The sequence below is a fragment of the Gobio gobio genome, assembly GCF_949357685.1.
Source record: "Gobio gobio genome assembly, chromosome: 11".
In the NCBI taxonomy this organism is placed as follows: Eukaryota; Metazoa; Chordata; class Actinopteri; order Cypriniformes; family Gobionidae; genus Gobio; species Gobio gobio.
The window spans coordinates 33,313,958-33,386,046 of NC_137104.1; the positions used below are offsets into that span (position 1 = coordinate 33,313,958).

At 39.7% G+C, this 72,089-nt stretch overlaps 1 protein-coding gene across 3 annotated transcripts; it reads left to right on the forward strand.

Annotated features, from left to right (window-relative positions):
* The first annotated feature begins 2,842 nt into the window (after positions 1 to 2,842).
* cratb (carnitine O-acetyltransferase b) lies at positions 2,843 to 55,888 on the forward strand. Of its 3 annotated transcripts, none has more exons than XM_079830124.1 (15): positions 2,843 to 3,346; positions 3,550 to 3,765; positions 7,041 to 7,159; positions 10,539 to 10,592; positions 10,878 to 11,043; positions 12,622 to 12,796; positions 32,464 to 32,554; positions 32,694 to 32,781; positions 36,212 to 36,312; positions 40,962 to 41,081; positions 53,000 to 53,122; positions 53,216 to 53,351; positions 53,448 to 53,510; positions 53,586 to 53,723; positions 54,731 to 55,888. In XM_079830124.1, the coding sequence occupies exons 1-15, from the start codon at positions 3,296 to 3,298 to the stop codon at positions 54,932 to 54,934; spliced, it is 1,845 nt and encodes a 614-aa protein (XP_079686250.1). In that variant the 5' UTR covers positions 2,843 to 3,295; the 3' UTR covers positions 54,935 to 55,888. The 3 variants fall into 3 exon arrangements, with proteins under 3 accessions (XP_079686250.1, XP_079686252.1, XP_079686251.1); XM_079830125.1 differs by having other exon boundaries at positions 2,874 to 3,346; positions 3,530 to 3,765; XM_079830126.1 differs by lacking the exon at positions 10,539 to 10,592.
* Positions 55,889 to 72,089: the final 16,201 nt, after the last annotated feature.

Below are 72,089 nucleotides of genomic sequence, written 5' to 3' on the forward strand. Positions count from 1 at the left end.
TAAGACTACATTTGTTTGAATGCATTAGAGAGAACGCTTGTGTGTGTGAATAAGTGCTACCTGTTTAAAATGTGCTTTCACCCGATCATATTCAGTATGTAGAAGGTACAAAAAATTACTTGAACTATAACATCCCACTCATGTCCGTCGCCGTCATCATAATCTTTACATTCTTTCTGATTTGAATGATCCATCTGCATCAAGCTAGTCAGTCCCGCTGCTGGCCGCCGTGATGCCCTAAGCGCAATTACTTGATGACTGCGGTGCCGAGAGCATTTTCTTGTGGTGCCCCCCATTTTTTACGTGTTTTTTATTATAAATGTCTATAACTCCTAAACGAAATGAGATATTTTCACCAAAATTGACACACATGTATGGGCTCACTCCGAGGACACACGCACAAAAAAATGGTAGGATTGTGCCTCTTGGTAGCGCTATAATAGAACAAAACATGACATTCCCATAGACTACAATGCATTTTTCAGCATTTTTACCTAAAATCATCTCATTGCTGCTGTTTATCTGACACTCCCAGCCATTTTGGCATGTCTTGTCTTCTTATTTGCGCTTGGCCCCGGTATTGCTGCTTGCAGCTATTTAGGGGCCAAGCACCGAAGGACCAGGTGCAAAGGCACCTATTGCCTTTGCACTGAAACCGTTCCCGTTCTTATTATTATTATTCTGCTTTTTTCCACCATTGAAGTCTATGGAAGTCTATTCCGCCATTGAAGTCTATGGAAACCCATAGAACCGTATGGTAAAAAGTTGTGAAATTTGGCACACTCATAGAGGACAGTCTGATCCGTCTCCTTAGCAAATTTGGAGTCTTTAACTCAATCGCTCTACTGCCACCACCTGGCCAAAGCTTGACTCATGTTTATGCTAATAACTTTTGAACCATAAGGGCTAGAAATAAAATTCCTCTGATTCCTTGGCTCAAGACGGTTCGATGGCACCCTATGACGTCATTTTCTGTCATGAAAATTTTCCCGCCATTTTGAATTTTCCGAAAAACCTACTTTTGCGAACTCGTCCCAGACGGTTTGTCCGATTTGCACAGAAATTGAACCAGATCATCTTCAGACCATGCTGAAAAAAACTTAGAAATCATTTTGATTCGTCAAATCGTTTTCAATAAACGCATGGACAAATTTTACGTGGCAGTTGCAAACATACACTTAAGGATATATCTCTGCAACGCTTTATCATATTCAATCCAATCTTGGTACATGTCATCACAAGCATGACCTGAGGCAACATGCAGCGTTTCGATGCAGTGCCCCCTACTGGTCCGGGTATACGAAAATTGGCTAATTTTGCTTATAACTTCTGAACGCTTTGGCCAAAAACCACAAAACTTGTCTCTTTAGATTCAAGGCATCACGCTGAGTCAGACAATACCCAATTTTCCCATATCAGCCATTTAGAATTTTGTCAAAAAAATGCTATATTTTACGAATGCATTAGTGTATCGTTACGAAACTCAGTATGTGTCTTCGTCACCATGCCTGAAGGTATTCAAAAAGTTTAGGGGCAGCGCCACCTTGTGGTCAAAAGTTATAACAAAATGTACAAAAAAGCTAATAACTTTTGATTAAATTAGCCTAGTTCCGAGAACATAGATACCAATTTTGCCATATTTGGTAAAACTTCCTGTCCTCCATCTGGTTATTTGATAAAAACCTACTTTTTCAAACTCATCCTAGACCGTTTGTCCGATTTCCACCAAAATGAAATCGTATCATCTTCAGACTGTGCCGACAAAAAGTTATGGATTTTGCATCAATAGATGAAACAGTTTTTGTATACCACAGTGACGAAGTTGAGGCATGATGCCAAAATGACTCTTGAGGCTGTTTCTCTGTAATGCTTTGACATATTGGCATCAATCTTTGCACGTGTCATTGTTCCCTTATTCTGACCACACCACATCCATTTCGTAACTGTGCCACCTATTGGTCAAAAGTGATAAACCATTACATTATATTATTAGTGACTCTATATATGATTTCAGCCATTTTGCCTAATCTTCTTAAACTGTATAATTTTTCATTGTTGCAGTTGGTCTGAGACTCTCAAATTACTATTCATTTTTCAGCCTTTTGCCTAAAAGCATCTTAAAACGTGATTAATTGCTCATTGCTGCAGTTGACACTGCCAGCCATTTTGCCATGTCTTGTCTTCTTATTTGCACTTGGCCCTGGTATTGCTGCTTGCAGCTATATTTAGGTTTGGTATTTGTCTAGAAAACAAAGAGATTGATTTTGTTTGTAGTTTTTTTGTTATGTCTCGGAAAGTTTTCATTCATAAGTGCAGACGGTTTAAATCTGAACCTAACTTTAGCCAGTGAATGAATGAGTTTAAACTCTTGTGCAAATCTTTAAAACTGTTTAAAAACAAAAATGCCCTCAAGTTGATTTCTTTAGACATGTATAAATTTAAAAGCCCCTTTTGTTTGTTTTATCAAATTTTTTATTTATTTATTATTATTATTATTTCATTATTATTTTTGTGTCAGTTTGTTTTATCATGATTTTTGGTTGTTACTGGCAATGCCCAACCTATGGCTGATCTGTTCTATTCAGTTATGCACCTTGTTTGTTGATCTGTTTGTAAGTGGTTACAATAAAAAATTTAAATAAAATTTACGTGGCAGTTTTTTTTTATACATCAAATTTGACTGGGTGGTTATTAACACATTTTCTGTGGTGTGACAAACTCTTTAATTTTGACTTTAAACGGATTTGAATGCTAAAACGGCTTACAAGGGCTTGCCAAATCTCAATTCTTCTTGATGGATGATGCAAGGGGAAACTCTGACCAATAAGAGGACATTTTACTCACACGTGACAAAAACACAAACACATTTTGGTACGCTTTAAAATGTTGCCTTGTTGAAGCGAACCGGACCAAGAAGAAAATGCAACATTGTAACAAAAACAAGTCCCTGTAAGCAGGCGATCTGTAGAGGATCTCAATAGACCTTAGATAATTTTGTTGCGCACATATACGAAAGGATACGGCAGTAAACACTAAACACTGCACACGTGTTAGCGTCCACACCCGAAGTGCGTGGCTGCGTGCTGGAGCTCACGAACTTCAGCGAACTTTGACGACTCTTAACAGACTCATTTCAACTGTCAGAATAGTTTACTTCCGTTTTCTTTTGGACCGAGGATGAAGTTAGTTATCTTGTGATATAATTGGTGAAGATTCAGAGTTTTCGTGACTTTCGTTCTTGCATAAGCCTAAATCTAGTTTGCTATTTCATTTTGAGCAACAACAGCGTAAAACAATGATTTTAGAGAGAATACCTCCAAGAATATGCTCGTTATTAATGCACAGGGTAAGTGTCGTAATCCTAAATATGCTTTTGTTGCTGTTTAGAACAGTATGTTTGACAGACGCACCTATAAACATAAATGTATGTATTAATAGATGCAAACTTCTCTTTCTCCGGAGTAGAGGGGGTTTATAAAATGTGAATCGTACGTATATTTAAGTGAAAACTTCAGCTCCTCACTTTTAGTCATATGTCACGTTCGTCAGGCCGTGCTGAGACAGGCCCACTCGTCGGTTCCGCCGCAGCCGGTGCCTCCGCTCGGCCAGACGCTGCAGCGCTACCTTAGGGTTCTGGAGCCGCTCTTACCGGAAGATGAGCTCGAACACACCCGCAAGATTGTGCAGAAGTTTGGCTGCTCTGGAGGTCTAGGCGAAAAACTGCAGAGAGAGCTGATCAAACGAGCAAAGCATTCACACAACTGGGTGAGAATAGGACTATATATCATTTTTCACTGTTTTCATACGTTACTGCACAAAAATACCCCAATAATTGTATAATCTTGTAGTAGCATGTTTGGTACTTTGAAGTATGGTATTTTTTTAAGTACTATTGAAGTATGGTACATTATGCTAATTATTCATGGGTAGCCTATAGCAAAATAAAGTAATATCATGATTTTTGGACAGTATAGTACAGGGGTAACTGCCCTAATTTTTCATTTGTAAGGGTCATGTTGGCAGTGTTTAAAGCTTAACTTTGAAATGTAATAAACCATAATGTGTACCTTTCATTTCTTAAATTGTGAATACTCATTTTATTTCTTTTTGTCTTAATTACTCCATCTTAGGAGGTGAGGAAAGGATGCAAGGGTGGGGGAATTGTATGAGTAGTTATAAATGGATCAAGAATCACTTAAAAGTGATGCCAATTACTGATTACTTTGTACAGCTACTGAGTATTACCTCCCTGCATTGAAGAAATCCTTATGTTGTTGGAGAATCAGTTAGATTACTGGGTTTAGGCTAGCCTGGTCCTACCATACTCTCGTACATTTAATTTGTACAGAGAGTCTGGCCACTCTCCATTGACAAGCGTTTACTTCCTTGAAGGCGGGTACTCTGTTGAAGTTTAAAACTATTGGATCTGCCCAGAGTCACTCTGGATCTGCCATAACCAATCGCTAACGTTTGGTTGTGACGTATGTCATGTGCCGTTCGCCTCTGTTTCTCACATGGAAGTCCATAAAAATAACTGTGCAGATTGTGCACGCCACCTCAGTGATTAAACCTAAAACTTGTGCATTCGGATTTATTCACAGTGGAGGGGAGAGTTTTGTGATCGGGAACGCGCTGCTCACGTGGTCCATAACATGATTGTATGCTGTAAATAAAATGTCATATGCTTGGTATAATAAGAATAAATGCTGCTGTAAATAACTAGCCTGGCGTGGCCATACTCAATTCTAGTCAGAATATGAGTCTGGTACCGCTCCATTGAGCTTTGATTATGGGGCGTGTTTCAACCGAGCCAGGAAAGACCTCAATTGGATAGACCCACAACCAATCAGAGCAACGGAGCGACGCGTAACGTTAGTTGTCAAATGTCAACAGAACTCAACTGCACTGTTACCAAGTCCGTGTTTTTCTCCATGTCCGCGGGTTGAAGCGACCCTAATTATGTGATTATATAAACCCAGGAATGCGAATTTTAGCAGGCAACCTTGCCAAAATAACATATTTTGCCAACCAAACGCCATTTTTTTCTGGAGAACCCCCCGGAAAGTTATAGTTTTGGGCTATAGTTTTGAGTAGCAATTGTGCGCGACATTGCAAAAACACTTGGAAACCCTGTCTGCACGCACGCTGGATTAAGTAACGTTACAAGAAAAAGATGAGTGTAAACGATCTTTGGCAGTAATAAAATCATTTAAGGATACACAGAGTACTTATCAACACGATCATCGTTTCTGAGAGAAATAGTAAAGGTGAACGCATATACGAACAAGTTCTCCGTTTAGGATAAGAGCAAATTCAACCCAAGAGCCTTCGATGACGTGGATGATTACGTTACTGTTGATCATCTGTCCATCATCGTCTAAAGCCCGCCCTGATGATTTCATTGGTCCGAACAGTTTCTGTTCGGGCATAATTCCTCCTCTATGGAGCGAGTCCAGACCGAATTGCCCGAGCAAAACATTTTGTGGGCGGGGCTAAATTCGGCTGGCATCCAGGCTAGTAAATAACTGCCCAATTCAAATGTTTACGTGCTCTTCTTCTTTTTATTTTTTTGAGCGGTGATGAAATATATTGCTATTGTAAATACTTGCCAGCATTTAAAGAAATACAAGTCTAGAAATGCATCCACATTACAGCAACAGTACGGTGCTCTGCAGTGGTCAAAAAGAATATAAACAGTGAATTTTGAAGTGATATATTCTTGAAAACTCAGAGATGTGGATTCGGACAGCAATTAAATTACCACACGACCTTGGTGTTTGTCTAAAAGTGTAGGTCTAAAAGTCTAAAAGTAATTCGGCCGGGGATTTTTACGCGGGTGGTGGGAGACGGATGGCAATAAAATCACTGACTAGCCCCTGTAAATGATGAAAATACCTTCCGACCCCACGAGAAACAATTACCGTCTGAATAGGGCTTCAGCCAACTCCTTTACCACTAACAGAGCGAGCTGGAAAATCAAACTTTTCCTGAACCCTGTGGGGAGGAGGGCCACAACATCATGGCCACCAACAAAACTCAGCAAAGATTGTTATTGCTCCGGCTTTAACTTCTGGATATTCGGCAGCGGTGCCACAATGGAATGAATGGTTTCGCTTGCATCTTTCTCCACCGCCATTACTAAACTACAACTCAAACTAGCGCACGACATCAACATCATCGTTCTCAGCCACTCCCTCTGTTCGCTGATTGGACCGGTAAAAATTTGTTTGGAGAAAACCTAAGAATATACAGCAGTCCCAGACAGAGTACTGAAGGAAAATGAAAATTGAGCGGAAGTGCGTAGGAGGGCGGAGCCAGGCTAGGTTTAAGCACCCAATGTCGGTGTCTCAAAACCTATGCTGCGTTCCACTCCAGTTTTAGACACGCACTTGCGAACTTCCCTAAGCACTTCCCCTCGGGGGAATCCCTGCCGCGATTTTGAAGTGCATTCCACTTCGTGAAGTGGACAAAGTAAGTTTATATGGACAGACCCTTGCTCCCTCGATTTTGACCGAGGGAGCGAGTCTACTTCATATGTACACTTCAGGCAGCTTCATATACCACAATGCAACACGTTTGTGACGTCAACGCATATCGCGTTTAATTTACCCCACCACAAACAACTCTATGATATTTTTATTATTTTTAAAAACATTTAAAACAACCCAAATACACCTATATACATACAGAATGTTGCATTTTAGTAAAGTAAAAAAATAAATAATAAATCAACTCCATAGTGGATTCGAAGTGATCAAGGGCTTAGGACGTTCCAGTTCAAATGTTCCTCCAGTAGTGGGCACTCATGCAACATAAGCAATGACGCACATCCGAGTGAACGAGACAGAGGGAAGTTAACGAGTGAAGGGCATAATAAAAATGAACTGGAACGCAGCACGAGTGAATTTCCAAATTTTTGGCTGTGATGCCTTGTGCTGCAGTTTTGGCTCTGATTGTGTATGTTTTTTTTAAGGTTAACTAGCAGGCTGGTGTGTTTGAATTGATCTGATATGTTTTGTGTGTGTCTTCACTTTTTGCAGATCTCTGATTGGTGGGTGCAGTGGGCATACCTGGAGTGCAGGCAGCCTTTGGCAGTGCATTCGAATCCAGCCATCTCTCTGCCTAAACGTGACTTCACAGACTGGAGAGGCCAACTAGTGTATGTGACAGCGAGAATCTAAAAACACTCAAACAGACCATATAACCTTACAAAACCATATAAATGTCAAATTTTGCTAAAATAATTTATTGGACACTAAGTTCAAAGCATTTAAAAAGTTGTTTTATTTGATATATCTAAGACATCACTAAACCACCCCCCACTCTTAAAGGATTAGTTCATCCAAAAATGAAAATTCTGTCATCATTTACTCACCCTCATGTTGTTCCAAACCCATAAGACTTAATAGCGGCACCTATTTCACCTATTTTAGCGGCACCAAGTGCAAATAGGGGGCACAGACGGACACCGACAACAACACTTAAACTCTTTAAAACACTTAAAAAGGTGTTATCACGATTCTTTTTCATGTTGGTTTTATTATTTTGCAAGTGACAGAGCATTACAGCCAAACTAATTTCCCTATTTTAAAAACAAAGCCTTGCAAGTTAACAAAATATAAAATAAAAAGAATGGCAGACATTTAGACCAAGGCGTCAAAGATAAAAATCTTTTTCGTTATTTTATCTTTGCGATAAAATAAAGAGATTTCTCTTTCGTCTGTTGAAAATGCAAGTTATTTTGAAGAATTTGGGAACCAAACAGTTACTGGTCCCCAGTGACTTCCATAGTAAATAGTCAATGGGGACCAGCAGTAAATAGAATCTAGTTGCTATTTACGCTTTGTGTAAATAGCATCTATTGCTATTTGCACTTAGTGAAAATAGCTTATTTTCTTAGCGATACACCAAGTGTAAATAGCAACTAGATTCTATTTACACTAAGTGAAAATAGAATAGCAATAGATGCTATTTACACCAAGCAGTGTTTCCTCTGCCATTATATTGGGGGGATATTAAAATCTGAGCCAGTTCTGTGCTCTCCATTGACAGCTACACAACTACCACTTTGACGGTTCAAAAAGTTCATAAAGAGACTGAAAAGCGCTGCGTAACACACAAGAATGTACCTCATTGGTTCTTGCATGTCAGGCAAGCAAGCTTGAGCTTCCATTTATCATAACTGATGTGCATTGATTAATGTTTATAGGTAAATAAAAGCCTAAATTAAATCTCATCAGTGTGTAAAGTGATCGTGTCTCTTCAGGAAAATTGGACTAAACCATTCAATTCATATGGAATATTTTTTAAAACTCTTTATGAACTTTTTGAAGCATCAAAGTGGTAGTTGTGTAGCTGTCAATGGAGGGACCGAAATCGCTCTGATTTTATTATAAATATCTTTATCTGTGTTCCGACGATGAACGAAAGTCTTACGGGTTTGCAATGACATCAGGGTGAGTGAACTAACTCTTTAAACTAATGCGCTTACATTATAAAACATTGTCTTCCCTGCATTTCTCCTCTTCTCCAGCTTACTTCCTAATCCAGTTGTCTATTAATCCTGGCATTGTGTATATCACAAATATTTTTGTCTCTTTGTCAAATTGCTTTTGTTCCTCTTTTTGTAAGTTGGTTTGGATAAAAGTGCCTGCTAAATGCCTAAATGTAAAGACTATTAGACCCTAGTATTGGGGTTGCATATAGGCGCAGTGTGCAACGTTGTTTTTTGAATGAGAAGAAATGGCAGAAGGCAGTGACAGCGCCGGGAGATTTTTCAGCCTTCTTAAAGGACCAAATCTGAGGTGTGGTCATATTTTGCCCTTTACAAAAGTCCTGAGGGAAACTTAATCAAGTATGATCCCTTGTCTGCAGAACATGCAAAAATAAAGTCGCTGCTATAGGGGCAAACACTTAAAATCTGCCGAGTCGTTTTCGTGACCACCCACTGTTATATAGCGAACGCAAGGCAAGTGGACTTTGACCTCAATACCAAAACTACGTCTGGGAAATAATTGGACACAAAGTTTTGAGTTGAAATATTTTATCTCAACTCCCTTGAAATTAATGTGAAGCTTCCACAAAGAAAAGTTTGCAGCAAGTGGCTTTGAGCCAAAGGTGAACAAACAAGTTCAAACAAGACTATTAAGGGCACATTTAAGAGATAATAATGTATATTCATTGTACACTTATTACACAGATTTTCTTTACCACATAAATAATTACGGAGACATATTGAATTGAGATTAATGTTTTAAATCTTACCTGTTTATAAATCCATTTTGTACAGTGCACAAAACAATCGTACAGAAAAGGTGATCACAAGAAGTTAAGAAATAATTATAGTAGTATTAATAGTAAAGTCCTCTGATTTAATTTTCAATATAATCAAAAACAGAGACACAAGTTGCATTTGAATGAGACGAGAGCAAGTCCGTTGTGATTCATGGATGTGCGCAGTTATAATGCGTTGCTATTGACGACGGCCATTATAAGGAAGGAAATCCCATAGAAAAGAATCTTGCTTAAAGTGCATAGAGCTGTTTGTTTTATTTGTTGTTTGTTGATTTTCAAATATAAAACCTGTTGGAATGTTTTTAGTGTGTGCATCTGTTCTTTTTGAACACTTTCATCTCATTTGAACAAAACCGTGATAATATTGATCATTGTGATAATTTGGGTCACTATAATCGTGATATGAAATTTTCATACCGTTCCATCCCTACTGCACGATTATGACAAATCATAATTTTCGATTATTCCCTTGAAATTGTAATTGCGATTATTAATTATGGTTATCACAATTTACATTGATATTTTGAATAGCTTTATACCATTGTTTGAAGCAACTGCGTGTTATATTTTTAAATGAAAATAAGCTGAAATCATTCTTTCTGAAAAACTTCTTTAAGCCTCAAATGTCAGCTATACATTGGTTTGATTGCTTTTTTAAATAAAAAAATGTAAAAATATGCACGGTATTATAATTAGGGCTGGGTGATATATCGCATGACATTAAGCGCATCTCGTCAGTAAAGCCGGTTCCTTGAGTAGTAGTAAATCGCCATCACCTGCTTTCAGATAGAGCGGCTTTACTACACAGAGCCGTAGTTCACTGACAAGCTGAGCCATATCGCATTAATTATCGCGGACGTATCGCCTGTGATAATTAATGCGATATGGCTCCGCTTGTCAGTAACCTACGGCTCTGTGTAGGAAATGCTGCTCCATCCGAAAGCAGGTGATGGCGATTTACTACTAATCAAGGAACCGAGGTTCTTTAAAATAGTTAATTTTTAAACTATCCCTTTAACCTGTAGAAAGAAGAAAAAAAAACACATCTTAAGCACACAGAATAATGTAAGTGGACTTCTTCTTTTTTTGTAAGTGCGCCTTTGATCGATTATATAATTGTGGCATCTATAATTGTAATCACAAATTTTATGCAGCCCTAGTTGCATATTTAATTAATATATGCTTTATGTCTATATATATATATATATATATATATATATATATATATATTGTTTCTTGTGCAGGTTTGCATCCAAGTTAATTGCAGGAGTGTTGGACTTCAAAGTTGAAGTGGACAGGTTTGTCTCAAGAATTTATGTCTGGTGTCTATTGACAAAATGACTGTACTGTGGCAGATTTACACATTTATGTCCAAGCACCTGTGCTATTTTAATTGCTAACCTTGAACTTGTACTTGTTTGCATGTTTCAGTCAAGCAGTGCCAAACATCTTAATATCATGCTATTATTTCTGAATATATCAAACCGTTACTGTGTGTACCTCAATATGATCTTCTTTCTCTTTTTTTTTTTCTTGATTTCTATCCACTTGTCCTCTCTTGCGGTCTGTCTTCTATCATCCAGTGGGAAGCTAGCGGTAGAGTTTATGCGTGGACAGCCGCTATGTATGGAATTGTTTCCTCAGTTGTTCTCCTCCTGTCGAATCCCAGGACCCAAACATGACCATGTGGTTCACTATGGACGTCCACGCCGTGGCCCAGCTCACATTACTGTGGTCAGGAACTACCAGGTAACCTAGATTTTGTAAGATGATATAATCAAAACAGATATAGTCACAATTCTACAACAATCTAATTTCCATTACAGTAAGTTTACAATTCATATACTGTGGAGACATTAAAAACTGTTGTATCACTTAGTTCCTTTTGAATTAATTTAATAAATTGCACGTTATAATTTCAAAGTATACGTTTCTTTAAAAAAAACAAGAACATAAACATACAAATCTTAGTGATTACTAGGGGTGCTCCGATTGATCGGCAACCGATCTCAATCGGTCGATAATCGCTTTGGGATGATTGATCGGCGGTCTCCAAAAAGGCCGATCTCATGAACCGATCGCATGCTGAGGACCCATAAAACCCGCACCTGCCGTGAGAGCTCGGGCATGATATGCAGCGACACCGTCTCGTTCTCTTTCCAGCGCGGGTAAAATAATTATAATGCTGAAGGTGAGGTACAATTCATATTTCTATATTAAATAACTTAAGCAGTCATTTGAAAACTTTCTGTGGGACGTAAGTTCACAAACAGCGCGCATAAATCACCGCGTGCGCGCGCTCTCTCTCCCTTTCAAAATGCTCAAATGGCTTCACATCAGCGCATCGCATGTGCACTAAAATCACTACTCAGTTGACACAGGATTTGCCACTTTGCACAATCGAGGCAGTGTCGCATCGTGACTAAAGTTTATAATTTGCATTTATTTTTAAGTCTTGCCAGTGTTCAAACCGCTCAGCACTCGCGCGCACGGTCTGGAGAGACACACACACACACACACACACACACACACACACACACACACAGAGGCCATCTCACAAAAAGCTTGCGAGTACAAATTGCGCTGAAATGGTCAGATAAACACAAATGTATGTACTAAATTACCGTCTCGACGAGTATGCACGTAAACCCCGTCGTGACTCGTGAGTGAACGTTTGTGCAACTGCATGTAACTTATCCGTGTTCGCTCTTAAAGTGACAGCTGTCGAATAAACTGCTGCTGTTTCTGAGTTTCTCTTTGTCTTGTGTTGTTTGATGAACCTTTATGACACTCATTGCTCTTGAATGACTAACCTTTGCAACCTTAAGTGTAAGGATTAAACTAATTTAATTTATTCAGGGAAGACCAATATTAATTTACATTTGATTTCTTATTAAATGTCTTCTTACCTCAATACTAATGTTAGACCTTCCTGAAAAAATGTTTTTAAAAACAAAAATCCACTGCATGATCAAATATTTAGGTGAGATAATTATATACATTTATTATATACATTTATTTGGGAAAGATGGCCTACAGTAGCCTTAAGTTATCTCATTTTCTAAAATAAACACTTGGTGGTTCTTCAAGATCTTGACCCAGTTAATTTAGAGTTAGTTTCATTTCTACAAATGGAGCAAACTCTGCAAGATTATAGATAAAAGATTGCCATTCCCCTGCCATTCTGTGATCGGCAGTGATCGGCAATCGGCAGATCATGATCTTGGTGATCGGTAATCGGTGATCGGCCCCAAAAATGCTGATCGGAGCATCTCTAGTGATTACAAACATGAACTGTAATTGGTTGTGTGTTTGTTTTGTGTGTAGTTTTTCCAGTTGGATGTTTACAACAGTGATGGAACACCATTGACAGAAAGTCAGATCCATGCTCAGCTGTTGCGGATCCGTTCTCAGTCGTGGAAAACCGATAAGGAACCAATGGGAATTTTGACCAGCGAGCATCGTCACACATGGGGTCAGGCTTACACTCGCTTGCTCAGAGGTATATCTGTCCTGCACTCTGAACTACTATACACAACACCAGATTTGTTGTGATCTGACTTCCATCGAACTGCATGTTTCAGAAAGCATTCATTAGAAAAATGGTGAGAACACTGTATATGGTTGTATACTGCTCAAGGCTCAAAATTGCAACCATTTTGGTCGCATATGCGCCCAAAATTTAATCTGTGCGATCTCAAAAAATATTTGGGAGCATTTGTGCGAGTGTAAATAATTGTTGAGGTGCGACCTGTTTTTATTTACAAAACGTCCGCTAGTTAGTACTGCACAGTAAGTGCCTGCTGTGAGCTGATACAGTGACCAGTCCACGGTTCCATAAATGACAAATTAAACTTCATCTTTACGCTCTAAACTTTAAAGAAGACTTTATGTTGGTTAATATTAACCGTCAATCACTCCCTTTTACTGCGCTCCATTGTCACGTGACAGGGAGCTAACAAGCACACAAAATGTAAAGAGCTGAAGAGAGGAGGATTTTTGAAGGGACAAGGGAAAGAGAATTTTACTTGGCCGACCGGACAATTAACCTGATTAAAAAGTCAATAACAAAAAAATAACTATGGAATCGCCAATACACGATAATGAATCTGATTTTATTTCATTTAGTTTAAGTGGCGATTGATGGTGGATAATGTTACTGACTGTTACAAGGTTGCACTGTTGCGTCTCGCGCAGCCTCTCGAGGAGAAATCAAAACAAATCAGCACAGCAGCACACACAAATATTGAAGATGTGACATTGATTTCATACAACAGTTCCATAAACAGTTAAAATATTGACTGTTTTTATTCTGTTTCAGCAGCGAAAATAGTTCCAAACAAAGATCACAGCAAAACCATTGTGCATCTCATAGAAACACTCAACCGTGCTTCATTACTGAATGATTCAGCTTTTTGAACTAATCAGTTGAGTTGAAGATTTAATGACCCATTCATAAACAACAGCTTCATTCTTGAATGAATCAGCCGGTTGAACGAACTCAATGACTCACTCATTAAGACCACCTACTGCCGGTTTAGTTTCATGTTTAAAAGTATCATTCTTTCCAACATTTCTTATTTGTATATTCAAAATATATTTAAAACAATATCATAACATTATTCAATGCAATTATAATTTTTAAGTGAAAATTATTTAATTTGACAACAGCCCAATAGTGTCTTATTATTCTAATAAAATTTATTGATCAAATTTAAGAGTTAAAAATGAAAGATGAAGCATATCTTTAATAATATTAGGGGGAAAAAATGCCATTTTAGAGGTCAAAAAATGCCCTCGGGGTAAATATCACAAATATGCATATTTAAATAGGCTATGATAGGACTGATAGAACACTGGTGAGAATATTGCTTCAAATTATATTTATAACACAAAAATCCTATTTTTTCCAGACAAGCAGCTATTTATTCTGACAATTGAATGACCAATTTTGCCTACTTGAACATGACACACACGCTCACAGGGCTCGCAAAATGTCTTAATCAAACAAACACAATGATTCATCTCTCATTCACCCCCCGATTGATTGGAAGTTTTTTTTTGTATTACTTGGCCGGCCCGATCGGTGTATATAACAGCGAACCGTAGACATATACACACACACATGCGTGCGCATTTCAAGAAAGGAATGTTATTTCACTATTTAAGATAGCCCATCGGCAGGCCGGGCTTACGTTTTGGTAGAGTTTGCGAGCCCTGGCCCATAACATTACAAGTCCAAGTCTGATAACAAATGAACCAATAACACCTCAAATAAAGGATTCTCCAGCCTGCAGTGTTGGGAAGGATACTTTCAAAACGTATTTCGTTACAGAATACATAATACATGCCCTAAAAATGAAATTTGTAACGTATTCTGAATACTTGGATTACTTCCACATTGAATCGCATTTTATAAGTGTAGGAATGCGGCCATCAAATTCTGCTTACTAAACATATATTATAAAATATTCAGCTAACATGGGTAGCACCGGTGTTGGTCGGCCAAAACATTTTTGTATGTGAATGCTGTTTTACGTGAATATTATGACACGAGTTAAGCACAAATTTACAAAATAAATAATAGGTTCGCAATTAAATGTTAATCACAGCCATGGAAACTATATGGATTCATGCCGAACGAGATAGAGGCTTTGTGAGGTTTGCGATCTGGTCACCCGATTTTCCATGAATTTCACAATACTTACTCCATTTTATTCTACTGAACATGGAATCTCTTATTTATTTTCCCACATCTTCATTTACGTCTCATACAGGGGATTAAACGTTTCTTCCTTTTGTTTGCTTTTAATTAGGTGTATATTTGCATCATATTTGCGTCATTTAAGCCTACTGTGGTAGAAAACGGTGTTGGCACAACAAGGATATCGGTGAGAACACTCGTTTAAACGTCTGTTACTTCTTGCGCCCTATATATATACAGTGGGGCAAAAAAGTATTTAGTCAGCCACCAATTGTGTAAGTTCTCCTACTTAAAAAGATGAGAGAGGCCTGTAATTTTCATCATAGGTACACTTCAACTATGAGAGACAGAATGAGAAAAAAAATCCAGAAAATCACATTGTCTGATTTTTAAAGATTTTATTTGCAAATTATGGTGGAAAATAAGTATTTGGTCACCTACAAAAAAGCAAGATTTCTGGCTCTCACAGACCTGTAACTTCTTCTTTAAGAGGCTCCTCTGTCCTCCACTTGTTACCTGTATTAATGACACCTATTTGAACTCGTTATCAGTATAAAAGACACCTGTCCACAACCTCAAACAGTCAGACTCCAAACTCCACTATGGCCAAGACCAAAGAGCTGTCAAAGGACACCAGAAACAAAATTGTAGACCTGCACCAGGCTGGGAAGACTGAATCTGCAATAGGTAAGCAGCTTGGTGTGAAGAAATCAACTGTGGGAGCAATTATTAGAAAATGGAAGACATACAAGACCACTGATAATCTCCACGCAAGATCTCATCCCGATTGGGGTCAAAATGATGAGCAAAAATCGGGGAGCAAAAATCCCAGAACCACACGGGGGGACCTAATGAATGACCTGCAGAGAGCTGGGACCAAAGTAACAAAGGCTACCATGAGTAACACACTACGCCACCAGGGACTCAAATCCTGCAGTGCCAGACGTGTCCCCCTGCTTTAGCCAGTACATGTCCGGGCCCGTCGGAAGTTTGCTAGAGAGCATTTGGATGATCCAGAAGAAGATTGGAAGAATGTCATAATGGTCAGATGAAACCAAAATATAACTTTTTGGTAAAAACTCAACTTGTCGTGTTTGGAGGAGAAAGAATGCATAGTTTCATTCAAAGAACACCATACCTACTGTGAAGCATGGGGGTGGACACATCATGCTTTGGGGCTGTTTTTCTGCAAAGGGAACAAGACGTGTAAAGGAAAGAATGAATGGGGCCATGTATCGTGCGATTTTGAGTAAAAACCTCCTTCCATCAGCAAGGGCATTGAAGGTTAAACATGGCTGGGTCTTTCAGCATGACAATGATCCCAAACACACCGCACAGGCAACGAAGGAGTGACTTCGTAAGAAGCATTTCAAGGTCCTGGAGTGGCCTAGCCAGTCTCCAGATCTCAACCCCATAGAAAATCTTTGGAGGGAGTTGAAAATCCATATTGCCCAGCGACAGCCCCAAAACATCACTGCTCTAGAGGAGATCTGCATGGAGGAATGGGCCAAACTACCAGCAACAGTGTGTAAAAACCTTGTGGAGAGTTACAGAAAACGTTTGACCTCTGTCATTGCCAACAAAGGGTTTATAACAAAGTATTGAGATTAACTTTTGTTATTTACCAAATACTTATTTTCCACCATAATTTGCTAATAAATTCTTTAAAAATCAAAGTGATTTTCTCATTCTGTCTCTCATAGTTGAAGTGTGCCAATGATGAAAATTACAGGCCTCTCTCATCTTTTTAAGTGGGAGAACTTGCACAATTGGTGGCTGACTAAATACTTTTTTGCCCCACTATATGTATATGTATATATGTGTGTGTGTGTGTGTCCCAACCCCCCTCAACCACAACGCCACCGCCGGTAGTTGGTCCATTACCACCGTGGTGATAAAAAACTGCCTCTGTCACAGCCCTAGATTGCACTGCACAGTTATATTTCGTTCTCCCTTGTCTTTCTTTAATGTGAAGTGCTGTTTGAATTTCGAAGATAGAAACGCATTCTTGCCCTGGCTCTGTTGTTCTGTAACAATGCAATACTATCACATATAAAAAAAACAAGTTTTACTCACCGAAGTGTGTTGCACCATTCCTGTCGGATCCAGTATAGAAAGCACAGCATTGTGTTTTAACCCCCTCGAGTCGGCGGTCGCACGGGCGAGATCGACTCTTATCACTCTTATTGAATCTTATCAGTGTCAAAGAGACTCAAATAACTGTCGTTTTTTTATCATTCAGGCGAGTGTTATACATTATAATCTGTTAAGTTTCTCTTTTTTTGTGTACAGTCACAATAAAAACAAAATGTTGTGCTTTTTGCAAAATAAAGAAAACAAACATGATGCGTGATCTGCAGCCTCTCTGTCAAAGACGTTCATTCAGAAAAGGAACTCTAGCTTAGTGAATACTTGTCTCACAAATATGAAACGTATATCTAAAGAAACGTTGAAATGTCAGGTTTTAAATAATGTAAACCAAATCGAAAACAAATATTCTGTGTTTATGTAATCTGTTTGAAAAGAGAGAGATGTCAGTCGTTCCCGAGTGTCTTATCCGCTAATGCGACCAGGCCCACGGAGTGCGTGTTCTTTGAGATTCAAATACTACAAGATCCAGAGTCAACGCCCACATCAACTCGAACAAACACATCAAGTGTAGTGTTTAACACTGGAAAGCTGCTTTGAAACAATCTACATTGTTAAAAGCGCTATATCAATAAATTTGACTTGACTTGACTTGACTATACTTCAGCTACATTGTTTTGAGACGCGTTGAGGAATAATCCTGGAATAATTAACCTCATGAAAAGCTGTTAATTTCTAATGGCAACGGATTCAGCCGCTGATTGTGGTAGGCTAAGTTTATTCTGTTAGCATCTGTGAATATTAAACGCAAAAAGACTGTTTAATAGGATTGGGCGATGTCTCCTAAATTGGCAGTTGACGATGTTTACAGTAAAACATTGTGATGGTCGATGATATCGTCGTTTGGGGGGGGGGGGGGGGGGGGTTAGGTAAATAGGTAGATAATATACTATATCTCTTTACATAAATACAATTTTTTTCTTAAAACTATCATTTCGTTATTTTTACTAACCCAAATAATGACTCATCCGCTAGGTTGCACGTGAGGGGGAAAAAATTGGTTCCTTCCACTTAAGAGTTGAGCTCTTTTTATTTTAATATATCTCTTTACATAAATAGGCCTACTATTTTCTACTTTTAAAAAAAATAACTTCGTTATTTTACTAACCCAGTGTTTTGTATGTGAACGCTGTTTCACGTGAATATTACCACAGGAGTGAAGCACAAAGCTTTGTTTAGCCTAGAAAGGAAATAATGGTCAGATAGCACTTTTTCATTCTGTTTTGTGATCTGGATCTGGTCATTCGATTTTCCGTGAATTTTAACAATAGGCCTAGTCCATTTTATCCCAGTGGACATGGACATATCGTTTCTTTTCCCAAATCTTCACTCACGTCGCACCCATGTTCGCAGGGGATTATAAACGCTTCTTCCTTTCGTTTGCTTATAATTAAGTCTATTATAACTATTCACATCCTTTACTGTGGGAAAATATAAAAAAACACTGTAGGATGAATACCTTTTTACTTCAAATTTTATTTAACACAGTTTGTTCTTGTTATTAAACTTGGTAAGGCGCGTCAAGTTTGGTTTATTTGAATAGCGCATTTCACACACACACACACACACACACACACACACACACCGGTGATTTTTGACCGGTTTTGTTTTCTCTGGCAGTGAATAATCAAACATTGCCTAAATGTCTTGACCCTGTGGAAGATAAAATCCGCTCTTCAGACCTTTTACAACAAGTGTTGCTTTGCGCAAATCAGGAGAAAACATGAAGATGAAGATATTCGAGAAGGTGTCTATCCAGCTTGTGTCCCACATTCCTCTCAAAGCGCAGAGCGGTATATGACGCATCTTTGCGGGGAAATAGTATGAATCAAATATTTTTCTAACTAATATTTAATTTTCTTATATTCTTGAGGTTATCATTATTTACTAAATGTTTTATAGGCTGTAGTGTGTGTTTCACTGACAGAAGTGCTTAAATAAACAGCATGCTTATGGATGTTTCAGCCTCAAATGATTTCAAAATGTAGGCTATATATATAATCTCTGGCATAGACTACAGTATTTAAAATAGCATATATGCATTAGTTACATTTTGAAATTAATTTACAGAGCAATCCCTGCTAAGTTTTTAGTTTAACTAATACTATAGAAGAGGATTAGTGTGTGTCGCACTCACAACAGACTAGCAACGGGGGCGTGGCATCACGATGGTGGCGCTCCATCGTGATGTCGGTCAGCCATCATCGTCCATCGGCACAGCCCTACTGTTTAAATATGAATCCTGCAGCAACATAAAATGTCATAGACGCAAGACTGTTTAGACAAGATTTATTTGGCCTGTTTTGGACAGATTATGGTGTGTTTATTGTAAAAGAGCCTAGTGTCACCTCACTAAAGCTTTTATTCGCAAATGTCTGCTCAGATGCTATAAATATAGTACCAGTAAAACACTAATCAATTCATATTGATTAGTGCTGCACGATTAATCGAAATTGAACCGCAATCGCGATTTGGCTTATGTGCGATTATGAAAGCGCAAAGGCTGCGATTTTAATTAAATAAATAAATGCCCAGCGTGTTAGTGAAGAGCGGCCCTTATAATGTGCGTTTGAAAAAACAACACGTGTCAAACAACTTCACAAACTAGTAATGTGAAGTAGAGCTGCAACTAACGATTATTTTTTCTGTCGACTAATCTAACGATTATTTTTTCGATTAGTCGACTAATCTAACGATTATTTTCCAGATTAATCTTATTATTCTTTTTTACTGATTATTGTATTTCAAAGAGGGTAGTGAATTTGTATATTATTTTAACATGAAATCAATGAATGATGACAATATTGTTTTGACAAAAATAATATAGAATTGACAAAAATGTTAAATGTGTACCTTGAATGCAATGTAAGTCGCTTTGGATAAAAGCGTCTGCCAAATGCATAAATGTGAATGTAAATGTAAATATGAATTGTATTTCAGGAAGGGTAGTGTACATAGTATGCCATTTTATAATGAATATATATGAACAAAATAAGCTTTTTAAACATAATATATAATGATACTATTCATCATAAAATGTATACAGAGTAGGCCTAATTAGGAAAAGTTGTTTACTATAGTAGTTGAGTATGATTTACTTATTGATTTGTGTCAATAGTAAACGAAAATGCACTTGTATTTATCTGCAAAAGGTTCACATACAGGAGCTTTCAGCATAGTGTTAATGTATAACTAGTCGTCTATTTTGAAGATACATGTGCATAAACAACGACTAAAGCTGCCAGAAGTTTTTGCCCAAACTTCAAAGACACATTTAAATTATTAAAGCTAGAGGCATATCTTAACTTTAATGTTACTTTAATCATGCAAACTACCTATATACAACAAGTTATTATGCATATGTGTTTGGGACAGAGCGGAACCAGGTCGCATTAACAGCAGATATATGCAGCCCATAATAAATAAAAGCACGAGACGTACTGGGGTCGGAGAAGAACACCGGAAAATGTGACCGTCTGTTGCAATACACGCGCCACGGTTCAGCTGCGCGAGAGAACACTGGCAGCAGGGTTGCCAGGTTTACACAACAAAACCCACCCATTCGTTACTCAAAACTAGCCCAAAACAAGCCCAATCGCGTTTCGGGGAGGTTCTCTGGTAAACATCGCGTTCGGGGGGTTAAATATGTGTGTTTTTTTGCTTCAACCCGCGGACATGAGACACAGCCCGCGGCAACAGTGTAGAAGAAGCCCAATTCCGCGGAAAAAAGCGGGACTTGGCAACACTGATTGGCAGTGTGAAAGCTCCCGCTCTCCACGCGCACAGCTTCTGCTCTGCCACCGCGTGCAGTGTGAAACCGGCGTTACAGAGCGAACAAAGCACAGTTTTATTCGGCTTCTGTTTAAAGTACTCCCACACTTTTGAATGTCGCGGTCTGGCTTTATATGATAAATGATCATTTTCACTATGCCCGGGAGCAGAAGCTGCCATTATTCTAGATCTTCTGTTCCATTCTAGAACGTAAATAATGTGCCGCCGACGCGTCGACGCATTTCACGCACGTCGACGTATTTTCGTAGTCGACGTCATCGACGACGTCGACGCGTCGTTGCAGCCCTAATGTGAAGTGTTCATAAACCTGTTGTCCAACAAAATACGTTTAATAACAGGTTTTAACTCACTTCATATAGTCAGTCGAGTGTTGGTGAGTGTTGACGTGGCTTCTTATCACAGAATGAGGCAGACAACACTTTATTTTATAGGCAGTGATAAAGTCTATGTCAATCAGCACTGCATACTTTATTATTATGAAAATACCTGAGAAGGCTTGAAGAACTCAAAATACACAATATCTTGATGCAGTAGTTTTTATTGTCCTCATATTTAATCAGTCAATGCGTTTCTATCTTCCTTTTATTCAGCCTGCAGTGCTAGCATAGCTTCACATTAGGGATTTCCCATAGGGATTTCCTGAAAACAAAAGATAACTTCTCTAACGCAAATGTTGAGTTTCTGCTCAAGGGCGCCCTCTGGCCTCCAGTATGAATTAAACTTTTTGGTAACAAGTGAGAAAAATACTTATCTCTAAATAAATTTATATGACAATCCATATGTTTTTCTTAAATATACAGGCGTTTTCTTCCCCACAGTGGATGCATAAGAGGCTCAAATTTTATATGAAAGACATAGACTTTAAGAAATTGATATCACAGATAAAAAGCACAGATTTTATAATAATAATTTTACAATAAATCCTTAGATCTTTCTAAGGATTTTTATTCAGTCTTTCTGCATATTAACAGGTAACCCAGCAGTTTTTATTGTAAAATAAATGTTCTGTAAAATATAAATATTATTATTAGTAGTAGTAGTATTATATTATATTCTTAAAAACTCTATTTTTAATAATTAAAATGTTATTGTAACATTAATATTTCTTATTTTGTGAAATATTTTTATTTCGCAATAATAATAATCAAAATTATTATTAGTCATATTAATATATAAACACAAAATGTTATATACACACTTTTCATTTGTAAAAAAAAAAAAAAAAAATTCGCTTTCAAATCACAAATCGCAATTTTAACCAGAATAATCGCAATGAGGTATTTTCCCCAAATCGTGCAGCCCTTCAGGTCAGAAATTATTCTGGAGTTTTGTTTTTTTCCTTAAAGTGAATTTCGTTTTAAATCGTTTAAATTGTGTATTAATTTTAATCAATATTTTAATATATTTGCTTATTTAATAAGAAGCAAATATAGCAGACAATAGCCTTAGCGCTGGCGATCATGCATTGCATGTAGGCATGTGCCGGTATCAAATTTTCATGTTGCGATTATTTGCTGAAGCTTTTATCACGGTATACGGTATTATCACGATATTGAAATAAGTTGCAAAAAAAGTGTTGTCATACTATAACAGGTTAAATCACTTTCTTATAACAAAAGAACCAAACATTTAAATACAATAAAGCAATACACAAAAATGTATAAAGTAAACAAATATTTAAAACAGATTAAAGTGCAAAAGAATTATAAAGAACAATAGGTATGCTGAAATGTACATTTAACTAAGATTAATACATGCTTTAGAAGTATTTTTCATTGTCAGTTTGTTAATGAAGGAACTAAAGTTAAATACTGGAGCCTTGTAAAGTGTGTGATTGAACAACAGTCAGAACATATTCAAACAATATCTAGGGCATGTAATTTAGTCCAGATTAAAATATAAAATGCAAGTTTGAAAATTAATAGCCTTAAGTCTTTAAGTATTATGTATAAGGTTATGTGATTACTGGGGAAGCGGCTGCATTTCTGCTGTTCCATCAGCGCCCTCTGCTGTCAAAGAATGAATGTGCACTTCAGCGTGTCTCCTCATTCCGCCATGTGCTCGGCTCATGCACGTCTATTTACATCAGTGCGCGTTCCTCTTTGACGTGTTTTCCATTTTAAACGGTTGATGGGTAAAGTATTCTTAAAATTCATTCTAAAAATCTGAATAATTCGTAATAAATAATTATTCACGGTATTTTGAAGTGCCCACGATAACAATATTGTGCATGTTCATTATTGCGGTATATTGTATTACCGTTTACCGGCACATGTCTAATTGCATGCATGTTTCATAAATGAACTGAAGCTCGAAATTATATTTGAGTATTGTGTGTATCTGATCGTTTACAGAATCAAATGATTCAGAAAGATTTTGCCATTTGAAATGACTGGAAACATTTGGGGTTGGTGATTGGCACAAATATCGATTTCGATCTTGATTCAGTATCAATTCATATGTATATAGCCTACTGTACATATAAGGAAAAATAAGTTTGCCTTTTTAGCACTATTTTAAACTGTTCTTGGGTTAAATTATATTCGCTTGCATTCATTAATATTCACTTGTGTGTGCTTATATAAGTATCATTAAAAATATTAGGATGTAAGTTAACGTTTTAAAATTTCACATTTAAAGAAATCTAGTGTTTGATCATGTCTAAATAAATGCAAAAAATGCAAATGCAAAACCTAAAAATAAGTAAGCATTTAGGATCTGCAATACTTATTTTAGGAACTAGATACATGTATATTTATTAAAGAGCCATACAAGCACCTACAGGGAGTGCAGAATTATTAGGCACGTTGATTTTCTGATCATATTTTTTTTCCAGGCACATTTGACCAATTCCAAACCACAGTAATCCTAATGACTACTATTGATTTAGTATTTAATAATGTATAAGTGATATATAATTGTTCATGAAGGCTGGAAATGAAAATCACCTTATATTCAGGTGTGCAGAATTATTAGGCATGTTTTCTTTTACAGATAAATTGAGCCAAAAAAGAGATTTAACTCAGACTGAAAAGTCAAAAAGTATTAAATGCCCATGAGAAGGATGCAATACTAATGCAATACTAGACATTGCAGTTAAGGCGTGACCATTGGACAGTGAAATGCTCGTTGGGTCAGCAGGATCTGACAAAAACAGGTGGTGAAGAAAAGACACCTATTAACGCAAAATAATTAAGAATTAAGGTGAAGAATTAAGGGTGAAACCATCAGGAACCCTTTAGTCTCCAGCGCCACCATTTTCCAGAGCTGCAACCTACCTGGAGTCTCCAGAAGTGCAAGGTGTCAGGATCTCAGAGACTTCAGTTAGGTAAAGAATCCTAAAAAATGACCCCCACTAGATAAGAATCACAAGCTGAAGTGTTGTAAAATACATGAAGAAGGTTTTTTTATAGGCTTTATGGACAGATAGGTTGAGAATGACTCTTGAAGGACCAGCACCACATCCTCTAGTACCACTGTTTGAAGAATTCATCTTCCAGAATCTGGCAGTACGTTTTGGGAGTTCATTTTAGTCCATCTCTGCAAAACGGACTTCAGGATGGACTAAAATGAACTCCCAAAACGTACTGCCAGATTCTGGAAGATGAATTCTTCAAACAGTGGTACTAGAGGATGTGGTGCTGGTCCTTCAAGAGTCATTCTCAACCTATAAAACCTATAAAGCCTATAAAAAAGCAGGCTTCATGTATTTTACAACACTTCAGCTTATGATTCTTATTTAGTGGGGGTCATTTTTTAGGATTCTTTACCTAACTGAAGTCTCTGAGATCCTGACACCTTGCACTTCTGGAGACTCCAGGTAGGTTGCAGCTCTGGAAAATGGTGGTGCTGGAGACTAAAGGGTTCCTGATGGTTTCACCCTTAATTCTTCACCTTAATTCTTAATTATTTTGCGTTAATAGGTGTCTTTTCTCCGCCACATGTTTTTGTCTGACCCTGCTGACCCAACGAGCATTTCACTGTCCAATGGTCACGCCTTAACTGCAATGTCTAGTATTGCATTAGTATTGCATCCTTCTCATGGGCATTTAATACTTTTTGACTTTTCAGTCTGAGTTAAATCTCTTTTTTGGCTCAATTTATCTGTAAAAGAAAACATGCCTAATAATTCTGCACACCTGAATATAAGGTGTTTTTCATTTCCAGCCTTCATGAACATTATATATCACTTATACATTATTAAATACTAAATCAATACTAGTTATTAGGATTACTGTGGTTTGGAATTGGTCAAATGTGCCTGGAAAAAAAATATGATCAGAAAATCAACGTGCCTAATAATTCTGCACTCCCTGTATAGTGGGTAAACCATGGCATTACAAATGAGAATTATTATTTTTCCAGCCACAAAATGACTCTAATTTGCCACTTTGCATTGGAATTCTCTATTTAAACCTTAATTACTACACTAATTGTAATATAAATAAGAAAAATATTAGAAGAAAAAATATTTTAATTCATTAAATGGACATTAATGGACCATAATTATTGCACAAATAGTAGGCCTATAGTTAATACCAAAAGATCTCCTCAAAATATTCAATAAATATTATTAAACTAAAATATAGAACATTTATTTAATTGAAAAATAGTTGAGGTGTATGGTGAAAATAGCCAAAGATACAATGTAGTTCCACAGAAAGTTTTTTTATTTCGCCATTCAGCCGTTCTCTCGCAATAAACCCCCACAAGAAGAAAAACAACAAGTCACACCGACTCACGCGATAATACATTCTTGTAGACTCTCGCGATAATACATTCACTTGCACATGAAGTTAACAATCTCCCTCTCTTCTTTAAATAAAAAAAAATTAACGGGTGACTTTGACATATTAAACACCGTCACCAAATACAAAACAGTTTTCAGAACACAGTAACATTTAAGTGAACTTGAGTATTTAAACAAAAAAACTGTACCAAGATAAATGCTCAATAGTCCTGATATTACAGTTTCCATACACCCTCATACAGCGCTTTAAGAAGCATAAGTGAGGAAGCACCTTTCTTCGTCAAACAGTCAGCAAGTTGTGACTTGCCTTCTGACCAGCACACTTCTTTGATTTTGTTTGCATGTAGGAGCTCTTTGACACCGCTTATTTCTAATCTTAGTCTCTTCTCTGTGACCTGTTTTGTAGACTTAAGTGCGTCAAACAGGGAATGGTTATCAGTAACACAAATAAGGGGGAGAGCATTAAGATCAGCTTTACCAGTGGTAAGCTCAGAGTAGAGCATTGCCAAGAACATAGCATTGTCAATACCATCTGACATGGCAAGGGTTTCTGCTGCCAGCGTGCTTCTTACCACACGTCTGATTTTCTTAGATTGCCAAAACAGAGGAGAGAATTTTCCTGTTTTTGCCATGAGAGCAATTAAAGCCCCTCCCTGTGTACCTCCATCTGGAAGATTGCCCAGTGAAGCATCACTGAAGACCACCAAACCCAAATCATCACTGTTGCCCAAGTGTTGAAACTTAAGTGTGACCTTCTCTGACTTAAGTTTACGGATGACTTTGTTCACTTCATGTATGGACTGAACAGTAGCATTCTTAATGTTGGATGCTAGGCTACATGTGTCAAACATTACATCTGGTCTTGTCTGTTTAGCAACCCACAGAATTTGTCCTATTTTGGACCTGAGTTGTTCTCTTTCTTTCTCGTTTAGTGGAGCCTCTCTCTGTACAGCACGTGCTGCCTGTAAGTGAACTGGTTGTAGGTTTTCAATGTAACTGTGCTGATGCACCTGCACTACACCACCCACAGTTGCAACGTCCATCCCCACGTATGAAAAACTGTCATGCCCTTCACGACCCACGTGAAATGAAGATTTAAGTACAGGGATGACATTAGTTACAAAGTGCTCTGAACCTGCCCAAAAAAAATCATCCACATGGCATGCCAGTACTCCTGTTACCTCAGACTGCTCATTCTGCCAATAAAACACTGCAGGATCAACCCGTGACATTTTACCACCACTGTTCAGCATGAGTTCTTTGACCTTGTTGTACCAGTAGAGGGAAGCATCTGCAAGTCCATACACACATTTCTTTAGTTTCCACAATGCATTGTTTACACCTGCTTCTGGTGGAGGACGAATGTAAATGTCTCTTGTGAGTTCCATTCCCTGCAAAAAGGCAGACTTAATATCCATAGAATTTACTTTCCACTTGTTTTGACAAATAACAGCTAACAGCAGCCTAAGTGACTCTGATGCACATGTGGGAGAATCTTTTTGTAATTCATGAATATTGACTTCTTCAAATCCTCTCGCCACAAGGCGAGCTTTGGGAACAATACCATTAGAAGTCTCCTTCAACGTACAGACCCATCTAGTAGAAATACATTTCTGACCCCTGTCTGTGACCTCTTCGTAAACATCATTCATTTGCCAGTTTTCAATCTCTTGCTGTTTAGCAGCATCAAAAGAGATGTCTTTGGTAATGAGTACATCAGCATCGGTGTCATCACATTCAGTGAGAAGATCATCAACTTGTGACATGTCTAAAGCTTCCTTTTGACCTTCGCTGCTATTTGGTTCAAGATACTGCACATTGTACCAGTTTTTATATTGCCCTTTTGCTTTTCCTGCTCTGCCTAAAACTCTGGCAGTGTGCTTAATACCATCATCTCTGTTTTTAAACGTCACTGTCTGACCTGTTCTCAGTTTGACACCAGTGGAAGCCACTGTATTAGTAGCATCACTCTCTGTCTCATTAGTTTGTCTCACGTCTTCTCTATCATCTGTTTCTGTGTTTTCAGGGATTTGCACGTCTCCATTAACACTCATTTCATCATCTGAATTCTCTGACACATCAGTGTGTATTACATTTGCCTTTTCTTTACTATTTTCAGGAATATCAGGTAGTACAGGTTTATCCTCATCCTGTGCATTGACTTTATTCAGCCTGGACTGGTGTACTCTGACAAGAATCCCACCATGTCTGATAAACACTACAGAGCCATCCTGACCGATAACTACAGCAGGGCCTTTCCACTCTGTACTGTCTGCTCGTTTGTAGTACACTCTGTCTCCTGTCTCATACTTTTCATCTGTAGGCCTGACCTGCTTTCGTAAAGCTCTTCTTATTCTTTCTGAGCATTCCACCTCTGTGAATGCTCTTCTGGAAGCATGTAATGCTGCTAGATGCTGTCCTACTCTAGTACTCATAGAAGTGCTCTCTAGAGCAGGCAGTTTATCAACCAAAACTGAGGGAAGATTAGGACTGTGACCAAACACAAGCTGGTGTGGACTATAACCATGCACATTGATCATACTGTTTTTGGCCATTAGAGCCCAGTCTAGAGCAGTCTGCCAGCCACACCCGTTTTCTCTTTTCACCTTCAGGAGGATCTCAGTCAGTGTCATGTTGTGTCTCTCCAGCAGCCCGTTGCTCCAAGGACTGTATCCCGCTGTAGTCTTCATCTCAGTGTTGAATTTTTCTGCCATCTCTCTCATCTCCTCGTTGTTGAACTCGCCACTGTTATCTGTGTATATTCGTTTGGGGGCACCATGAACACTTATCCACGAGTGAATGAAGAAGTTAACAATCTCCGAGGCTTTCTTTGTTCTCACTATGTTTCCAGCACTGAAGCGTGTGAAGTGGTCGATGATGTGGAGGTACCATACACCAGGTTCCAGCTCATGTAGATCCATTGCCACCGTCTCATTGTACTCTGAGGCTAAAGGCAAACCAACAGCAGGCCTGGGCTTGGTCCTGCTATATCTTTGACATACCTCACAGTCACGGATGATCTCTTGCAGAATAACTGGACAGTCTTTGTCAGTATTTCCAGAGCTGAGGATGAGCCTCTGCAGCCGGTCTGCGGAGGCGTGGCCAAACTGCTTATGGAGCTTCAGGAGAACTTTACGCTTCTCTTTTGTAGACATCTCTGCTGTAACGACAAGGATTTCACTTTCATTGGTGTTCGCTTCAGTATTATCATCTCTAATGTCAACACAATAGTGTCCCGAACTAGTGAGCTCAAGAGGCACTGGTTGCTTGAACATGACAACTCTGTCATTCTCCATGTCTAAAACAGTTCCTGCTCTCTTTAGAGACATTTTGCTCAGCAGTAAAGGAATATCAGCAGGAACAACTTCCGTTTCAATGTGACATTTTGTTTGTCCGATCTTAGCAGGAAGCTTCACCCTTTTGTTGGAGTGTACCATTTGACCGTCACCAAATCTGAAAGGTCTGCTGCTTGAAGATTCTGTTTGCAGCAGTTTGTTTATTTGGCTTTGGCTCAGGTCTTTCATGTAACTATCCAGCCACTTCTCGCCACAAACTGTACGTGTGCATGCAGTGTCAATGATAGCTGATCCCAGCGATTCAGTTAGAAAGATCTCAGAGTCAGTCATGACTTTTGTAAATAGTGTAATGTTACACTCTTCCACATCTTCTGCTAGCTTTACTTCATTTCTCCGATGAGGACAGTCTTTGGCCCAATGGTACGTGCTCTGACAAATGACGCATTTTGTTCTCTTACCATATTTGTCGAGTGGGTTTGTACCTTGCTGTGGCTGCTGCTGTCTGCTCTGCGACGGGCCGTTGTTTTGTCTGAATTTGTCCGATGGCCTCTGCTCCGTGAAAAACGCCGCATCTTGAGTCTCGCTGCCGCCGCTTGCGCCACTGGTTTTTCCTCCGAAAATCCGCTTCAACGCTGACTTCATGGATGCGAATGTCAGATCCGTGCACGCTGTAAGTGCTAGCTGCATACTCTTCTCCTCGAGGCAAGCCGTGTCCAGGAGTTTAAACGCTAACATAGCGTCAGGCAGTGTCATGTTGTACTTTTTCATGCGGTTGTATCTCTGCTCAAAATCTATGATGTAGTCCGTCATGGACACCGTACTGTCTTTGGAAATCGAGTCGAAATGAGAGTATGCTTCATAAGCGCGGTCTTTTTCTTCTCTCAAGAATATCGCGTCCAGCTTAGCTAGCAAGGTTTCCATACCGTCATCTGTGTTTAGATCGTTCACGGGTATTTCCAAAGCGGTCTCTCTGGCTCGCCCCTCGAGCCCCAGCACCACAGCGAGTGCCTGTTTCTTCTTTTCTAAGTCCGTGACAAGTCTCCACATACTAACTTCATTTTTCCAGCACTCGTACGGTCGAGCTTCATCAAGCTTAGGCGGTACTCTGTAGTTGGAAACCATCCTCTGCTACCATTTGAAAATAGCCAAAGATACAACGTAGTTCCACAGAAAGTTTTTTTATTTCGCCATTCAGCCGTTCTCTCGCAATAAACCCCCACAAGAAGAAAAACAACAAGTCACACCGACTCACGCGATAATACATTCTTGTAGACTCTCGCGATAATACATTCACTTGCACATGAAGTTAACATATGGTCACATTTGACCACCAATGAGTATAATTGTGACCAATTAGTAAGGAATACCTGAGGGCTAAATACTAGAAAAACATTAGCATTAATGTTAACAATGTTGCCTCTCCATAATAAAATGATCCTGTAAATGTGCTTGACGTAATAATAAATGCACACTATACTGTACTGTTTACCAAAAATTGCTGCAAATACATGTATAATCTATCTATCCATTCAAATGTATTGACACAGCGCTGGCTTGTTTGGAACTATTGAGAGCTCCGTGAACCACATGCGCGCCGCCGGGAGATGAGAGCAGGTCGCACCTCTGTTTTTCAACGCCTCTGGCTTTAACTGTTACACATTAGTGCCACAACGCTATTTATTGTTTGAATTTCGTATTAAAACTTAAAAAGAATTAAACGCTTAGACTTTGTTTCATATCAAAAGCAGGTTTGGCAATTTGAGAGCGAGAGACATGCGTGAGTGACAGAGAGACGGAGGGAGAGCAGGGAAAGGAAATGCAGCTGAACGAATAGTCTATGCTGCGTGTTTTAAATAGCATAAATAAAACAAAAACAAAATGAATAACAACATGCAATATGTGGCGGCCGGTGTTGATTCTGTGGCGCACCGCCACAAATTAGTCTATGTGTGGGAAACACTGCTGCAAAAATTCTTAAATCAAGATGCATTTACTAGATATGTCTTTTGACTTAAGATATTTTTTCTTGTTTTGTTGAAAATAAAATAAAAAAGAAGTGAGTTTTTGCTTAAAACAAGCACAATTATATGCCAATGGGGTAAGAAAAAGAATCTTGGTTCTGATTGAAATCTTGTTTCTTGTTTTGGCTGATGATTTAGCTTGTTTTAAGCAAAAACTCACTTAATTTAGATTTTTTCCCTCCAGAAAATTGTACTTATCTAGTAAATTAATCTTGATTTAAGTATTTTTAGATATTTGGACTGGAAACAATAAAAAATACTAAATAAGAAGAGCATTTTTTTGCAGTGTAGTCAAACCTTTTGATAATGTAAAATAGAATAGGCCTTTGTTGACTACATTCTAAATAAACTACAACAACATATATTTCCTTTGTCCTGTTGCTCTCTGTCTCATACCTGAAGCTCATTCATTATGCAGGTCATTATGCGGCCCATTATGCGTTCTTTTGTTCTCTCAGGTGTGATACCCAGCATTTTTCATGATCTTTCACACCTCCTCGCATATGGCCTTTGTAAAGAAAAAGTGTCTTACAAAATGTAAATTAATATTGTTTTATGTGAATAAGTAAGCTCAATTATTCTCACATCAGTTTGTAGCAAAAACTCTAGGCAACAACACCCATTAGTTAAAAGTCTTGTGGACACATCTATTGTGTGTTTTTTGTTGTTTTTTTCAAAAAACATGCATAAACATTGTTCTCTCAAAAATACAAGCATGTACATACATGTTTCTCAGATATTATGGTTGCCCAGTTTTTGCCATTAATGTTTTTATAAGCAACTGAGAAAAGCACATGTCAGAGCATGTCAACTTCTAAAAGGCCCCAAAACAGCTCAGACTTCAGAGGGTTAATCTCAATATGTCTGTAAATCCAGTTTAGAGCTGTATATTGTTTAGAAACGATTCTGCAGTGAAATGAAGCGAACAAACGCGCAATGTCTTGCGCACATGAGCTGGAACCGGCATGTTTATTGCTCGGTAGCATGATCCGTTTAGCTCTACGAGTCGGTGGGCGGGCTTGAGGCAGTGTTTCAGCATACGATGACATAAAGGGTCGACCTATTCTGAGATTGAGCATTTTCTGGGCCTGGTGTCAATAAAAGCTTTTCTTTGACTAACAAGGACGTTTTCAGCTCTGAAATGTACAGGATATTCTAATATCACGATGAACTTTTATATGTCAAAGGCTCAAAGGAAAGTTGATTTCTCAATTCATCACCCCTTTAAAATGTACAGTTTTCTAATGATCCATTAACAAGAGTGATGCACAATAGGTTTGTTACTGTGTAAATATGAGGTCAGTCTTTGCCTTTATAGCAATAGCTCAGATAGCCCATTGTGGCTTACAGGCAGATTCAAGTTCACTCTTTACCATCTAGCTGCATAGTTCCATTGTCGAGTGTTTCATGCTTGATTTTAAGTTTTTTTTGTTTGTTTTTACTTTTCCCCCTCTTCAGATAAAATCAATAAAGAATCTGTGAGGCTGATCGAGAAATCAATCTTTACGTTGTGTTTGGACTCTCCAGTTATGAGGATTTCTGATGAGAAGTAAGAATTTTGTATACATTGATTGCAATTGAAAAGTTACTAAACCGGAGAAGTGTATTTTCTTTTAATTGTTTTTTAACAATATCGTTTACATCTTTATCGGTTTGATGCAATGCTAAGAATGTTAATTGATTGGCAGGTATGCAAGTCGAATGGCAGCACAGATTTTGCATGGCGGTGGGACTTTTTCAAACAGTGGCAATCGCTGGTTTGACAAGACCCTACAGGTGACCTATATGTCAGAGGCCTGTTCTTAATGTTCTGTCATTTAAACTAGGACTGTCAAGAGTTGATTTATACAATTGATTATTTAACTTAAAGGGATAGTTCACCCTAAAAATTTAAATTACCCCATGATTTACTCACCCTCAAGCCATCCTAGGTGTATATGACATTCTTCTTTCAGACGAATACAATCAGAGTTATATGGCGTAATACAGAGTTATACAATGAATGGCAGTCCAAAATACAGAATGCTGTCTGCCAGAAGCTAGATATTTTACATTATAAAGTTTTAAATATGGATATTTTTCTTGTATTTATCTGAAAGAAGAATGTCATATACACCTAGGATGGCTTGAGGGTGAGTACATTTTTTGGGTGAACTATCCCTTTAATTAACTTGATCTGCTGCTCTAAATCATCCAATCATCCAAGAAAAAAATATATAACTTGCTTATCTTGACATGAAGACTGGATGATTCTCTTATTTATGTACAAGTAATGTTGTTTTTAATCATTTTTAATAATTAGAGGCTTCAGAGCTGCAGCTCGGTTGTATACCCTATACACACCTACACAAAAGTTGCTATAATAGAGCTCGCATTAATGAGTAAATGGAGAATTACCCTTTTTTCAGGTCATTTATTCATAAATCATACCCTGATGGGATGTTTAACAAAGTTATTTGTGTATGGTGAATTGTGAATTTAATATTTATCAGAAAATCTAAATTCACAGAAATGTTAATGTTTAAGACTAGTGGAGGACTGCATCTTTACACATGTAAGATCCATACAGTTGTGTTTTTATTGAATAATAAAACATATTGTGTTATTATTATTATTAGGGCTGGACCAGAATATTCGAATATTCGTTCGATGGGTTGGTATTCGATTTTCAAATTTGTGATTCGAATATTCGTTGTTGTTGTTTTTTTCGTGAACACCTGGCATCCCGCTCAAAACGGCTCTCATTCGCGCTTGCATATGTTTACACTATAAAATCACTATAAAATACAATACTTTTTTTCAATTATCTTATAGCCAAGCCATTTTAATAGCCTCGTTATACTTAATAAATATATTTGCTTCTTCTTAGTGTTCAGTGCACCAGAGCGCACAACTGCACAAGCTTATGTGGCAGAAGCCATGTCTGAGCTTGCATTTTGGGTTAAACTGCGTTCGTTTGACATTGTGGAAAATAGAATAATATAATCAAAATGTATTATCCTTTTTATACGTTAGGGATGTGACGGTGAAAAAATATTCCCTCAGCGTTTCCCTCAATGCTGTGCTTGTGCGCTGAGCGGCTGAACGCATGCAGCTCTGCGCCGCGTTTACTTTCGGTTTGCCAATTCAGGGGCGGGTTGCTTGAATTGTGGGTTCATTAGCTATTATTCTATAATGAAAAACATAGCAACAAAACAGTACAATGACAAACTCCCTTAAGTAGGCGCTTCTACATCGCTTTAAAACCAAATATTCCGCGATCATCTTGTAATTTAGCTCCTCGCTCTTGTGTAGAATATTATCTGACTGCTGCTGCTGATGTGCTGAGACGGCCGTTAGTTTGGCTCGAGTGGCACGTTCAGTTTTTTAATTGTAGTTAGTCTTAGACCCTAGCCCGGCTGTGTCCTACAGCTTACCAAAACTATCGGCCCGAGTCCCTTGATTTTTTTTATTTTTATTTTATTTTTTTATCCTCCCTATTAGGCCTACACATCGTTGCAGCCATTAAAATGGTTCAGTTTTGTTTTTAATGTCAAAGTAGTTATATTTTGTTTAGTTTCTTTATTAAGTTAATTTAGAAAAATGTTTAAAGCATTTTTTTGTTTGTTAAATTAAAGTTTTAGTTTTTTTAAAGTAATGACCAAGCGGACAGCAGCTGACAGTGAGTTAACCGCATGTTGGATCAATTTAGCCTCTCAAATCAACACTGGACTTGTCTTACTTGTAATGAAATCCATAGATATAAAACACTTCAAGCATCACAATGTTGGTTTAAACATTTAGCCTACTATCACCACCACCACAGTAAAAAGGCATTTTTGACAAGCTGAGGCTGATGCTGCTCGCAACGGCGCAAATGAAACAAATAAAATGAAGTGACGTGACGTGTTTTTTTTTATTAATTAATTAATTTTTTATTTAATTTGTTTTTTTATTTTAGTGCCATATAGAACCTTTTTTTTGAGTAAACATTCCTCCCTATTACACATTGTTGCAGCCATTAAAATAGTTCAGTTTTGTTTTTAATGTAAAAGTAGTTATATTTCGTTTTGTTTCTTTATTAAGTTAATTTAGACAAATGTTTAAAGCATTTTTTTGATTGTTAAATTAAAGTTTTCTTTTTTTTAAGTAACGACCAAGCGGACTGAGTGAGTTAACAACACATGTTTGATCCATTTATCCTCTTAAATCAACACTTAACTTGTCTTGCTTATAATACGTTTTTTTTTTTTTTTGAGGAAACGTGTTCAAAAAGAAATAAATAAAAATTAGGCAGGTTGTCTTAACTTACACCTCTCCGCAAAATTAATATAAATCCGATCTTCAATTCTTGCGCTATATGCACATTTAACGGAGTTCATGTCAACGAAAGCAACAGATATGAGCTGCATTATAGGCTATTCATCAGCTCATTTCAAGATCAAAGACCGTAATATCAGAACGAGTGACCTAAGCACTGTAAGAGCATTGAGTCTCATTAATGAAGATGATTGTGTTTTTGAGCATCTAAGAGGTTCGGCAGTTTGCGTGTTGGCTTGCTTTACTCATTTGCGGCGATACTCTAAACACTGTGAGCCATCTTGACAGTCGTGTTGTCATAGTCTCATGTTGTTTCCACCAGCGCTGCACACCTCATTGTTTCTTTTAATTAATGAATGTCTAAAATATAAAATGAAGGAAAAAACCTGCGTCCCAGGGGCAGAAATAGGGGCTCTTAGTCTGTTCTATAACTGAACAGAATTATTTTTACTAGCTACTATAATGTATCAAAACTGGGACGTAACAGATCTGTGTGTTTTGTATCACTAGTTCATTGCCCGTTCACGGAGCATAAAAGCCCTGCCCGCGTGAGGCGCGCCGCTTCTCCAGATTCCAGCCTTTATTAGAGAGAAGGATATGTTCAGCTCCTTCCCTCCGAAGCTTCGAATATTCGATGTTGATCACTACCAAAGCTTCGAAGCTCAAAAAATGGTATTCGGACCAGCCCTAATTATTATATTGTGTTAAATAAAAAGTGATTTTGCAGTAATTCATTCTGCAAATGTCATCTACATAAATTACCGAACCTAATAAAAACATGGGCTTTTTCTTGGAGCTAAATTCTTTAATGCATTAACTACAACAAAATTGTTATTAATTTCATTTAAGTACTTTAATCAATTTTAGCTTTTTATAATTTTCCTGTTTCTCTGTTTTGTATGTTCAGTTTGTTGTGGGTGAGGATGGCTCTTGGGGTCTTTTGTACGAACATGCGACAGCCGAGGGTCCACCTATAGCCACATTGTTGGATCATGTGCTAGAATACTGGTATTTACAAACTCATGCATGCCTTAAAGGCAAAAACAACCAGATACAAAATCATGTATTATCTTTGCATTGCATTATTAGTACTGATAAAGGCGTCATCTTACTAGCAAGTTTGGTTTTGTTGCACACCTACTACCGTTTTTTCATCGGCCACATAGAAGTGGGTAATATGACCAAAATCTTATATCACGATATGAGTAATTTAATTTCACATTATATTTTTGCTTTAAATAAGCTTTTTATGATATCAAAATGTTTGATAATATTGAAATCTCATTAATCTCATCATACATTTCAATATCACAAAAAGACTAAGGGCCAGATTTACTAACATCTTGCGCCAGTGCAAACCCTCATTTGGTTATAAAGGATTTACTACAGAAAAAATTTGCTCTGAAAAGGTGTGGACACAGTTCTTTTTGCGGCTGACCTTATTGCATATGCATTTGTTGGGGCAAAATTTATGGGAGGAGAGTATGTAAATGAATCATGCAAGGTGATTTACTAAGGTTTATGCTAGTCAATTTACTGGTAGATTTCGTTGGTCATTATGGAAATGATCCGGCTGCGTATGTGTTCTTTAATTTGCGCATCATCAGTAAATCACCCGCAGAACGTTCCACTCCCACCTGCGCTTTTTTTGGAATTGCGCTCTTTCGCTAATTTGCCCTGTTTAGTAAATCTAGCCCTAATACTAGTATAACTAACATAAGTAAAACAATTTTAAAAAACCTTAGGACAAGTAAGCAGTAAGTAATAAAATAAGAACAAAGAAACTAATTTACAATAAAACATAGACACAGATGAAATAGACCTACCTGGAAAAAACTTTCAAGCCCTGGAAATGAGAAATACTGCATAAATTGTATAAAGTAATAAAATGTACAAAACATTGCACAGTCTTCTCTGTGTAAATTATATACATGTATTCTTATTAAAGTTACTGAAGGGATTTAGTCAAGAGCAGTGAGAGATTGTTTGATTAACATTATTGACAGACAGCTGCAAGTTTATTAGGCTACTGTTACTTTAAGATGAAAGCATGGATCTAATATAGTGATACACATGGGTGACATTAGGGCGGGGCATATTTATTGTAGTCTTGTATTGTAGTCATTCAGTTTCCGGAATCGGATGGGAGCTGTCAGCTCCGCTATAAGTTGGAGCGGTTAGTCAGGCCTCCACAGACAGCGCGCGTCCTGAGCGAGATATACATCCACAAGAATGGCCGGTTAATAGCATAAGCAAGAAAAACTCACTGTTCAGAGAGTCACGCTAGTCTTGAGTCTAGTAAACGGCAACCTCTTTAAGTTATTCTTGACTGTGCAGATGAACACCACATCATGAAATAATTGTTCTTGCTTGCGCAAGAAAAAAAACACACTACGTCAGGGGCACAGGAAGATCTTTTAGGTTGGGGATGCTGTTTTTGTTTTGTTTTTTTGTAACAAAGAAACAATATAGATTCTATAAAACACTAAAGCACAACAAGCATATCGGTGAGAACACTCGTTTAAACATCATACACACCGGGACATTTGACATGTTGATTCTTCTTGCAATCGTAATGCAATGGACTAGGGCTGGGCGATATGGAGAAAAAAATATATCTCGATATATTTTGCTATATCTTGATATACGATATAGATCTCGATATCTTTACAGGAAAAATAACCCAAAACCTACTGCAAAAACAAATATGCCAAATACCACAAAGTCTTTTTTTTTATTGAAGTGCAAAGAGGTAGGCAGTTCATGTAGGAACAAAGTAGGGATGCAACAATACAGTAAGTCCACAGTTCAATACATACCTCGTTTTTTTTTACCACGGTTTTCGGTTCGGTTCTGATGGCTAATCGCATCAGATTTTTGCTATTCTATTCTTAGCCGAACAGCAAGAGCTTAAGGAGGAAAAAATACTATTTTTTTATTGCAATACTCTTTCTTTATTTTACTTAAAAGACTTGAAAAACCTTACTTAAACTTAAAACTTTACTTTTAAAAAACCTTGTACACATTCCTAGTGTACTGTATAATATAAAATAAATATATATTTATAAAGATTTACACTGGCAGCTCAGAGCTGTACAGCAGCATTTAAGTATGAAATTGAATTAATAAATGTAAAAATAAAACACTACATAGACTTCCCTATAAAATATACATTGATTCTTATTAAAGCTACTGTATTAGTTTTTCAGTCAAGAGCCGTGAGTGATTTTGTCTTTGTCTTTTGTTATTTTATTTACCACTAAAGGAATAGTTCACACAAAAATGAAAAATCTGTCATTGATTACTTGCGCTCAAGTTGTTTTAAACCTGAATAAAGTTCTTTCTTCTGTTGGACATAACATATATTTTGAAGAATATTGGATCAGCTGTCTGTGTTCAACAGAAGAAATTAATACAGGCTTGGAACAACATTAGAGTGAGTAAATAATGATGACATTTTAGAGTGAACTGTCCCTTTAAGGACAAGCAGCAGCGTGTTCACTAAAGGCTGCCCTGCTGTCAATTTAAGACTTTCACGCATCTAATATACAGACACACGCCGATTTTACTTTCACTTTAGACATAACCGACTGTGTTTGTTAACCTTGTGTGTATTTGACAGTATTAGCGCATTAAGATTTAGTCCAGTAATCACTTGTTTGACAGGCTTTTAGTGCGCGCGCTCGGGAAAGCGCATGATGCCCTACGCGCAAGGCTTTAAAACCGACGCCTTAAACCCGAAGTATCTCCATATAATGGAGCCAGTTGTTTTTAAGACGAGTTCTGTAGCCTCCGAGCTGGTTGCGGACGCCGCCATGACAACACGCGAGGGAAGGGGGAACAAAAGCGAGGAGGCGGGGGGCGAGCGAGCAGGCGCGAGCACAGCACAGAGAAGGCAAACAAGCAAAGTGGCGGAAGCAGAATTAAATATAAAGAATATATCGATATATATGATATGTCAAAATCCATATCGTGTTTAAAAAATTTCTCGATATATTTTAAATATCGAGATATCGCCCACCCCTACAATGGACTATGGCTTACATTAAACCTTTAAATAAAAGTACATTCAAATACATTTAAAAAAAAACATTATTCGCTTTGATGTCGTGTCTGTGGAAGCTGTTTAGCTCTTCACAGAGGAGCAGTGCTGCGGACGGGTTACGGAAGCATATTAAATTATTATTATGATTAGGCTACTTTTATTATTAAATTAAATGTAGCTACAATTCATATGCCCCACGATATTTCGCAGCGCATCAACGCATAACCGACGTGCTGCGAGGATTAGTTAGAGCGTACTCCTCATTTCAAAAACAACTTGTTTAACACAAAAAACTTCTCGATTCACGAAAATAGCATTTTTTTTCCACAATAGGGCCCGAGTGAAATATTAAGAAAATCAATTTGATTAATCTCTCATTGTCTCTAAGCCATAACTCTCGCGCTAAGTTTGCACATTGCGATATGATATCCACTGGTCTGCCCTCATGGTTTAAGATGCAAATATTTTCAATATTGACGTGGCATTTTTCTTTATTTCTTTATGTATACAAAATACAATCATGCACTGTATGCACTACTGTTACGAAACTCGCTTTCAAAGTGCTCGTTGGGAAGGTCGAAAGCAAAATAAAAGGACACGCGAGACAAAAAGGCAATTTAACTATTTATTGATACCACTGCACTCACGTGTCACCATTTAGGCAACTGGTGAAATTAATAAAAATCAACTCACTGACAAACACTCTTAAACAAACAAATAAAAACACAGACCAACACGAACATAAAAAGAAACACAGATAAACACAGCTTGTCAGCTAACGTTACCAGCTTGACATCAGGATGCACACGAAACTTGCGCAGCCCGTCATCCACAGCAGCCATAGCTTATTTCACATAGATCGCTCACAACCCGCGAAAAGTTCAAACGGCTGATGACATCAGCAGGGGGTAGCGCTGACACATCGCTGGGCCTCTGGGATGTTCTATCACTACATATCAAAATTTGATTAGTCAAAGTTATGATCCAATGGAAAATTGCAGCTTCAACTGAAGGCTAGCTATTCAACTAGTGCTGGTCCACGGAGCTGTGATGCGTTTACATGAAATAAATGCAGCTCAGCCTAACAAAAAATAACCAAATTTTTCTGGAAATATAATTGTAACATACTGAAATAGACAGTAATTGAATTTAGACATGTTCAGACAAACATTAATTTAATTTAATTATGAAAAAAAAAAAAAAAATTATTTTGACAGGGCCAGCAGAACCCTGATGGCCCTGACAGCTCATCGCTGCATATACCGAAATTAGTTCTTTCACTGCTTATTGCAGTTGAATGGTTTAAAATCACTTGTTTAAACGCAAGGCTTATAATACATTCAAATGATATATCTTAGTGAAAGAAAAGCATGGTAACATCACGTGAGTGTAACCGCGATAAAGACGGTAATCTAAAATTTCTAGCAAATGACAGATTTCTACAAGTTTGTCGTGTCTACTGGTATATCACCCACCCCTATGGCCATGTGCACTCTTTTCAGTTAATATGTATATAAGGCTGATGGTTTTAACTTGACTGAAATATCGGCTAGTAAGATGCCAGCCTATAAAGACCTTTGTGTAACGTAATTGACATATGTTTCTCTGTTAGTAAGAAATCTGACAGAGTGAGAGCTCCGTTAATTCCTCTGCCCATGCCCAAGAAACTGTACTTCTACATCAATTCTGAGATCAAGTGGGATCTAGAGATGGCCAAGCAGAATCTGGATATGTGAGTTCAAATGCCTGTTATTGTTTTGGGCACTTTTTTATGGTTGATTTAAATGCTAATCCCTATTATGCTCATTTACAGGTTCATAATATAGTTTGAGGTTCATACATTTTACTTTGGGAATTATTTAAATGAGGAATATTGTGTCTACAATATACAATCAAGGGTTTTGTTATTGGACTTTGTGCTTTCCATCTTTGCAGACCTTTTTAATGCTCAAACAGCAACATAACACACTAAAACAAATTGAACATCTAAAAAAATTTTGGCCCTTTTTTTGGAAAAAAACAAAACTGCATGCATTTTGCGGGAGAACATTGTTTTGGTATTGCTTTGGCTCTGCCTGACTGCGCAAATGAAAATGGTTATCCTACTGCCCATAAAACATTCACTACTAGGCTTACCAGATAGTTGTACAGCCAGTTAGATGGAAAGTATCTCAAGCTGACTAGCTGATGATGATATATTTGCTTTACTCATTAATAGACAGTAGTTCCTTGAAAATAAATTCCAGCACAGCCCTACATAATGAACCATAATGCGTCTCTTTTATAATAAGCACTGAATTGTGAATAGTTTTGTAGAATGTTATATGCACAATGAATATGCTAATTAGCGTATGATATCATTTTGTGACTATTTGAGCAGGCTCCAGCTACTTTCCCTTGGCAACAGTGGGTAAACAAATTTTGTAGTTAGTTTATATTGTATTGTTGTTTTTTGTTTATTTTGTTGTGTATTTAGTTTCCACTAGGGATGCACTGATACCTCTTGTTCCAGAATGACGCTGATGCCAATACTTTAATTTTTGATACTACCGATACCTGTAATTTCACTTTTTCAATAAATTAGGTTGAGAAACCATAAGAATATGGATTATATTAGTTGATTTAATTTGTTTAGAACATATACATTTCCTTCAGTTATTTCCCTGCTTAATTATCCGGGTTAAAATGTATTGTACAAGCTTCTGTTACTTTCACTGTTATTTCTGTTTGCTCTATCATGTATTCTCTTTCATTTAATAGTACATCACATATTTAGAGTTTCTTCAGCAGGGCTCAATGCTAAGGATTTTTTCTACTGGCCTGGGCTGCGTTTCCCAAATGCATTGTAAAGCCTAAATTGATCATAGAGACTATTGGTGACAATTGTTCCAAGATCAACGTAGGTTTACGATGCTTTTGGGAAATGCAGCCCTGGTTGTGTTAGTGGTTCAAATGTTTAGATACTAGTGAAATCTGTGACCCTGGACAACAAAACCTTTGTTAGGATTGGACAATATTTGGCCGAGAGACAACTATTTGAGAATCTGGAATCTGAGGGTAAAAAAAAACCCAAACAAAATATTGAGAAAATCACATTTTAAAGTTGTCCAAATGAAGTCCTTAGCAATGCATATTACTACTAATAATTAATGTTTTATATATTTACAGTAGGAAATTAACAAAATATCTTCATGGAACATGATCTTTACTTAATATCTTAATGATTTTTGTCATAAAAGAAAAATTTATAATTTTGACCCATACACGTTGTATTGTTGGCTATTGCCACAAATATACCCCGTGATTGGTGTTGTGGTCCAGGGTCACATATCACAATTCTCTATTACAATTTTGATACTACAGCAAAAACTACTAGCCTAATTCATGTAAATTTAAAACAAGACAAGTAAGCAGTCCGTAACAAAATAACAACAAACCAGGAGTCCCCCTGTCACAGGGGGACGAAGGGTCCTCACACTATATTCCATTCCGTAACCAGGGCAAACTGCTCATCTGGGTAAAAGGGGACTTGGCTTTTGTTTTGAGGCACAGTGTAGACACATTTGATGTGAATTAAAATGTAATTGAATGCTGGTTATACTCACAACACATAGCACCATTCGTTTCTTAAGTCATGGCTGGTTCAAGTCAGGCTTTAGCTCATTATTTGAGAAAGCGAACCATTCTGGTGGAAAAGCGGAAGCTGTGATAATACATGTCATAGGGTTATAGACTGCTGAATCTTTGTTAGTTAATAATAAGTTTGTGTGGGTGTTTAAATTATGTTTTAATGATTAATCGTGCAGCTCTTGTTTCCCATAAATTTTTACTCTTTTTGCTGTTTATAAAAATGTATATGGATTTTTTTCAAAGACTGTTGTAAATTCCTTATATCTGTGGTGTAAAAGTTGTCTGGCTTGATGAGATCTATATATGTGCAAAGCTTGGTGATCTGTACGTTATTGTTTATTGTCATTATAAAAACATCTGTGGATATTCCAGATTGCAAGGTTAACTTGCAGTCACATATACCTTGAACTCTCGGTTGATTAACCCAAACCTTGCTTACTCGAGGTATGCTGGTTCCAAAAATGAGTCTGGGAGTAAGCTCAGACAGACAACTCAGAGTATGTTTACTCGCAAGACATTCTCAACAGAGCGACGAATCAATGATTCACCATGGAAACTGGAGACCACTTTGTCCCAAAGTGAAGGGTGCGCACTTCAAAGTGCAAGAATGAGCCTTCGAAGTGCACAAAGGCCGAACCCAGGGACAGGGTTGCCAGGTCTGCACAACAAAACCTCTCCAATTGCTAATCAAAAGTAGCTAAATCACGGCCAAAATGCGGCAAAACGCGGGGGGCGGGCGGTAGAAATATTGCTGAAGTAAAGACAACTTAAACCTCTGGACTAAGGTTATACAAACAACCCCACAGCAACAGTAAATTCTGCCCAATTCCAGACTTGGAAACACTGAACCGAGCGTCGTTAAATGGGCTATAGCAGGTGTGTGACAACTGACAGTGGACATTTGTGAGGGGATTTTAAAAAGAGAAATAGAGCAGAATTTTTTTTTTTTTTTTTTTTTTTTGGCTTTTTATGAGATTTTATTGGATTTTGATATGCTTCAAAGCCTGCAACGATGGGAGACCGGACCATAACCAGGTAAATCTGTAGACTATGGTTAAATATTTAATCTTCAGCAAGTTGCAACTATTAGTTAACAGTTTATTTCTTATGTTACTGTTACAATATATTTTCACATTTATATATTTACGTCTAAGTCTTTATTTAAGTACTTATTTTTATTCAACTCACATAATCTCAGATGCATTGTACTTTTATGACATGGCAGCTGTCAGCTGATTCAGCCCCGCAAACCTGCGGACAGTGGAAATATACACTCATCACAGATGAAGATGTCCCGCTGGCACAGGCCTTACCAGGGTCTCTATTGTGAATAAAATAATTTAAAGCAGGTGAACACGGAGTAAATTTTAAGTGTGAGCGGGAGGGTGTGGAATTGATCACATAGCGGGAGCGGGACGAAAAAAACTTACTCGATTACTCACGTAACCTCGGTTCCCTGAGAGAGAGAACGAGTATTGCGTATGGGAAAAGCTCCTTTTCTCGAGAACATGAAGCAAAAACTTTATTCTATAAAGTATCTATGTAAAGCGCAGTGCAGGCAGGGTGCAGGGGGGTGAGGCGGGTGCAGCCTCCTGGTCCCTTTAAGAAAGCGCACAATAAGCTCGCTTTTCCCCAGTGATTGTCCCGAGACCTGAACGTGATATGCTGCTATGGCAGCAACATACACCTTGATCATGGAGGGGGAACAACCAGTGTCCATTAGCTCTTGAAGGAAGGTGAGCACTTCTGCCACCTCGCACGAGTGTGCATTGAGGTTTCGTGCTGTACACCAGTTAGAGAATACCGACCATTTCAGTGCATAGAGCTGCCTGGTTGCGGGGGCTCTAGCTTCAGAAATAGTATTCAGAACTCTTTCAGAGAGGTCCCCGGGTATCCGTTGATGGGCCATACGTGGAGGGCCCACAATTCGGGACGGGGATGCCAGATTTTGCCTCTCGCCTGCGTGAGGCGGTCTCTCCTCAGTGGAATCGGCCTCTCCTCAGTGGAATCGGCCATAGGGCTGTGTCTGACATCTAAGTCAGTTTGGAGATCCATATTCGGTTTTTCGACAGCGGAGCTATTAATAGCACTGTGGATTCGGTTTCCTTGATCTTTCTGATGGCCTGTGGCAACATCGCGATCGGAGGAATAGCATACAGAGGGTGACTGGGCCAGACGTGGGCCAGCGCATCCTTGCATTTGGAGAAAAATATTTGGCAGAGCATTGTCTTCTGAGGCGAAAAGATCTACTTTCGCTTTGCCGAAGGTGCTCCAAATCAACTGAATTGTCTGTGGGTGAAGGGACCATTCTCGGGGAATGCTGCCTCTTGATAACCTATCCGGACTCTGATTCAGGATACCTGGCATGTGAGCCACTCTCAGGGAGCTCAGGTAGTGCTCTGCCTTTAAAAGGAGGTGTTTCGCCATGGAATGTACAAATCCTGATTCCAGATCGCCCTGGCAATTTATATAGGATACCACTGACATGTCCGTTCGGACCAGGACGTGGTAACCCTTTATGTACGGTAGGAAAGCTCTTAGGGATAGAATGATCGCTTTAATCTCTATACAGTTTATGTGCAGCCTTTTCTCTGATTCTGCCCATTGGCCAGAGACTGGCTTGCCCTCGTGTAGGGCGCCCCAACCTAGGTTGGACGTATCTGTCGAGACCACTTTCCGTTTCGTAACTGTACTCATAATCACACCTGTCTGGTACCAGGTGGTCGCCTTCCAAGGAGCCAGAGCTTTGACACAGCTGTGGTTCACTTTGATGCGAAACTGGCCTGATCGCCATGCGTGAGCCGGAACGCGGGAGTTCAACCAGTGTTGAAGGGGGCATGTGTAATAGACCCAGTTTGAGTACTGCCGAGGCCATAAGACATAGCATCCTCTGAAAACGTTTGAGAGGAATGCACGCGCCAGCTTTGAATGACGCCGTCATGTTCTGAATGGAGAGGGTGTGCTGTGACGTAAGCCGTGCCCTCATTTGTATTGAGTCTATGACCGTACTCAGGAAATAAATATTCTGGGTGGGAGACATTGAACTCTTGGCGGTATTGATCCTGAGACCCAAACATTCTAGATAGTTGAGGAGCCAGGACCTGTGGGTCATTAACTGTGTCTTTGATTGGGCTATGACAAGCCAATCATCGAGGTAGTTGAGTATACGCATGCCTTTTAGCCTCAGTGGGGCTAAGGCTGCGTCCATGCACTTCGTAAAAGTGCGAGGGGCCAGGGATAACCCGAATGGCAGGACTGTGTATTGATAAACCTGACCCTGGAAAGCGAATCTCAAGAATGGCCTGTGACGGGGTGCTATCTGAATGTGAAAATAGGCATATTTCAGGTCATCTGTGAAAAACCAATCCCCCGGGCAAATGTGCGTGAGGATTTGTTTCACTCTCTTCATCTTGAACGAGCGCGTCATGAGTGCTTTGTTCAGATGTCTGAAATCTAGGATGGGTCTGAGGCCACCATCCTTTTTCGGGACGAGGAAGTAGCGGCTGTAAAAGCCTGACTCGCTTAGTGTCGGGTGCACCGTTTCCACCGTTCCCTTTTCTAACAGTTTCGATACCTCGGCGTGGAGCACTTGACTCACGCTGCTTTTCACTGAGGTCTTGACCACGGCGCGAAAGTGCGGGGGTCTGCGAACGAACTGTAGCGAGTAACCTCGTTTTATTATGTTCAACACCCAATTTGATATACTGGGAATGGCCTGCCAGGCCTGGGCCCGTGAAGCTAGGGGTTGAATTAGAATCGGGGTTGGGCCGCTTACTGATAGGGACCCGGTAACCCGGTTGCTTTGTGGTTGTAACACTGTGGGGATAGTGTTTATGTTTGGCGCCGTGCACTTTGTAGTGGGCGCGCGCATTAAATTTGTGGCACAGGACAGCACGTGCACTGAGTGGGAGGTGTTCGAGTGTAGGGGTGAATACTGTGAAGTAGGCACACTGTCTACAGAGAAAATGCTCTTTTTGAGATTTATTTGGGTCGCTGTGAAAACAGCGTTTGTGTGAAGGCGAGCGCTTTTGACAATAGGCTCGTTGACTGCAGAAATGAAGTCGCCAGTCACCTGATTGTAGAGGACTGGGAGGCCGAGAGTGTGTGGTGGGGGTCCGGCCGAGGCGGGACCTGACCACCACCTCTTCCTTCTCACGGCTAGGATGGCTTCTGTGGCTCGGGTCTCAACAAAGCTTTGGGTCGAGGTCCCCGAAGCTCGGGCTGCCTGCTGCGGTTCGCTGAGCGTGATCGTTGCCAATTCCTAGATGTTGAGCCAGGCTGTGAGGTCAGCAGCGCTGCCTTGGCGGGTTGACGGGGTGGCGCTTTGTGACGGCCAGAGGAAGAGCTGGAGCGTTTAGGCAGAAAGGGCTTCATCGCTTGCAACGCTTTCAGTGCCTCCGTAAAGCGCTCGGCAAAGCCAACTACCGCCATACCAAAAAGACCAGAGGAGGAAATGGGAGCATCCAGGAAGGAGGCCTTGTCGGAGTCCTTCATCTCTGTGAGGTTCAGCCACAGGTGGCGTTCCAGAATGGTCAAGTTGGCCATGGTCCTCCCGATGGCCTGCATCCTTCAAAGTGTCAGAGTCAGGAACAGACTTGTCCAGAGAGGAGGAAGAGTTTGGCCTGGTAAACTTGAAGGACGTCCATAGTGTGGAGCGCCGAAGCAGCTTGGCCAGCGGAGGCATACGCTCGACTGGCGAAAGCTGATGTGGTGCTTTTTCTTGCGCAGTCCGAGAGGCGCGGGCAGGGCGGGAACATCGAAGCTGGCGAGGCAAGCCCTCAGGGTCTGCAGCGCCATCTCGTCTCAATCTCAGTGTGGTTCCGTCCAAGAAACGTCACACAGATGATGTGGCGGTCATCGCCGAGGAGAGGGCCTCTGCACGAGGCACAGGAAGGGCGAGGCATTTGCAACAACACCCGGCTCTTTTTGAAAGTGGGGTTGCAGCGGCAACACACAACATAGACAGCAGAATAAAGGATATAATATCACGCCGGATGGCGCAGAGACCAGGCGGGAATCTGGCGTCCTCAGGGCTGCAGAGAAGTTCCGCTGAGTGCTTTTCGATGGTGGTGCTTCAATTCCGAAGATCATCGCGAAGGTATCGCTGAAGGAGATTAAATCTGAATTCCTATGGCTTAACACGGTCTTTTATAGCCTCAATATGCTAATTCTAGCAACCTTTTTCAGCTGGATTTTCTAGCGACCCTTATTGGTTCGCTCTCTCAGCCGGCTCGCCATAGGTTCCTGCAGTTGCCGCAGCACAGCCAATCAGCGCGCAGCTCGCGCTGTTCTATCTGCTGTGCAGCTGCACTGCGCTTATCATAGATACTTTATAGAATAACGTTTTTGCTTCATATTCTCGAGAAAAGGAGCTTTTCCCATATGCAATACGAGAGACCTCTCGAAAGGGAACAGCCCCTCGTAGATCTGATTTGTATTCAAAGAAAGTGCAGAAAAAAAGAAAGATAAAAGAAAAAAGAAAGAGAGCGAAAAGGGAGAGAGTTGACTGATTCCTCTTCTTGAGAGAATGGTTGAGAAATAAATAAATAATTTATGCAACTTAAAATTGGGAAATTAAACTTTATCTTGCCAGGTTGCTCAGGGCAGGGAACTGGGAACTGTGCGAATGCCACCACTAAACGTTTTGTTTACTTCAAGTTCAAGCACGGTTGGCTGTTGTGTTCAATAGTAGCCTATCCAGGCTACACCAGAGTTACCGACCGCTACCGTTTTTCACTGGGAAATTTAATCCCACGCTGCAAGAAATCTGATCGAGTGCCGCGGGAATGCAGACCAGTCTATACAAATCCTGTACTCCTGTAGTGTGCTATAAATTCTGGGATAGGGTAGGCTGCGAACTTGTGCGAAGGTTCCATCTGTTGTACCCTTCCTTTGCCTGAGAAACAGAGGGTGCATGTTGAAGTCGCTTTCGAATTGCGGCAGCCTTCGTCGCGCCACTGTGACGCAATCGCACTTCAAATGCGCCCTTCAGAGGGTGCAGCCTTCACATTGGGACAGCCTTCGTAGTGCCGCTATGACGCAATCGCACTTCAAATGCGGCCTTCACATTGGGACACAGTTTAAGAAAAAGCGTGCCATTCTACTTCCTCTTCTTTTGTTTAATGGCGATTTACATAACCTACTTAGTGCTCATCGCCACCTATTTGGTGTTTGTGCAATCATTTTTTCAATCTTTTTGTTTAATAAGTGATCTTTATTCACTGAGAATTAGGATTATATTGTTTATTTGTTGCTAATTAATTGAATGCAGATACATGTGTGGATGTCAACAAAATAAATAATAAATAGATTTGAATTGAATTAACATTTAAACGTTACCTTGTTATAATAGTGCTTTAGAATTAATTTATAATATTGTATATTATACAACTGTAACTATATCACAAATTTTGTTATATAACTATATTAATTATATAACACGCATCTGAATACCTCTTAAGCAAACTAACCCTGGAACATAACCTGCTCCGGAGCAGGTTATGTTCAGAGAGTAAGTTGCTACGGCCGGAACCGAAAGTTGAGTTTATCCGCTAACTTACTCTTAAACTTACCCAGGTATGTCACATAACATTCTTTCTGGAATACTCCCCTGAAGCAATTAGAGAAAGAGGAAAAAAAGAGATATTTAAAAGTTTGTGGATATGTCTTCCTTCCATCAATTGGTGGCACCACAACCTTGACCCACACTAGCCACATCAATGTGATCAGTCCACAAAGCCAAACATATGGGTCCAATGAGCAGTAAATCACATGATGCACACAGAAGATATAGGCCACTTCCTGTTTCATATTTTTTCTTTATTTTTCTGCAATTTAGCATCTTCAATGTCTTGGCATGATTTTGTGCCACTTACATCAATCCCCAAGGATTCTTTCAAAATCAACAGCATGCCATTTTCAAACAATCCAAAATGGCCGACTTCCTGTTGGGCAGAGCTAATGAATGGTAATAGGAAATATGTTTGTCATGTTGAGAGCAATATCCCTATGAAAATTCATTAATATCAGACAAAATCTGTGGCACCTACAGCGATAAATACATTTTTAAATTGTAGCGGATGCTATGGAGTCCACTGGCCACATCCAAAACAAATGACCATCGAATTATGAAGTCCTGCTGAGCTTCTACCAGTGTGACAATTTTTGTGAGTTTTCACGTATTCCAAAGTTATGAAATATGCAATTTCAGACTTGGTGGTGCTGCTCCAAAATTGCGGTATCAAATCAAAAGATGTTCTAAGACAAATTTTCTGTTAACTTTCACGTGTTCCCTTGACTACGCCCAAGCACAACTTTTCACAGGTATGATGCCTCCAAAAATGGGTGAATTCTCTAAAGGATTAAAAAAAAAAATAATATTAGTGAAAAAACATGCAGAGACAGTAGGGCTTTAGCACCTCTGGTGGGCCCTAATAATCCAATAACAAATAGCATGCATAAATATAGATGAATCTATATTAAAGTTCCAAAAATCATTCAGTCAAGAGCTGTGATAATTTCTTTGTCCTTTGTTGTTTGATTAGCGTTAAAAACAGCAGCACGGATCAAATATACTGTTACACATGTGTTATATCGCTCAGCTGTTTTCTTTCACTTAAGACATAACCAACTATGTTTAGGATACTCACAAAGACAGGCATTTTTGCTAAATTTTGTGCGAATTCATCATCAGTTCAAGCGCAAGAAGATGTGAAAGAATTTAATGCAGTATTCAAGTGCCGTATGAGAGGTGGCTTTATGGGTGCGCGTTACAGATGTTTGCACACAGTAAACTTCTTGTCCTGTAAACGTCCTGTAATAATGTTGGAAACCACTCATACATAAATCACGTAACAGTTCAAGTTTTTACTTGCATATACAATTTTGTTACGAAATATGACATTTATGTGATTTAAAGGGTTGGTTCACCCAAAAATGAAAATTCTGTCATCATTTACTTATGTCGTTTCAAACCCGTGAGACCTTCGTTCATATTCGGAACACAAATGAAGATATTTTTGATGAAATCCGAGAGCTCTCTGACCCCCATAGACAGCAACATAATTAACACTTTCAAGGCCCAGAAAGGTAGTAAAGACATTGTTAAAATCAGCTATGTGACTACAGTGGTTCAACCTTAATTTTATGAAGTGACAAGAATACTTTTTGTGCGCAAAAGCAAACAAAAATAACAACTTTATTCAACAATTTCTTCACATCTGTGCCAGTCTCCTATGCAGTTTACATTGTAAATACAGTGCAGCTCCTGCGTCATCATCAAACCGCTTCGGCTGCTGCAGAACTTGAAAAGCGATGCACTGTTGCGTAAACCCCGTAGGAGACTGACACAGACTAGACAAAATTGTAATATATGCTAGAACTTTTCAGTTTCTAAGCTATTTTATTCATAAATCACAGAACCGTGTTGACGATACATTTCTGCGCCATTGAATGTTTCTGTGTACGCACAATCTGCACTTGAGTTGCGAGCTGCTTTCTGTATGTTTGAGCATCCAGATGGTATAATCAAACATATATTGTGGAGCTCTCTTGGAGTATGCATTTATTTGCCATTTTAACTTTTAAAATGTTTTTCTTAACTTTTGGAAACGGGGTGTAAAAGTGGACTGTTTTGATGATGGGAGTTTTTGAATTTTGCAGCATGTCAAGTTGAAAGTTTATGTTTGAAAAATACAATAACTCCGATATTTTGATTATTCCTATTTAATAATTGTTTAATTGACACGCCATCCTCAATAAACCCGTCTCCGGCTTGTTGCCTCCGATCTTTCGAATATGACCTCTGACCTGTAAAGTTGTCCGAATAATAATCATACGCTGTTTGTTAATTGGCCATAGGAGAACTGGCACCCCGACTGAGCCTGGTTTCTCCCAAGGTTTATTTTTCTCCATTAGGTCACCTGATGGGGTTTTGGTTTCCTTGCCACTGTCACCACTGGCTTGGCTTGCTCAGTTGGGGACACTAAATTTTTCAACTAAATATCCAAATAAATCTAATTATTAAACTAAATTAACCATATAAACTAAATTACTGATCTAATTACTGATCTAAAGCCCACATTGTCACTGTATGATAATTTAAATGAACTGATGACATCACCGTTTTCTCCAGAACGGCTATACGGCTGAATACAATTCTGTTGCATTATTTTCCTGTTTAACACTGTGAAGCTGCTTTGAAACAATCTGCATTGTTAAAAGCGCTATATAAATAAAGTTGACTTGACTTGAAAACAGTTCATATTCTGTCTGATATGCAGACCACCAGTTAACACTTTTTTTGTCTGATATCCAAAACCGTCATTAAGCATCTTCCATCTGCCAAGAGACAGGGGAAGAGTAGGGAGCAGGAGACAAAGTGATGGTAGAAATGGGTAGAGTTCATTGAACAATCTTAGTTAAGTACTGTGTTGGACTTCATCTGACCAGCACAAATTCAACATGTGTTTATACCCAAGCAATGGAAATGCAATAAAATTACTGCTACACAACATGAAGATATTTTCTTAACTCTAATTTACTACACCTAAAACTGCAATAGAAAAATAATATAAAATTGAAAATAGTATATATTATAAAATTTAGTATGAAATAGATTTAGTAATATGAAAAAAGTGGCATAAATTAAGTACAAAACAGATGTATGTTGCTATTACGAATTCTTTGATGGGTTTGAATAATAAATGCCATTGGCAAGTCTGAGCTGCAAGCACCACTCTACATGAGTATGTGTAAATATTTGCAGTTTGGGAAATACTTTGGCATCGCCGGTATTTTAAGGCTTGGATGCCACAACACAGAAATATGAATTGAGACGGTGGCCTTTTCAGGCTGAACAACAGATAGAACTTTGTATAACCTGTGTAGTGGTGTTAGGAAAAACTGTGCCTTTATGATCGTTCCAGTGATGATGTGTATATTAGGAAGTGGAGGAGATCAAGCACTGAAAGCAGATACAAGAAGCTAATCTGTATTTTTGAATCCAAATTCTCCCCTTAGTCTCATCAACGATTTGGACATCAAATGTTTTAACTTCCAACGCTTTGGAAAAGAGTTTGCCAAACAACTCAAGCTGAGTCCAAACTCCTTCATCCAGGTGGCGATTCAGCTAGCCTACTACCGGTAAGACTTTCAAAGAAACCGTTCTATCATCAAGTAACAACAGATAATTCAATGAATTAATAAAGTGCGCATTTGGTCCCTTTTCTCTGCTAGAGTTCACAATGAAGTGTGTGCAGGATGTGACATCGCCTCTCTGAGGATGTTCAGGGGAGGACGAACAGACTACATCCGTTCTCCAACCAATCAGATGCTGAGCTTCATCCAGGCCTTTGATGATGATGCAGTTTCTGTGAGTAATTAGGATAATGGAGAGGAGGAGACCAAATGAGATGTCACATTTATTGGTAGCACTTTATTAATGCGTGCCTGTTTGCATGCATTTTAGAGAGAAGCCAAGGTGCAGCTGCTGAGAGAGGCTGTTGATGCATACAGCATCCTCACAAAGCAGGTGAATAACTAACAGGTTTGCACGTGGAAGATCCTAATTTTTGTTGACTGCATAATGTCTGCCATTTTTGATCAGTCGCTGATGGGACAGGGTATAGACCGCCACCTGTTGGGTCTTAAACTTCAAGCCATTGAGGAGGGACTGAGCGTGCCCAGAATTTTCATGGACACAGCCTATGGACTTGCAACTCACTGGAAACTCAGAACAGGACAGGTAACTTGATTGTAATTACATAAAAAAAAAATAAAAAAAAAATCATTTTATGGTCTTAATTTTATTTTTAAGACCTTAAGGCTTTCTACCAAAAATACAGTATTATTTAGCATGAAGGTTGCTATAAACTATAATAGAAACAATACAATGCAAATGGATAGATATACTTTTTTTTTTAATGCCCCTTTTTTTTAAAGGCATAAATACACATGACCGGAAGAAGCGGTTGGCATAATAAAGGCTCCACTGCTCTCGAGCCGTGTGTCACGCTTCTCACTCATAAGCAAACTCTCCAGTGGCCTCGTTTCACTCCGACGGCTTTCAGCCCCTCCCTGCTTCACACTACAGTAACGTTAATAAATCTTTAATAGCTCATCCATGAATGATTCCCATGATTCTGCAAAATCAAGGCGTCATCAAGCTACGCCTTTGTTTTGTTTGAATAAGTGACCTCTAGCGGCAAAAATTACATATTGTGCCTTTAACAGGGGCTTAAAGACTGCATGCTATATCTTTATTATGACCATTTAATGTGATGATGTGGGACTTTCATGTGACATTAATCAAAAGCTTACCTAAACTAGACAGGAACAGGTTGAGCCATTTCATTATTTTGTTTTAAAAAACTAAATTGAAGCAGTCACACATAGAGTGTACTTGGGAGGAGTTTATCCCAGTGTCTTGGGTCATAGGCAGGGAAACACCATGGACAGATGGCCAGTCCATCACAATTGTTATAGGGTCAAATAACAACTAAACAGAACCAAATTACCTTCTTTCTTTTACTTTGGTCTATAGCCTTATTGTTCATTCATCTCAATTTTGAGAGTGTTGTAGGTGTTTTGGATTGTTGTGAATGACACCCTACCCTTTTTCCGTTCTCTACCTTTCCAAAGCTTTCCATGCCCATTTAAATTGTTCGATTTACACAGCAGGCCTAAACGGTGAGGAAAACCACAATGAAAGCTGTTATATGTCGTTGTCCTTTGTTCACATCCTCCTCGCAGGTGCCCACCATTACAGACAGTGTGATGTGTTTTGGACCACTGGTTCCAGATGGCTATGCAGTATGTTACAATCCACAGCAAGATCATGTCCACTTCTCCATAACTGCTTTCAACTGCTGTGAGGAAACCAACGCAGAGAAACTGGCTCTCACACTGGAACAGTCGCTTTATGATCTCCAGGAGTTATTTCAGCCCTCCGTATAGCACAGTCTAGACATCCAGAGACTAAGAATCAGTTTTAAAACTCTAATCCAGCATTGCAGCAGCTTCAGGAACAGTGTTTTAATATGTGATGAACAGAATGTACTCCTGAAAGTGCCAAGCTTTGTTAAATGACTGGTCTTTGAGCAAATGCAAGTGGTCTTAATGGAAGTTTGCAAGAAGTATAGTGCATTTGAGATGAAAAATTAGATGCAGATGTATGTGTATGATGGACCATTTGCTAATAAGAAATGCATGATTGCCATTATTATTTTTATTATAAGAACTGTCATAAATGCTTAAGCTAGTGATCTAATGCTGTGGACTTGGGTCCCTCTGCAGCTTTGTCAAAGATCATAGAGTTTAAAATGAAGTCTGATTTTGTGTGACGTTACATACCAGCAGGTCAATTTGATAAACATTTCTTGCTCATATAATGTGTGCTTTGTCAGCAATTGACTAAATATGTAAAATTAACAATTCGATTTGTGTGAAATCATTGACCGTTACAAAAGCTGTGTTATCATTACTATTAAAGCAGATAGGAGATGTTGCTCGTTATGTCCTGAATAAAACATGTTATCTAGTAATAAATTGAGTACATTGGTAACGGTTTTCTTCTTATGAGTTTTCTTCTACAAACTTTTGCTAGAGATCTCCACATTTCCTCTCATTCAAGTTAACAAATGTTCTCTATATTTGACCACAAAGTATTTCGTTTTTTCTTTTGAAAATTGGAATCACATGGAAACGAACCTTTTTTTCACGATAATACAGTGATGAAATGTATTTGGACGAACCACCACTACTCCAAAAGGGGATTTAACATTTTAAAAAATCTTAATTTTATATATTAATTTACCTACCATGTGCCCCAACAAATACTGCAAGTAGAATATAAATCAAGTAGTGTTGTCAAATCGATTAATCGCATCCAAAATAAAAGTTTGCTTACATAAAATGTGCGTGTACTGTGTATAATTATTGTTATTGTATAATTGTAATTATTTATAAATACACATTCATTCATGTATATATTTAAGAAATATTTTCATGTGTATATACTGTATATATTATAATTGATATGATATATAAATACATATTTTATATATAAATATAAAAAAATCTTAAATATGTGCATGTGTGTGTATTTATATATAAATAATAATTATACACAGTACACACATGTAAACATCAAAATCATTATACAAATTGCATTTTTTTTAAAGTCAGTGCTTTAGAAAATAGTAACTTTCTTTTTTCTGTTTTTGAATATGAAGGAGGATAGCAAAGTTGTTCAACCCCTCTGGCGGATTGATTGTATGATTTTATTCATCTCAAGTATGAGATGGCTTGAATGTCTTCTGATCAAACTTTACCTCAATTTGAATGATCAGTGCATCAATGATTTCATAAAAGTTCTATCTGCAAAACTCCTCAGATGTACTGAACTTGCGGACTGTTAAATGCTGCATCAGTTTTCTTTGGTGGTGAAATAACACTGGGTTTTCCAGATGGAGCACAATGATTTGCTTTGTCCTTTGTTGTCCACTTCTGCTGTGCTTAACTTAAAAGGTCTATCTCCAGGGTTTCCGCGGGGTCATAAAAAGTCATAAATTTAACAATAAGAATTTAAGGCCATAAAAAGTCATAAAAACGTCCGGATTTTCCATACAAGGTCATAAAAAACATTTAGCCACGTCTAAAATAGATATGCTCGTCTGTTAATTTGTTCTTCCATCAAAATGCGGCTATGGCATTCATTTGTTTCCCTCTCGTGTAGGGTTGTATTAGAATGAGGTTCTCTTTCATAGGTTCACTCGACGCTGCGTCACTTTAATGACGTAATGGGACGCCCTCTGGGTGTGCCGATTGTCTGAAGCCCTTATAGAATCACGCCAATTGATTGGCTGATGGCGCGCACGTCGCCCCACCTGACGTAGTCACCTATATTAGCGCTCGCGCGCGCCATCTGCTCCTCAGATTTCTCTGCCTTCACGAAGCGGCCATTTCATGCCCTTCGGTTATCGATTTTTCTGGCCCAAAAACAGTCGATATTTACCTCAGCACTTCAGCGACCGCGGATTGTGGAACTTTGTTCTCCTTGTGGTGAAGTGCTATGGAATTCCGACGTTGCCCACCGCCGTGCACTCGCTTCATCGCGATCGACGATCCCCACAGTAAGTGTGTTAAATGTCTGGGATTTCCACACGCACGCGACGCGGTTCAGGGGTTCTCTAACTGTAAATACTGCGATAACCTCCTTCTCAAAACCCTCCGCTCGAGGCTCGCGGTTTTTGAGAGGGAGTCATCCGTTTTTCCCCGTCGCGCTCCCGAGGCCGCGCAGGCCTCTCTTGGATCCGCGACCTGGGGTTCGGATGTAGAGCTCGAGGATGTGGAGTGCGAGCAGACGGGCCTCGCCCTTTCTCTCCCTCTCTCCCCCGAGCATGTGCGCGGGACTCCGCCTGTGGAATACTCGCACGATTATCTCTGTCCCAGCCCGGAGGCACGCGATGCGGTTTCCTTCGGACTGGAGGATGTCATTTTCACTGCAGCATCCGACTCCGAGGATTTCGGTGCTGCAAATACTGACGACGCTCTCCCGCCAAGCGGCCAGGAAGCGCGGCCATCAGCGGCGTATGACGAGCTCGTGGATGTACTCGCGCGCGCTACACAGAAGCTCGCGATCGAGTGGCCGGATGAACCCCGCGAAGCTCAATCTTCTCGGTTGGATGAGAGATTCCTCAGCGGCCCTAATTCTAGGCCTCCGCGGAGGAAGCTACCATTTTTCAGTGATCTACACAGTGAGATTTCTAGATCCTGGAAGCAGCCGTTCTCAGCCCGCCTAACTAACGCGGCAGCCGCTGATTTCACTAACCTCGTGGGTTTTGAGGAACAGGGCTATTCCGCTATTCCCGCGGTTGAGGACACGCTGGCCACTCACCTCGCGCCATCTTCAGCTCCCTCATGGAAGTCCCGCCCCCTTCTTCCCACTAAGCCGTGCAGGACCACTTCTGCCCTGATTGGAAAATCCTACATGGCGGCTGGTCAGGCTGGCATGGCCCTTCATACTATGGCCATTCTCCAGGCATATCAGGCGGATGTACTGAAGGAAATGGACGAGGGCACCGGTTTGACGCCGGAAGCTGTAAAGGAGCTTCGTAAAGCCACGGATTTGGCGTTACGAGCAACTAAACACACAGCTCGCGCTGTAGGGCGCTCTATGGCGGGCGCGGTGGCGGCGGAGCGCCACTTATGGCTTAATCTCACTGAGATTCGCGATAAGGAGAAAGTTTTCCTTATGGACGCTCCGATTTCCCAGTCCGGATTGTTTGGGGAGGCGGTTAACACTGTGGTTGAGAAGTTTAGATCTGCAAAATCCCAGTCTGCCGCTCTTAAGCAGTTCATGCCGAGGAGAGCGAGGGACGCTCCTTCCCCCTCCCCCTCTCAGTCCAGAGATCGCCCCTCTTTCAAAAGAGAGTTTACCGCCCGGAGGAGCGACCAGAGTTATCCTCCACCCACCACGGTCTGGGGAGCTCGCGGTCGTCCATTTCCCCGTCAACGTCCTCACAAACGCATCGACCCAAAGCGGCCCAGCAAACCTTCTGCTTCGGCCACTTCGAGTCGCTCCTGACCCTCCGGTCAGAAAAAGGGGAGCTGCAGTTCACGACCGGGGCTGGGTCAGACCGCGCAAGCGTTTCTGCCCGCCCCCCACCAGCTCTCCCTATCCAGCTCTGTCATTTCCGCCGCCCAGCGCGCTTCGGAATACAGAACCGAATATATCCTCGCCTTTTCCGGCGCTGGAGGAAGGAGACGCTCTCTGCTTTCTCCCCTCACGTCTGATTGGCTCACCATCCGCCGCTCGTCCAGACGGAGACACATCCGGTCTTCTCCGGGAACCAGAGCGGCCCAGCCTTCCACTGCCTACTCCGCGCCAGGACGCCACGTGCTCTCCTCTGCGGATGGCCACACCCCCCTCAGAGGTCCAGCTCGACACCCCAACTCAGGTATGTCCACCGCACCTCATCATACCTCCCACTTTGTCAAATTTCCTCCTCGAGTGGAAACTTTTGCCAGGGATATCATCCTGGGTCCTCCGCACGATTCAGTCAGGCTACACGCTTCAGTTCTGTCGCAACCCTCCTCGCTTCGACGGGGTCGCTCAGACGGTAGTAAACAGCGCCTCTCAGGCTTCTGTGCTACAACAAGAGCTCTCTTCTCTCCTCCTAAAGGGGGCAATAGAGGAAGTTCCGGCAACAGAGGAGAAATGTGGCTTCTTCAGCCGTTATTTCCTTGTTCCGAAGAAAGACGGCGGTCTGCGTCCCATCCTGGACCTCCGCCGCCTGAACTTCGCCCTCTACAAAGGGAAGTTCAAGATGCTAACGCTAAAGACTATCTTGTCTCAGATACGTGCGGAGGACTGGTTTGTCACTATAGACCTGAGAGATGCTTACTTCCATATTCAGGTTGTCAGACGACACAGGAAGTTTCTCAGGTTCGCCTTCAAAGGGAAGGCTTATCAATACAAAGTCCTTCCCTTCGGCCTTGCCCTGGCACCAAGGACGTTCACGAAGTGTATGGATGCTGCTCTGGCCCCGCTGAGGCTCCAGGGCATCCGTATTCTCAATTACCTGGACGACTGGCTCATTTTGGCCCACTCCAGGGAGTTAGCCTGTCATCACAGAGATGTCGTTCTTCGACACGTTCAATCTCTTGGCTTGAGAGTGAACACAGACAAGAGCGTTCTTACTCCGGCTCAGCAGACCACCTTCTTAGGTGTTCGTCTGGACTCCGTTCCGATGCAGGCCCGTTTGGCCCCTGCTCGGATTTCCAGTATCACAACATGCTTGGTCCGCTTCAGGCTAGGCCATCATGTTTCTGTGGGTACGTGTCGCAGGCTCCTGGGTCTCATGGCCGCAGCTTCCCCGGTGCTTCCCCTGGGACTGCTCCATATGAGGCCCTTCCTCTGGTGGATGAAACGCTCAGGGGCTCGGTCAACAGGATCGGCCCTTCGCCTATTGAAGGTGTCACGCGGCTGCTTTCGTGCCCTATCAATGTGGCGGGACCCTCTTTTTCTTCAGAAAGGGGTCAAGATGGGGGCTGTTTTCCGTCGCCAAATGGTTACGACGGACGCCTCTCTTACCGGCTGGGGTGCGGTATTCGAGGGCAGACCAGCTATGGGGATCTGGGAGGGGGAAGTTCTCTCCTGGCACATAAATTGCCTGGAGTTGAGAGCGGTATCCCTGGCCCTTCAGCATTTTCTCCCCTCACTCAGGGGGCATCATGTCATTGTCAGGACCGACAATATGGCAGTGGTGTCTCACGTAAATCGCCAGGGAGGATCACGGTCGCGCACCCTGGACAGGCATGCGCGCCGACTCCTCCTGTGGTCTCAGGACAAGTTTTTGTCCCTGAGAGCAGTCCATGTACCCGGAGTCTTGAACCTCGCTGCAGATTATCTGTCGAGACAGAAGCTCCGGTCAGGGGAATGGATGCTGAACCCTCAAACTGTGTCACAGATTTGGGAGATGTTCGGGAAAGCGGAAGTGGACCTCTTTGCCTCGAAGGAGTCGTCCCAGTGTCGGCTCTGGTTTTCTCTGAGCTCTCCGGCCCCGTTGGGGATAGATGCGTTCGCGCATCCATGGCCCAATCTGAAACTCTATGCGTTCCCGCCCATCAAACTGATTCCGGCGGTTCTGTACAGAGTAAGGGAGAGTGGGGCCAGCCTCCTGCTGGTGGCTCCACACTGGCCATCCCAGACTTGGTTCTCGGAGATGGTTCTCCTCCTGGACTCCTCCCCATGGGAGATACCGGTCAGGAAGGACCTTTTGACACAACTTCAGGGCAGGATTTGGCACCCTCACCCGGAGATTTGGAAGTTGTGGGTATGGCCCATCAAGGGCCAACGATACTAAACGCTGGTCTTTCTGCAGACGTTCAGGAGATCATTGCTAATGCGAGAGCCCCCTCCACAAGGAAGCTCTATTCCTCCAAGTGGAGGGTCTTTGAGTCGTGGTGCTCGACTCATGCAGCGGATCCAGTTAACTGCCCGGTTGGTTCAGTTCTGGAGTTCCTGCAGGAGAAATTTGCTGCTGGAGCAGCGGCCACCACCCTTCGGGTCTATGTCGCAGCTATAGCTGCCGGTAGGGAGTCGGACGAAATCCCGCTAGGCAAGCATAGACTGGTTTCATCTTTCATGCGAGGGGTTAGGCGCCTGAGACCGGCACGCTCCCCTGGTATTCCCTCTTGGGACCTCTCCGTGGTCCTTGAAGGGCTAACTTTGGCTCCATTTGAGCCTTTGGAGTCAGCTCCTGAGCGAATTCTGACTCTCAAAGTTGCTCTTTTGTTAGCTCTATCTTCTTTGAAACGAGTGGGCGATCTACAGGCTCTCTCTGTTAGTGGGACCTGTATGGATTTTGCCCCTGGCTTAGTCAAGGTTACCTTAAGACCTAGGCCAGGTTATGTGCCCAAAGTTTTGTCCACGTCATTTCGCTCTCAGGTTATTACTCTTCACTCCTTTCACCCCCCTCCGTTTGACTCGGAGGAAGACGAGAAACTTCATTTGCTCTGCCCAGTTCGAGCGTTGAAGTGTTATGTTGACCGTTCAGACAGCTGGAGGAAATCTAACCAGCTGTTGGTATGCTTCGGTGCTGGCCGCCGCGGGCTTGCCGCTTCGAAGCAAAGGGTTTCCCATTGGGTGACAGAGGCTATTTCCTTAGCTTATGAGGTGCGTGGTTTACCTTCACCTCTTGATATTAGAGCGCATTCTACCAGAGGTGTGGCTTCCTCTCAAGCACTTTTTAGAGGGGCTCTTTTGGAAGACATTTGTGTGGCGGCAGGTTGGTCCTCTCCGCACACTTTTGTGAGATTCTATAGTTTGGATCTCGACATGGCTCCGGGTTCGCATGTCCTGTCTGCTTAACCTAGTCATGTAGGTTATCTGGTGTTCTTTGAGCCAGATACGGCAGCGCTTTAGCTTGGCGTGTTTGGTATATCGTTCCCATTACGTCATTAAAGTGACGCAGCGTCGAGTGAACCTATGAAAGAGAACGTCTCAGGTTACTTGCGTAACCTATGTTCTCTGAGTAGGGAACGAGACGCTGCGTACGCTGCCAAGCTCTTCGCACTGCCGACAGGCTTTCCTTTTCGGCAGAGAAATCTGAGGAGCAGATGGCGCGCGCGAGCGCTAATATAGGTGACTACGTCAGGTGGGGCGACGTGCGCGCCATCAGCCAATCAATTGGCGTGATTCTATAAGGGCTTCAGACAATCGGCACACCCAGAGGGCGTCCCATTACGTCATTAAAGTGACGCAGCGTCTCGTTCCCTACTCAGAGAACATAGGTTACGCAAGTAACCTGAGACGTTTTCACGATATGAAAACATCAGTTTCACAGCATCACCGTATTAATTATTTAATAAATAAACTATTACTAAATGATGGTTATTATTATCACCAGTTAAAATGGCATTAAATTAATGAAAACTGATTTTTTATTTTGGTTGAACGAATGATTTGTTATAACAAACTTGAAACCATTTGTTTGTTTTGTTTTTTTATGAACATTTCAATAAAACATGTCTAATTAACTAAATTAAATAAATTATTATTAATTAGATTAACAACTTTAAGAATAATAGTCTAATAGAATAATACATTTTTATGATTTAATACAAATACATTACCAAAACGGTGGTAATCAAATAAAAATATATTCTTAAACAATTTTTAAATTATGTAATATTATTATTGTTGTTATTATTATTTATTGTAGGCCTACAATAGTAATATATTTCTGTCACAATTTCATCTAGTTAAACCGTTTATTTTGACGGGTTTTAGTGAGGACCCATTTCAGTGACGATCTGTTTCAGAATGTATTTGATAATGGCTTTTAATCAAATAAAATCATGAAAATGTGCATTGGGGGTCTCAGATCAGCTCTGAAATGTTCATATGTCCATGTCCAAATATGTTTTTTGAGACGTTAAACACCACGAGCATCGCGTAGGCTACTTAAGTATGTAGGCTAGTAGACGAAACGGCGCTGCTCATTCACAGAGACAGAATAAACAGATCATATATTCTTATAGCAGTGTTTTGAGCTTTAATATTCACACACCATGTCGCGATTTGATTTATTGTACAGCTCTACTTTGGACATGTGTAACGCCCCTTATGGTTTGAACATCTGAAGCATGGGAATTTTTCCACGCTAGCTCCTCCCCCTTATGGGTGGTGTATGTACACCATGGGAAAATTGGACATGTGTAACGCCCCTTATGGTTTGAACATCTGAAGCGTGGGAAAATTTCCCCAACGCACAGAAGTTCTAAGTGATGTTAACTTTTTTTAAAGAAATGTATAATAAAGACAGAGTCAGAGATGATATCAGTGTTTTTTACTTTATTAAAGATGTAATTTCATTACATATGAAATCTTTTATCACTTTTAAAACGTTAAAGCATCGATAAGTTTAAATTGCATTTTTTCTCTAAAAGTTGTCCAAAAAAGAGTTAGTGTTATTTTAAGATGTCAAGACATTTTTAAAGGGGCTATATGCAACTTTTTCCCCAAAATAAACGTAACAATAGCCTTTTTATTTTACCATTTATGACTCAAACATCTCCTGATGAGCATACTGACACCTTGTCCGCTCACAGTGGGTGCACCTATAAGCCTGTATCCTATTTTTCCTATTTTCTGGCGGGTCGTCTTTTCCCGCGCTGTCTGCGGATGTGACGTCACCACCACTGCGAGAGCGAGCAGAAAGGAAGAGCAGTTCTGTTTTTTGTCCACAGGTGTCAGTCGCGAGTTTAAATTTCAAAAAAACACATATAGCCCCTTTAAGATGTAAAGAAATCAATAATTTACACAAAAGCAAATGTGTCCATTCAGATTTGGAAAAAAAACCTATTGCATTTTACATAAAACACAAAATTAGTTTAAAACTGTTACATAAAACACAAACTAGTTTAAAAAACATTGTTAAAAGACTAAGGTTTTTTTTTTTACATACCGGTCGTTTAAAATATACACAAAAGTGTCTCCTTCATCTCTCATGGACCATAGTAAAAACCTGCGTCCAGTCCTGCCGGAGTATTGAATTGAATGACGTTGCGGGGAGCCTGTAGGGAGACCCACGCAGACTCCTCCCCTACACCGCCCACACCACGTGACCACCGTGGGAAAAACTAAATTGCCTTTGCTTCTCTGTTGATAAAAACGCGTCTACTCGCTTCAAAGTTTAACTGAGAAATGACCGGTGAAACAGGATGCACTGGCTCAAACAGACCACACCCACTAACACTCCCCTCTCAAAGCTGAGAGGTTAATTCAAATTTAAGGGGATACGTAAAAATGACGCTGATGATGACATCACTCAGGGGGAATTCCCCCCCTCCCTCCCTGAAGCAGGTGTAAATAAATAAAAAAAAGGACGTGCTGAAATAGTAGTTGTGATTATTGGAAATCAGATAATCTACAATGGCTATGGCATCACCCTTAAAAACTCCCGAAAGAAGGATTACCGAGGCTATGAAGGATTTGACTTTAGCTCCACAAAAAAAACGAGGATCACACGGACCGTGTTTAACACGATTTCTTCACGAGGTGCCGGATCGCATGGAATATACCTTTCACTTATCTGGAGGACGCTCGTGTACGTATTCTTATGAGAAAAACCACTGAGATGTCAGACTGGTTAACGTGGATAAAAATGAGAGATTCACTACAAATTCAAGAACGGATCCTGATCTGATATTCGGCGAAACGGATTGGATTTTATTTTATTCGAAGGTCTGGCCAGACTTGAAGGATGGAGCGGACGTCCCGCTGTTCATCGCGGAGTGGTCTGGAACTGAAATATCGATCGGGACTAGATACCAAATTCTGGCGGACCAGATTAATAAATATCCCGAGGATTACATCTATATTCTTTCCAGTGATTTTGGAAAAAATGCACCTGAAGCCCGCTGGCCGATTTCGGAGGATGAACATCTGAAATTTTATGATTTAAAATTCATGTTTCAGTGGAAAGATTTATCTGTGATGGAGGATATTTTTTCTAAAATCAATCAAATTTTCCAATGGACCGATGCGTATGAAAGGTATAACAGTATAAAAACAAAATTGTTCCACCCTGAGTGGGCCACACCTAGTAGGAGGGGTGTCTACTTAACTCCACCTACTCAATACAAGCATTCAAAAGCCCTCTCCCCAGAGACTCTCCCTCATTCAGACCCCTGCGATGTCTCAACAAAGTGATGCCGCCTCCTCTTCTTCATCACAACATTTTGGAAAAATTCTGGTGGATTTACAAAAAAATGGATTAATGCCTGGAGGAAATGGATTACCGCAGAAAACCATTGAATGGATAAATAAATTCTGCACTGAACTTGGATATCATAATTTGACTTTCCTTACAAAACATGGATTTGTAACACCTGTGGTGGATTATGATGCACCAGACACAACCTGTGATATGACGGACGGCTGTCTCGGGGAGACAGGTCACCGGATTATCAAGGCAATTTTGGCTGTCATTCTGGAAAATTTGATCAACAAACGGATGAAGAAAGACTGCGACGGATGTACTGTGGATCACCCTTCACAAACGAGACATAGTTGCTTGTTTGAACCCTCTGCTTATTATTTCTTCGGATGTTTTGAAGAAATTAGACTGAAAATCCTCACGCCTGACCTGAAAAACATTTTGGCTGGAGCTTTACGTCATTATGGAACCTGTCCCAATCTACAGAGAATCCTGGGTGCTGTTGAGGTCATTTTATTCGACCTAAGAGATGAGATGTACATCGTGGAGCAATTATCTTCAATCCGTGAGAAATTGATTGATGAATCATGCGAGGAGATCATTTACACAGCTGTGGATAACTGGAAACGTACCGTTGCTGAAAACCCTGAAAAACCCTGAATCAGCTGAACACCACTGAAGACCACTAACATCCACTAAAAAACCTGAATCCACTGAAAACAACTGAAAATGGGGAACTTGTGTTGTACCGCTCGGATTATAAAATATTTCTTTAAATCACGTGTTAAATATGGAATATCTAACCTACTCCACAAGATTATCCGGAATAATTGGTCTACAATTGATGTTTTATAAACAAATTTCGGGAGAAGCACGTTCAGATAATTAAACCTAAGTAAACACAAGTGGAGCACCCTCAGATAATTAAACCTAATTGAACACGGGAGGAGCACATTAAAACTAATCAGTCAATCAACGATAGGAGGTTTATATAGACAGCCGATTTACCTTCCTGTCGTTGACAGTTTCTTAGCTTCCCCCCACCACCCCTTCTCCTCACTTTCTTAATTAAACTCCAATAAGACATCAGCACAATCATAAAATACATGCAATCTAGTCCTAGACTATTTCCATCACGGGGGGGATACTCTGGGTTCGGGCAAAATTCCGAGCCCGGAGCCCTCCCCCGGACAGCACGCCAAATACGCATAATCTTTACTCTATTTAATTTGATGTAAGTGTGAACTCGTGACATACCAACACAACCCCGGATGAAAAACGACTAATGGAATTAATGGACGACGTGCGGGCATTATCGGAGGGCTGGAATGACATGGTAAACATCTCTGTAAACTGTGACAACACAACCTATGCCATTATCAAAAACGTTCTCAATCTAATGTCTGAAAACCAGAACACTCTTAGAATAGGAGATATACTTTGTATTTGTACGTATGTAACTGATGTTTGTAGTTTTTTAACTAATGAAGATCCGGATGTATGTAATATTATAGGATTTTTTAGTCGAATACAATTTGGAGAAGAATTTTGAAATATCTGTGAAATTGTATTTTTTGTTTTACGGGATATAATTAATATTACACATGTTTGTGACTTTATATTGTGAAATAAAAAATCTTTGTTTGGAAAATAAAAATGTTGTGACTTTATATTGTGAAAATAAAATATCTTTGTTTGGAAAATAAAAATGTTGTGACTATATTGTGAAAATAAAAAAAATCTTTGTTTGGAAAATAAAAATGTTGTGACTTTATATTGTGAAAATAAAATATCTTTGTTTGGAAAATAAAAATGTTGTGACTTTATATTGTGAAAATAAAAAAATCTTTGATGTTTGGAAAATAAAAAAGTTGTGACTTTATATTGTGAAAATAAAAAATCTTTGTTTGGAAAATAAAAATGTTGTGACTTTATATTGTGAAAATAAAAAATCTTTTAATACTGAACAAATTTGTAACTTGACTCATTATTGACTGAGACTTGCAGCGTTAACATGGCAGAACTAATGAAGAAAATATACTATGATCCTGCCAATTCTGGAGCTTTGGGAGGTAAAAACAGATTAAAACAAGCTGTATTAGAACAACACGGTGTAAGTTTATCTGATAATGAAGTGTCCAGGTGGCTTAGTAGTCAGGATACATACACTCTCCATCGAACTACACCAATAAAATATAAGCGGAACCATGTGATGATTTATGGGAAAGACCAACAATTTCAGGCCGATTTAGTCGATATGTCGGCATACGCTAAAGAGAATGAAAATATTAAATATATTTTAACTATTAATGATATTTTCTCAAAATATGCCTGGACAAGGCTGTTACGAAATAAATCTGCTTCTGAAGTGACAAAAGCATTTTTTTATCTGTTTTGAAAGAGGGACGAATACCTACAGACTGATAAGGGGACAGAGTTTTTCAATAAACCTTTTCAACAGATGATGAAAAAATATAATATAACACATTTTGCAACCGCTTCTGAATTAAAAGCGAGTGTCGTGGAAAGGTTTAATAGAACTTTAAAGGGGCGAATGTGAATTATTGTGAGTGATGATAAATCATTTAAGGTCGAGAAAATTCTCGATAAAAAACGCAGTGGAAAAGTCTCATACGTTTTGGTGAAATGGTTTGGGTGGCCGTCAAAATTCAACAGTTGGATTCGTGAAAAACACGTGATTGATCTACAGTCTCCTTTAAAGGCCTAGGGAGAGACACAGACGCTGTCATTTATGCAAAGTATCCATGATGTCAGAGGAGGGGTTCTACGTCACGCTCCCGTGCAATGCATCCGGGGATGTTTACCCTGAGAATCGCATATCTAATTACAGAACTAGACTGGCAAAAGCAATACATTTAAAAGGATTATGGGAAGTGGCCCTGGTTGAGTTTCACTACCCTAAAACCTGGTACACTTTCAACGAGGAAGACACTGGTTTTACTTTTGAATGTGAGGAATGTTTGAAAGAGGATGAGCGTAAACCGCGGGGTGATGTTAATATCCAAACTTTCCGGAAAGCCCTAAAAATATCTACGAACCATAATAATATAAAATACGGTTATTTTGAGGATATTTCAGCATTACTTAAGGAAATAAATGCAACTCTTCCATCACGGGTACATCTAGGCTACGATCATATAAAAAATAAGGTGTTTCTGAAAACATCTCAGAAAGCATCTCTAACATTTCACGGAAAGCTAGCCGTCATTCTAGGATTAAAACCCGGTGTTTCTATAGAAAATGTAAACACTTCGGATGAACACCAGGGTGTAAGGAGCATCATATACGCACAATACCAGGCGGATATTAGTGGAGGGTTTTATACATTATTTGTATGCATAGATATAATAGAATATCAATCAGTGGGGAACGCATATGTCCCCTTATTAGAGGCGGTACATATTGAACCGAACACTAGCAAATCAGTCAGCGTAAGATACGACAAATCTCATTACGTGCGTCTTAACAAAAACTATATATCAGATATTGAACTTGAGATTAAAGACGATCAAAATAAAGACGTGCGATTCACCTACGGAAAAGCTGTGACGAAGCTACACTTTAGACCGGTGAGAAAACATTTGTTTTAAACAATGGCTTATCTCAGACCCTCACCGCTACATATCATATTACCAAGCACAAAGTGGTGGCTCCATCCAAGGGTTTAGCGGGACGGGCGTTATGTATGGCAATTCCATTTCTAAGGAGGGGTTTTAGTATAGCTAGAGATCTACAAGTTTGAAAAGACGAACCAATACTATTTTCTTAAAATCATGTCGCTGATTCATAGTATGTCGGACGAGAGCATCAAATCAGAATTGGTCATTTTTACCCTTCCTTTAACGCAGACATCTATTGAAAAATACACTTATGTGGAAATCCCGCCTGTGGCAGCTATTAATGATTCTTCACCGATTGAATTTTTCATCGCGGGGACTGGCGAAGATTACACAGATTTGAATAACACATTGTTATATACACGTGTCAAAATAACTCTGCCAGATGGAGCTGACATACCCCAAGGAGCTCCGGTGGGTTTGATCAACTATCCTTCTTCGACTATTTTCTCGCAGGTGGATGTCTCCCTAGGAGATCGGCTAGTGTCACAATCCTCCAATACGTATCCGTACAGATGTATTCTTGAGATGCTCACTAATTATGGAAAAGATACCCTAGAGAATAACTTTTCATCCGGATTGTTTTACAAAGATACAGCCGGTCATATGGATGATACAAATCCAGCTGGTAGTAATGCAGGTTTAACGAAAAGAGCTGCTTTCACAGAGGGGAGCAATGTCGTGGAATTGCTCGGTCCAATACACAGCGATATATTTTTTCAGCCGAAATTACTATTGAACGCGGTCGATATTTGTATTCGTTTAACTAGAGCGAAAGACGCATTCTGTCTTATGCGTGGGGACGCGATCGATTATAAACTACAAATAATCTCCGCTTCTCTTTTTATCAAGAGAGTGTCAGTTTCCCCCTCCCTCCGCTTGGGGCACGCTCAAGCTTTACTGTCCGCCACGGCCAAATATCCTATTGACAGAGTTTGCGTGAAGAACTTCTCCATACCGACAGGGGCGCGCGTCTCAAACCATGAAAATATCTTCCTCGGCACATTGCCGAAATCCATAATTATAGCGATGACGGATACAGGTGCATACGATTCAAACCCCTTTGCCTTTAAACACTTTCATTTAGAATATCTTAGCTTAAGCTCAGATGGAGTTAATGTCCCGAATCGTCCCTTTCAGCCGGAATTTAATTTAGCAAATGCCGTTAGAGAATTTTATCAACTGGTTTCCGCAACTGGAAGACATCTAAAGAATCTGACATTGAGTATTGACAGAGAGGATTTTCTCAATGGCTACACACTTTACGCCTTCAACCTGAGTCCAGGAGGACGAGTGCGGGGGCCATGTGTCATTGATTAAATCAGGAAATATTAGATTAGAAGCACGGTTTAGAGAACCTCTACAACACACCGTAAATATTCTGATTTATGCGACGTACAATTCTCTCCTGGATATATCTCATCGGAGACAGGTGCTTGCAGAGCACTATTAAAGGGCTTGAAATTAATACGATCGAGCTGACGGAAATTATGGATGCCATAGCGTGTGATGTACATTTTTTAGGAGTACTCCCCTCCGATCATCTCCCCAAAGAAACTTTGAAAAATGTACCTGCTCTATTAATTTGTAATACTGATCCATCGGATGAACCGGGACACCACTGGTTAGCTATGTACATAGATCGAAATGGACTCGCTTGTTTTTTTGACAGCTTCGGGAATCCTCCGGATTCACATTTTTTTCCTTCATCCATTTCTTTCTTTCTAAGAAACAATTCTACACAAGTTCATCATTCTATCAGACAAGTCCAAGATTTTACGTCAGTCACCTGTGGGGAACATTGTTTATTTTTTCTATATCATATTTCACGAGGTGTTGAGTATGAAAATATAATGGAATTTTACAATAACGAAAATCTGTTAAGAAATGATGCTATAGTCTCTCTTTTTGTGAAAACATTGAAACCCACTGTTTGCAATAATAAAAGATTTAAATGTATCCAATGTGTACAGTCTGGTAAAATGTTCCAGTCTTATTAATTCCTGTGTAATGAATAAATAAAGAATATGTATATGAAATGAAATGAATAAATCAGTCATAAACAGCTGAATAATTTAGTTTTTCCTTCTTTATTTAACATCAAAAACAATAAAACCAATACATCAGATACAGGTTGCATACAATATGTTGTACAATAACATACACGACAATATTTTGTAAACAAAAACAATCTCATTATATATCATTGTTAAAAATCCAACCATTGTTTTACATCTAGCCTGGGTGAATTAAATACATCTTCATCGGAGACGTGTGGGTGTCTCTGCCTGTGTTGTTTTTTCAAAGACTTAGGTGCAGCACCAGAGTCATCCGCCTGGCTTTTTCTTTTAACCGATTCAATCATTCGCCTTAGATTTTGATTGGTTATAGTCGAATAAGGAATCTTTAATGCCCCAAATGCATCCAGAAACTCATGCCAGCCTACAGGGCGTCGGTTCTCATGTATCATCTGTGGTGATGTTACGCTCTTTATCAGATCAAATATATGGGACCCGGGAATGATTTTGCCTTTGTGAACAAATTCTCCGTCAACTGTCCATGAAGACAAGTGTTTGGCTTTGGACATTTTATCCATAATATATTTCACATTTTTTAAGCTTCTCTGAGGAATATTGGCTAAAACTTCTGACACGATTGCGTCATCACTGATGTCATCATTCTTAACATCAGGGATGTGGGAGGTGTCTCATGTTCCGGTAGTGTAAGAGTTAGAGAGTTACTTTCTATATCGCCGTGTTTTACCACGCTCAAGAATCGTTGTAGAACATTAGTGTAGAGTTTGGATTTTTCGTAAGTGTTCAAATCATGCCTCTGTAATATTTCTCTAATTGATGAATCCAGATCATTCTCCACAGTCGATTGGATATTCTCATGAGACGGTGTGCTTCTTAGTTTATCCAGCTGATGTTTTGGCACAAGATATAATTTCTCGGTATGTTGCATTTTTTTTCCTCTTCAGTTTCTAGTTATTAGACTAGTTATGAACGGAAGGGCTACATTGAGGAGAGGAAGCAAAACTCCCCCCCTTTTTTATTAATCATATGTCTCTTCCTGCTAATATTGATCTTTTTATTCGCTACATACTTGATTTAATTTCTTCTTCTTTTTAAAACCCTGTGCTGTTTCACAGTTAGAGGGATCTTTCCATGAAGAATATTGAGAGCTACTTCACATAGAGCTAATATCAACTCGTCGGGGGAAGACTGAAGAATAACACGCCGCTGC

Coding starts and splice junctions, on each gene's coding strand:
- cratb (XM_079830124.1), top strand. CDS start 3,296: ATGATTTTAGAGAGAATACCTCCAAGAATATGCTCGTTATTAATGCAC. Junction 7,160..10,538: donor GACTGGAGAGGCCAACTAGT/GTATGTGACAGC, acceptor TTTCTTGTGCAG/GTTTGCATCCAAGTTAATTG. Junction 53,123..53,215: donor ATTCAGCTAGCCTACTACCG/GTAAGACTTTCA, acceptor TTTCTCTGCTAG/AGTTCACAATGAAGTGTGTG.